General features: G+C 35.5%; 6 protein-coding genes across 10 annotated transcripts; 5 read left to right on the top strand and 1 right to left on the bottom strand.

Moving 5' to 3' along the window:
* Positions 1-3820: 3820 nt before the first annotated feature.
* Positions 3821-16102, bottom strand: LOC115981883 (uncharacterized protein YpgQ). 2 transcript variants are annotated; one of them, XM_031104304.1, is made up of 8 exons: positions 15875-16102; positions 15625-15655; positions 15476-15494; positions 14738-14835; positions 12861-12959; positions 4571-4743; positions 4280-4371; positions 3821-4154 (listed from the first exon to the last, which is right to left on the bottom strand). In XM_031104304.1, exons 1-7 carry the CDS (start codon positions 15968-15970, stop codon positions 4285-4287), a joined length of 603 nt encoding a protein of 200 aa, XP_030960164.1. In that variant the 5' UTR covers positions 15971-16102; the 3' UTR covers positions 3821-4154; positions 4280-4284. The 2 variants fall into 2 exon arrangements, with proteins under 2 accessions (XP_030960164.1, XP_030960163.1); XM_031104303.1 differs by having other exon boundaries at positions 3829-4154; positions 15806-16100.
* LOC115981884 (zinc finger BED domain-containing protein RICESLEEPER 1-like) lies at positions 4754-12636 on the top strand. The gene is made up of 2 exons (XM_031104305.1): positions 4754-7033; positions 7141-12636. The coding sequence occupies exons 1-2, from the start codon at positions 6469-6471 to the stop codon at positions 7239-7241; spliced, it is 666 nt and encodes a 221-aa protein (XP_030960165.1). The 5' UTR covers positions 4754-6468; the 3' UTR covers positions 7242-12636.
* Positions 16103-27944: 11842 nt separating the features above from the next.
* Positions 27945-29310, top strand: LOC115981882. The gene is made up of 2 exons (XM_031104302.1): positions 27945-28395; positions 28638-29310. The coding sequence occupies exons 1-2, from the start codon at positions 28003-28005 to the stop codon at positions 29214-29216; spliced, it is 972 nt and encodes a 323-aa protein (XP_030960162.1). The 5' UTR covers positions 27945-28002; the 3' UTR covers positions 29217-29310.
* Positions 29311-43532: 14222 nt separating this feature from the next.
* Positions 43533-46170, top strand: LOC115981881 (60S ribosomal protein L44-like). Its single transcript, XM_031104301.1, has 4 exons — positions 43533-43671; positions 45398-45577; positions 45746-45820; positions 45911-46170. Exons 1-4 carry the CDS (start codon positions 43669-43671, stop codon positions 45968-45970), a joined length of 318 nt encoding a protein of 105 aa, XP_030960161.1. The 5' UTR covers positions 43533-43668; the 3' UTR covers positions 45971-46170.
* A 5200-nt stretch (positions 46171-51370) lies between these two features.
* LOC115981880 (nucleolin 1) lies at positions 51371-57007 on the top strand. The gene is made up of 17 exons (XM_031104300.1): positions 51371-51548; positions 51704-51755; positions 52178-52350; positions 52601-52687; positions 52784-52927; positions 53036-53179; positions 53261-53377; positions 53490-53600; positions 53948-54058; positions 54428-54502; positions 54592-54680; positions 54751-54868; positions 55067-55155; positions 55251-55347; positions 55442-55533; positions 56296-56609; positions 56774-57007. Exons 1-17 carry the CDS (start codon positions 51516-51518, stop codon positions 56803-56805), a joined length of 1878 nt encoding a protein of 625 aa, XP_030960160.1. The 5' UTR covers positions 51371-51515; the 3' UTR covers positions 56806-57007.
* A 2693-nt stretch (positions 57008-59700) lies between these two features.
* Positions 59701-70249, top strand: LOC115982663. 4 transcript variants are annotated; one of them, XM_031105326.1, is made up of 6 exons: positions 59701-59904; positions 59987-60088; positions 66100-66328; positions 67736-67827; positions 69491-69598; positions 69952-70249. In XM_031105326.1, exons 1-6 carry the CDS (start codon positions 59704-59706, stop codon positions 70111-70113), a joined length of 894 nt encoding a protein of 297 aa, XP_030961186.1. In that variant the 5' UTR covers positions 59701-59703; the 3' UTR covers positions 70114-70249. The 4 variants fall into 4 exon arrangements, with proteins under 4 accessions (XP_030961186.1, XP_030961188.1, XP_030961187.1 ...); XM_031105328.1 differs by having other exon boundaries at positions 59723-59904; positions 69491-69636; XM_031105325.1 differs by having other exon boundaries at positions 59724-59904; positions 59987-60082.
* Positions 70250-71045: the final 796 nt, after the last annotated feature.

Raw genomic sequence — 71045 nt, 5'->3', positions numbered from 1 at the left:
ATATAGACATCTATCTTTCAAAATGTATTTTTTATATCATAACTTTTATAAGATAAATAAAAAATTTGAAATCCTAAGCAAACATTATAAACAAAACATATAACAATATCATAGCTAATTTACTAATTATCAAAAAAAATTATTAGTTTACATTGTAATATTTAAGTAAAATTTACATTATAAACTAAATAAATATATATAATATTATATATTTTTATACAAGTATATTCAATATTATACATTTTATACAAATATGGATCACGTGACTGCTATAATGTAAAGCAATAACTATTCTCTCAAGAAACATAGTGGATTTATCGAAACTACTTCTGAAGTAAACAAGTAATAACTACCGGTATCAAATTTAAATCTAACATAAAATATTACTAAAATATTTAAAAGGTGAAGTTGATGAAGTCATAAGCTGCCGTGGTACACATATATCAACAAAACTAAAAATTAAATATAACAAATATTAATAAAAACCTGATTTTTTGTGGTCTTTGATAAGAAATGTTAGGGAGACACATTTTTGCACAATTTTATGCCACAACTCACCACATAGCGAGTTGTGATTAGTTAGAGTGTATTAGTAGGTCATGTGGAGACCCTTTAACCAATCACAACTTTGTAGCCACAGATGTGCAAAAGTGTGTCCCAAGCATTTCACTTCTTTGATAGTGTGTGGTACACAAAGTGACAAGTCTCATCATCATCATCATCATCATTATTATTATTATTATTATTATTTTATTTTATTTTATAAGAAGGCATGTCTCATTTCCTAAGCTAAAAAGTGGAATCTTCATTACCTAATAGAGAATGGACTTTAACTCTTCAAGTCTCTTTAATAATAAGGGTCCGTTTGGTTGGGGGTGAAAAAGTGGAAGGATAGAAAAAAATTTAATTTCTTTTATTTTTGTTTGGTTGGTAGTGAAAAAGTAAAGGGATAGAAAAAATGAGTTTGTATAAATTTGCTCATATACCCTTGTTAAAAAATAATACCCATTTGAAACAAAAAAGTGACAAACAACCAAAAAAAAGTACAATCACCCAAATTTATTAAAAAATAAAAATCATGACCAGAAAAAAAAAATTACGTCTAGAAAAAAAAATTTCATCTAAAAAAAAATGGAAAGGGACATTGAACAAAAGATACATTTACAACTTATTAAAATTGGAATTAAAAACCAAAAAAACAAACAAAACGTGCTGAAGAAGCCCATGTGCAACTTGAACATGGGCATTTTTGTCCTTCACCTATAAGATTTTCCTCCACCAAGTTTTCTCTCCATTTTGGAGAGAAAACTTTTTGTTGGGCCCCACCATCATTTTCCTCTCTCCCCCTCTCAACCAAACACCTTTCAAAAAGTTTTCCCTCCTCATTTTCTTTCTCTCTTTTTTCCCATCTTCTCTAAAATCCACTCTACCAAACACAATCTAAATTTGAGAGTTCTTAAAATAAAAAATAAAAATAAAAATAAAAACCAGAACAATGAGAGAAAGAGAGAGATCATAGCACCTTTACTCATTGGTTTGGAGAGATTTGATCATCGATCGTCGACTAAAGGTTGCAGAAGAATTGTGGAGGCAAACTTTTGAGTTATTACAATGTGGACACTATGGCTGTGTAAGAGAAAATTTTTAGTTTTTTCTTCTTCTATTTGGAGGGATCTTGTAAAAAGATTTTATTTTTTTGAGAAATAGTTTTGAAGATCAAGTTATTCTTATATTGCTATTTCTTTTTGGTTCTTTGTATCAATTGATCCTTCTTTCGCCTTTTGGGGTTTTCTTAACAATGGCGATAATAAGGTGTTGCTACTGTAATTACCAAGGTTCTTTTTTGCTTTTTTAAGCTTTGATCTAAACCATGAGAACCTTCTAGGGTTTTTTAAATCGGGTAGTTCGACCGCGGTTCACAGTTCACTAACTTATTTACATATGCCAATTTTGGAATATGTCGATTTTGGGAGCTAAAAGAACCGGTTTGGTGAACGGCTCACAATTAACCGAGTTGGGCTGTTCGGTCCGGTCCGGATTTCAAAACCATGCCAATAACAACACCAATCTACTAAAACCTCCATTTGTTTTGAAAGTAAAATGTTTTTGAACTTAAAATTTTTACATGTAAAACATTTTTAGTAAAATATTTTAGGTATTTTATGTAACATGTAAAATTTGGAAAAATGACTAAATATCCTTTATTTTTAAAGTATGTAGCAAAACACCCTTCTTTCCAAAGTATTTAGTAAAATGCCTCTATTTTTGTAATTCAATTTTAACAAAATTGAGTTCCACCTAGAATTCGACATTGCTAATGTCGAGTTCAATGCATATTTTGTCACTTAAATTCTTTTGAAAATTTAAGTAAAACTTGACATTGCTAACGTCGAGCTCTACTCAAAAATACACATAAAATTCAATTTTGAGGATATTGAGTTTTACAAAGAACTCGATTTTATTAAAATAGAGTTCCAAATAGGAGCATTTTGCTAGATACTTTGGAAAGAGAGGTGTTTTGCTACATACTTTAAAAATAAAGGGAATTTAACCATTTTTCTCATAAAATTTTCAAGTGGACCACCAAATTAGTGGCTCAGCCACTGAAGCCACTAGTACTGGAGGTCCAGTGATCGAAATGGCAACCAAAATGGTGACTCCAATGATCAGACCACCAAAATGGTGACTCCAATGATCAGACCACTGGCACTGATTATTGGCACGGTGGCTTCGACCACCAAGCCGCCATACCAATTGCCCAACCGCCAACACTGACCACCAAAGTTACTTTTTGTCTTTGTAAAATATTTTACCCAATTTTTAAAAGTAAAACATTTTACATCTTTTCATAAAAGATTTTACAGTTAAAGGAAAATATTTTACAAGTTTGACCACATTTTACATGCAAACAAACACCTAAAAATGAAAAAATATGTATATTTTCTGAGAAATATTTTACTTCAAAAATTTTGAGAAAAGAGAAATTGGGTAAAAACATAATGAAGTTTTTAAGGTCCCTTCACAATTCATCGAGAAGGAACAAGAACTCCGGGAATTCTCCTTGGTTGAGTTTGTTTTGGACATGGTGAGAGATTCTGTCTAGGGTGTGGGGGATGATGTGGTGGATACTTTAAATCTTGACATTAATTTTAACATATTCAAGGCTAGAGATGGTGCAGCTTAAATAAAATCCTTAATGAAGGACCTTACTATATTACCCGAAAATATTTTGTTCTCGAACTTTTTAACGGTGGTCTCACCAAACCTCTTATTACACCCCTAAATTCATGAGGAACAAATACCGTATTATGAGTTCTACCACAAACTCTTCTAATGTAGCAGAACGAGCTGTGATCGTTCTATATGCATGTATATCAAATCACCTTTTATGTGGCCCTCTTGTGACAAACTCGTGTAATCTGTGCGTTAACCACCGTATATTAGAAGTTAGAACCAAACAAACTAACATCTCCCCATGTACAAAATGCTTGAGTCTAAGAAGAAAATGATTCAAGTTGCAAAATTAGCAACATATTATAACCATGTCAACCACAGCAAAAAGTAATTGTAACTATGTCAACCACAGCAAAAAGTTAGAACCAAAGAATAATTGCTTTGGCTAAAATTTTCCCAACACATTTTGAATTACTAAATAACGTTCAATGTCCACATTCAAAATTAAATGGCATTTTGCTCATGTATATTTTTAGAATTAGCAATCGCTAAAAGGTTGCATTATGGGAAGAGCAGACATCAATGGTATGCGAATGTGCATGCACCTCTTGCCTAATCCTTATTAATGCTAAATGTGCACAAAATAGATCAAACTGTCAGGCATTAAGTAAAAATTTATTTAAGGTAGAGCAGAGTAACTTCCCAACAAAGATTGCACAGACAAAGTTCCTTCAGTGATTGAACGAGCTTGGGTTGTGCCTGGTCATGGCAAGAGTTCATAGCCACAAGATACATCAAAAGGTCCTTAGTGAAGTAAGCTTTATCAAAATGACATTTACAGGAATGTCCCATGCCCTACATTGAATTATTCAGTGCAGTGGCAAACTTTAATGTTTATACTTATAACGTAATATAGACGTATTTATCCTCAAACTGAGCCATTCATCTTAGCGAATCTTTAACTGCACCATGGGAACATCCTACAGTGTAACATAATGGAAAAATCAGAAACTGGGAGTGTCTCATTTTGTTGCAAGAAACCTATTACTTTTTTATCATAAAATTTTGAAGCGGTTAAGCATAAATTGAAAGATCAAACGGGTACCTTTTTCAAGCTCTCCCATCCCACTCTTCATAGAACTCCTTTAAAAACTCCTCCATGAACTTGTGCCTTCTCTCAGCCCTCTTCTGCCCAGCCTGAATATAATGAAACATAGATTTATATAACTGTACCATACACATATCGTGTGGTCTATTACATTAAGCACAAACAAAAGATGCATGATTCAGCAAAAAAAAAAAAAACAAAAGATGCATGGCTGCACACAAACAATAAGAAAACAGTGGCAGGAAATCAAGCGATTCTAGCAAAGTGCCACCAACTCATTGCTTTTACCTTGGTTTTCATCAAATCCTTCAGCTTGAGAAGCTTCTCATGAAAATGATTTACAGTAGTTTGCTCATCTTTCTTCATGTACTGTTCCTTAGATAAATCTGATCGTGGCTGAATGGCAGGATCATGTAACACCCTGCTCCTACTTCCACCAAAAGTAAAGCAACGAGCAATTCCTGAATAGAGAAACAATTAAGATTTGTGCATGACTTGTCAATGAAGAATCAGTTTCAGTGAGTAAAGAAGTATTCAATGATGATATCAACAAGTTAAATTTTAGCTCAGCAATAGAAAGAAGGGCGTTAAACTGTAGGGGTTAGGGGAATATACACGAATTCCCAAATCGGTGAGATGCAAAATTAGAGAAAAATATGCGCCAAAGAAAACAATCATACAAGACAATATTTACGTGGTTTGGAAATTTGACTACGTCCAAGGAGTTGCAGTGATTTTACTATTTTCCCCCAAAAAATAAAAAAAAGTGCAGTAGAATAGTTTTTCTCTCTTAACAACAAAGCAAAACCCTAATCTAAAACAACAATATTTATATCTCACAAAGAGAATTCACAATGGATAGCATGGATTCATGAATGTCTACTAAAAAGGAAGTGCTTTTTGAGAGTAAAAATCCCTCAAGATAGTGCCTGGGAATGGAGAGCAATGCTCTAACTTAGAGAATGCTAGGAAATTCTTAAGTTATGAGCTAGGGAGTGGAAAGAAGATTGTCCTGTGTAGGGATGGCAATTTTTGCCCGACCCGCGAGTACCCGACCTGGCTCGACCCTAATGGGTTGGGTTTTAGCTGATCCGATTAGGAATAGGGTCGAGTATGGGTTTAAAAAAAAAAAAAAACCCGAAGCAAGTCCGGGTTTTATCAAAAAAACCCGAGACCCGACCCGTTTAAAAACCTAGTACCCTAAATTACAAAAATACCCTATATATATATATATATATATACCTATAATCTAACCCTAATCCGGTAATCCCTCATTTCTTCAGCCTCCCTCGCCTCCATCAGCTCAGTTCGACACTCCCTCACTCCGACACTCCCTCTCCCTCAGCTCAGTCCCTCATTTCAGCTCACTCCGACACTCCCTCACTCCAACACTCCCTCATTTCAGCTCAATCACACCTCCCAAGCCTTCTCACTCTCACGGCCTCACTCTTCCTCAGGACCGATTGAAGTTCTGGCAAGCAAAACCAAAGGTACCAAATTGCCATTTGTAATCACGAACTTTGAGATGTGTGTGAAAATGGGGTAGTTTTTATGTTTGAATTGGTTTCAGTTTTTCTGTTTCGGTTTTCCTCTACCAAAATTGGGTAGTTTTTATTATGTGATATGATGAGATGTGTGTGAAAATTTGGATGATGGATGATGGGGTATGATGCTCTGTTTTGTGTGTGTGTTCTAAGTGTATTTGTTGATATTTATGTTTGAATTGGGTAATTGCCATTTGTTTGTGTTGTGCCACCTTTTACTAAAATTGTTCAATGAGATTCTCTTTGGGTAATATCTTTCGATCCAGATCAGAGAAGTTTCTATACAACTTGGGTTTGATAAAGTCATATTCTTGAGCAGTTAATTTGGAGAAAAAAAAAAGTTGTGTCCAATGCATGTAAATATTAAGTAAAAAGTCTGTTTAGTTGTAGATTGTGCTTTAGGACCAAATCGCAAAGGTTTAGGTGCTTCCCATGTAGATCTTGATCAGCTCCCAAAATTGCAATCTGTCAACTTGTAAAGTTTCATGTGCATACAACTAGCCGCATCTTTTGGTTATTGTTTCGCATATACACATTTACCTGGTTGCATTTTTTGGTATTAAAAAGTCTTTTGCAAATACAAGTGCACTACTCCATTACTTCAGAATATTCTCTCTTATTTATTGGTTTGGCAAAATCTTAATGCCATGGTATTGTTCAAGATATAAGATGAAGTTATTAGAGTTTTATTATCCTAACATTTATGGTGATGATTCTAATTTGGAGATTGACAAAATTAAGAATCTTTGTTATGATTTTCTTGATGAGTATGGAGATATAGATGAGTCCCCTGTAAATAATGAAGGAAGTTCTCATATTCCTGCAAGTACTTCAAGCCCTATGGCACAAATGAAGTTTAGGTTGAGTGGGGCAATGTCATCTTTTGATTTATTTGTGAACAATAGTTCAAGTAGTTCAAAGAAACATGAGAGTGCTAGAATGGAACTTGATCATTTCATTGATGAGGGAGTGTTGAAAAGGAGTGAAGATTTTGATATTTTGGGATGGTGGAAAAGTAATGGTCTCAAGTATCCTACTTTACAAAGGATTGCAAGAGATATTTTAGCCATTCTTGTCACAACTGTTGCTTCAGAATCTGCCTTTAACACTAGTAGAAGACTTTTAAGTCCACACCGTAGTAAGCTACATCCCAAGACTATAGAGGCAATGATGTGTGCTCAGAATTGGTTATGGAGTGAAATCGACGGTTAGCAATTGTCTAATTTCTATTTATAAAATCAAAATTGTATTTTTATATTTGCTAGTTACAATTTGATGAAATTTATTCCATTTTTTAATTCATTGTTGTTATAGGTTCTTCAACTATGTCTGGAGATTGTACACTTCAATCAATTCTTGATGATGGGGAGCCTAATGAAGAGGATGGGAGTTGTGTCACAATTGTGGATGATTAGACATTTTGTATTAATTTAGTAGCCTTTTTAATTTCTTAGACTTTTTTGTTGGTTTGTAATTATTCTAAGCCTTTTTAGCCTTTTGTAATTTATTAGCCTTTTTAATTTGTTGGTTTGTGGAGGATAAGACATTTTGTAATTTCTTAGCCTTTTTAATTTCTTAGACTTGTGGGATTTGTTTTGTAAGTTTTTAATTTCTTGAACTTGTTGGACTTGTGATACTTAGTTCTTGGACTTGTTGGATTTATTTTATTTTTATGTTTAGCTGGTGATTTTAGTCATGATTTATTGATTTACAGATGTATAATTAACAGGTAATTTATTGATTTATGATTAACCTATGATTTGGATTGATTTGGCTGCCATATAACGTGGCCCAAATGCCAAAAAATCTTAATACAAAAAAATCTTAATAGGCTTGAATGGGCTGCCATATATGGCTTGAATGGGCTCGAATCTGGCAAAAAATCTTGATGGGCTTAAAAAAAAATTGGTTGGGCCAAATTTGGGCCCAAGCGGCTAAACAGGGCCCGCGGGGCCCGGCAGGGTGGGTCTGGGCCCTAATAAAAAAAATAAAAAAAACGATTAATAATCGGGCCGGGGCCGGGTCATGGGTCAGGTCCGGGTATGCAAAAACCCGGCCCGAACCCGGCCCGTTGCCATTCCTAGTCCTGTGGCATGATCATTGGCATCCAGATGGGATCTTAAACCAGAGATATGGCCCTAGGGTCATATATATATATGCAACAAGTCTTTTTGGGGCAAGAGTAGACTTTGTTCTAAGGAATAAGCACTGGGTTCAGAAGGCAGCCAGATCAGAGTAGTTAGTTGGCATCCAAAACAAGCTTAGTCTGAATAAATTAATGGAGGAAGACAGGGCTCTACGCTCCCCTTCTAAAAATACTACTGTGCTGCTACATGAGAAGAGCTTAGAGTTAAAGGGTTGGAAGTGACTTGGTGGAAACTGTTCTGGTTTAATATACCAATTCCTGGGCATGCTTTCATTGGATGGTTGGCTAAAAATTATAAAATAAATAAAAAGAAGAAGCTTCCAACTAAATAAAGAATGTTGCAGTGGAGATTTACGGGTGACAGTAATTATGTAATCTGCACAGGAAGCATAGAACACAGGGATCACCTGTTTTTTCAAAGCTCCTTCACCGAAAGAATCTGGAAGATCATCATGGGTTTGTGTCTAATTTTGGTTGCTAAATCCTGTTGGCAAGCTCTGGAAGACTGGTGCTCTATTCAGCTGAAGGGGAAAGTCTTAAAGACCACTATTTGCAAGCTGGCTTGGTAGGCTACAGTGTATCCCACCAAGACAGGGAGGATCTACTATGAAGAATAGGTTATCAGGAATATTAAGGAGGACGTTAAAACTCCAGTGGAGAGTAGATGCAGTAGCTGAGAGTCAATTTTTAATCGTGTGCTTGTGTTGTAAATGGGGATTAACCCCTCTATCATGTGTAAACTGCAAAGAGTCTAGGTAGGATTGACTTGTGCTGTAAATGTGCTAAGGAGTGCGGCTAGCCGCTAGTGCCTGGGTTGGTCATTCTGATGTTAGGCACTGCAGAGAACTGAGAGAAGTGCATGCATTAGCTCTGCTCTTTACTGTTTTTAGGGTCCTATGGACTCTTTGTTGTTCTGGTGTATTGTGATTGTTCTTTTAATAAAATCTTTACTGATTCACAAAAAATAAAAATAAATAAATAAAAACAAACAAATGTTTATGCACACATGTACTTTATATAGATTGTTAACATTGGGAGAAAAGGGGGGAGTAGTATATGGATCTGACATAGGACAGAGGGCAGTGAGACCAACTATGAAGCAGGAATTTCTGGAGAGCAACTTGTTGTAGAGTTTTGGAAGATCTAGCTTTAGCTTTGGGGTGGAAAAGTCTGGATTAAGCTTATGGAGTAACATGACGGGAATGTCATGGAACTCAAAACAAGTGATAAAAGGAAGATGATCAGATCTGATTTTCGGCTGTGAGCAGTAAACCAGAACTATAGCAAATCCGGTTTTGTGGTGAAGAGACTAATAAAAGGTGGGTTGTGCAAGGGCTATTAACCTATCATTTTAGGGTTCCAAGAGTGAGAAATCAAGGTCTGGTTGCAATGTGTTTGGTTGTCATCATACATCGGATAGGATTGCATTACAAAAACCTCGAGCAATCTTTGCTGGAAATTTTCATAGAATACAAATGAGTACCTAACCCTCATAGGACTTGGACTCAATGGGCTTTCACTATTGAGCCCAAATTAAAGAAATATTCAAAACCCAATAACATATGAGACCAATAATATAACCAAATGAGTAATACAGTAAACTCACAGATAGTTAGGCCCGCTTTTACTTTGCCTACCCATGGTTTGAAAGTTTGCACTTTGCCTATCTGAGGTCACCTCCGTTAAGCTACCTAACCCATCTATGCCAAAAATATGGTAAATATGTATTTTTACTCCCCTTTAATGTCTCTCCTCCCAAACAAAATAAAAAATAAAAAATAAAAAACCCATAAAAAATAAAAATAAAAACAAGAGAACACCAGATCAAAAGGTACTATTGGTAAAACTTGGCTCAAAGAACTTCAATTGATTATGTGAACACAAGATATATATATATATATATATTTGATAGGTATAAAAGCTCAAAGTTATAATGTAGGAACATCTAAATGCAAAAGCCCTACAGAAAACATAAGACAAGTGCCAGAATCTCAGCTCTCAGATCACTGTTGACGTACAATTACAAGAACACAAGATTTCAAACCAAAGCATATATTTCAAACTCCAAATTTCAAATCCAGACTATATTTCAAGAACTTTTCAAACCCAGGCACTTATATTTTAAGGACTATTTTCGGTTGCATGAAAATATTTCAAATCAAAATTTTTTCAAACCCAAAACACAAGAACACAACATTAGTAAATATATTTCAATTTTTCAATTATACACACCAGCAAAAGCGCAAACACATCCAAAACCCATTTTGAAACCGACCCTAAATCCCCTAACTCACGGCCAAACAACCACATACATAACCAAAAGCCGTCTTCTTTTTTCAAACTCAAACCGAAATCAACAAGTCTTAGAACCTAATCACAAAATCAAACAAAAAATAGAAACAAACCAAGAGAGGAACAGCAAATGCACACACACATCCAAAACCCATTTTGAAACCAACCCTAAATCCCGACTCATGGCCAAACAACCACATACATACCCAAAACCCTCTCGTTTTTCCAGACCCAAACCGTAATCAGCAAGTTTTAGAACCTGATCACAGAATCAAACAAAAATTAAAAACAAACCAAGAGAGGAACAACAGCCTCAAAGAACACAACAAACAATTCAAACACACGAAATTCGAACTTGGAAAAATCAAACTGATTTCCCCTGCAAATTTGAATCCAGAAAAATCAAAACCATAAAATTCAAACAGAAATAACAAAAACACGAGCAACCCAACAAAAATCCCAGAAAACCCAACAAATTTGAATTGAAAACCATGAGCACCCAACAAAAATCCTAGAAAACCCATCCTCTCTCTCTGCAAACCCATCTTCTCTTTCATCTTCATGACTCATCAGAACACAAAACAACAAACACCAACAAAATCCCAGTAAACCCATCCTCTGCCTCATCATTGTGGCTCAGCAGACATAAAACCCAAATCCAAAGACAACCCCAACCTCCCTTTCAAGTCAAAGCAAAAGGTAGAGAAGCCAAGGTGGTTCAGTCGAACGGCAAGCAAGCAACGGCAGCGAACAACAAATGAGATGTGAGCCGTGTTGGTGGGATCAGACAGCCTCTGGCTTTGCTGACAAAACTCAACCCTCTTATCTCCAAGCTCACCCTCTACAATATCGCTAAAGCCCTTGGTGTCATTGTCGCCGCCAATGTCAGCCACATCAACACCAGATCTGAGTTCTCTCTCTCTCTCTTTCTCTAATCTAAGTTTGAGGTGGTAAAGGGGAGAAAGAATCAGTTTCTCTCTCTCTTAATTCCAAACCAAACTGATTCTTATCTCCATCATGAGTGTTTTGAGTGTGCATGTTTTGAGTTTGCTGAAAGTTTCGTTAATAAAAAAAAGGGGTAACATACTAATATAGCACCTTTTGATTCTAAGTTCTAGTTTGTAAATCCTTTAATTTCTCACCCAAAATCTCTCATGAATCTTGCATAAAAAATTTTAGCAATAGCACTTTTTGATTTTGTTTTCTATAGTTTTTTTTTTTTTTTTGTTGGTTTTAGGAGGAGAGACATAACATGGGAGCAAAATACATATGTACCCTGTTTTTAACAGAGGTGGGTCACAAAGCCCCTAATGAAAGTGACCTCAAGTGGGCAATGTGCTAACTTTCAAGCCACAGATAAACAAGGTGAAAACGAGCCTTACCACAAGTGGATTTACTGTAATTACCCCTAAATCAAAACTAAAACCCATGTCTAGAAATCCAACATTACAATAGTGTGTGTTTACATTAGATAAGCTTAAATCCAGCTTGCATACAACTTTTTAAACAGCTCTTTAAAACATTACTTTTTCCAAGTACTATTGTACGTCTAGTCTCATGCAGTTTCCTAACAGGGTTCTTTTTTGGGACTTGGAATTCTTGCGAGAAATTCATGATAGGGAATCAAATTCTGTTTATTTTTGGGGATGTTATAAATGGAGTCTCATTGAGAGGTATTGGTGAGGATAAGATATTTAGGACACCTGCTAAGAGCAAGGGCTTTGAGGTAAGCAGTTATTATCAGGCTTTGATGGGTGTATGTACTCAGTCCTTCCCTTGGAGAAGTATTTGGAAGCAGAAGGTTCCTTCCAGAGTCGTGTTTTTTGTTTGGACTGCAACTTTAGGAACTATCTTGACTATTGATAATTTATCTAAGAAGAAGGTATTGATTTTAGATTGGTGTTATACGTGCAAAAGTAATGGAGAATCGGTAGACCATCTTTTACTACATTGTCCTATTGTTTATGAGTTGTGGTCTATGGTGTTCACCTTGTTTGGTATCCACTGGGAGATGCCAAAGACTGTGGTTGAGATCCTTGCATGTTGGCCAAGAAATTTTGGTCATCATCGTAATGGTGTTATTTGGATGGTTGTCACTCATTGTTTGATGTGGCGCATTTGGCGGGAGAGAAACAACTGGTGTTTTGAAGATTCTGAAAGGACTATAGCTGATTTAAAACTCTATCAGATTGGATGTCTATCATAGGAAGTCATTCTATTTTTTCGGTCTATGATTTGATGGATGCTTGTATTTTATGTATTTGATTATTTTGGTCCCCTGCTATATACTTCCTATATACTTGGGTGACTCATTATTATGTCTTTGAATAAAATTTTCTTTACTTATCAAAAAAAAAAAAACTAGAAACCAGCTTCTCTTTACCTGCATTAGGATCTCAAGAGAAGATGTCAACAAAGCCAGTACAAATAGTAGAACTAACATGAAGCCTTGAGCAATTTGAACTTGTCACACATATAATTGGCCCATAGCAAATGACAACTTCCAGACAGAATCTCACTTTTTAAGCAATCACTTTAGCTTAGTACGGATGGCTTTTCATTTTATATAAAAGCACTCATGAAAACCAGAAATTACCAATTGCACCAATTGCATCAAGACGATCAGCATCTTGCACAATTCCAAATTCTGGAAAAAGTTGATCATTTTCAAGCCCGGCAAGCTCATCTTTGAAACCTAAAGATTCAAAAGTATCTATCAAGATTACTTCAAAAGAACTAATATGAACTTTGACAAAGAGACCAAAAAGGAAAAATGATCAGAAGTTTAATACGAAAAGCTGATAGTGCATAGAAAGGTGCTTGAAACAGAGATATGAATAAAGTTTACCTTTCAATGCCCTAGTACCTATAAAAATTCATATTAAACTCAAAAACTAAAACAAATTCCGAGTATTTAAAAATAAATAAATCATGTATCTAAGATTTCAAATTTCTGATTATAATTTAATCATTGTGTGCAGTGACACCATAAATGGAGGAAACTCAGACTTATGAATCTTAAATATATATATATATATATATTTTTTAAAAGGAATCTTTACTTAGAATAAGGAAAATAACATAAGAAGTTGCCAGTTTTTTGACGATTTTTCTTCAAATGAAGATGACCCAGGGAATATTCATTATGAGCATTAGTACAATATATTTGTTTTATTCCTAACCATCTACACGATCAACTACCATTCAAAATCAAATAAATGAATTCACTTTAACATCCAAGTAGATTGCAATAATTAATATTTAACAAATACGTTTGTGTGTGTGTGTGTGTGTGTGTGTGTGTGTGTGTGTGTGTGAGAGAGAGAGAGAGAGAGAGAGAGAGAGAGGGAAGGCGCTTCTAGAGAGTAGAACCAAAAGAGAAAATGTGAAAAAGATAGTGTGATACAAAAAAGGAACCCCAGGTTTCACCACTAAATGGTGCTTAGAATCACCACCAAGCTGTAGAGGAACATCTCTAATCAGAATTTTAATCAAATTGCATTATCTCAGAATATTCCTAGAGCCGCTTTTAAATAGGCTTCAAGCATTATATCCCATAAAATCCAGGATCAGGTATCTCCAATAATTAAAATTTTGAAATAATAAATTCTAAAATAGGTTTGATTGTAATCTTTGCATCACAGTGCCGGATAGAAAGTGTGGTAAAGGAAGACAAACAAGCATGGAAATATAAGAAAAAGTAAACTATCTAAAAAAGTAAACTATCTAAAATTATGAAATTATGAAGAGAAAAAAATTCATATGAATTTATGAACGTGCACCAGTATATTAAACCCAAAGTCCAGTTTTTGCAACTTAGGCCAGGTTCATGCACACGCACAAATGGCAGGAAAATAAAAGTAATAGATAAAAAGGGACCCAAAATGTCAATTTAGAAGACTCAGAGAGAGAGAGTATCGGGAAGATTACAGCCAGTGTTATTATAATAGCTATTGGCTTCCATTTCAGTAATACAACGCAATTCTGCAATAACTACTGCATAAGAATATGGCAAACCCCAACTTTCAAATTGTTGTAGAGGGAAAATATGCCTTAAATAGCTGCAGCCTGCAAGGCTTCTTCCAAACTATATATGAAGTGATCATATAACCACATGTATTCAAGAAGTTCAAAAGCCAAGAACTTATCCAAATCACAAAAGACCACTTCTGTCATATAAGGTGGTAGGGATTCAACGGTACAAGTAGAATACGTAAACAATACCAGATGCGTTGAAAATTTGAAATAGACCAACTCTTTAACTCGTTTTGGGGCAAAAATAGACTAAAATATCTGAACAACTTTCAAACTTCACCTATATTTTTACCATAAAAACTAGAACCTGACATGATATCTACACAGTAGTTAATTGTCCTAATCTTATACTTCATGTGGTAACAAAATAAGAAAGAAAATAAAGAGAAACAAGAGCAATGTTTAAAAGTCACAAACTATAGCCTTCAAATTACTTACCCATTCCCTTGATAATCTGTAAAATCTTCACCTTCTTGTGCTCCTCTATGCCCTCTAGCTCAAGAAACTTTTCCACAACTTTCTCCTCAGATGGATCTCTACATGTCACAGAAAGGAAAAAGGAAGACTATATATGAATAAAAAACAAAAATAAAATTCAAATCAATGAACTCCAAGGACAACATGAGTGTCATAGCATAAAAACCATAAAGGTGTACAACAATTGCTTGGGATGTAGCTTTAAATGTTAATTCAATTAACGGCTAGCATGTATTATTATATACATTGTGTCCACTGTAATAGAAGCTTAAAGTCAACAGAATTAAGAGTGCATGTATGTGGAAATTCAAGAATTGATAAACTTCAGAAATCAGTAGAAATTGAACTGTCCCACACAAAGTCTAAACAATATAATGCACATCTTTGATAATTATTGATTTCAAAGATCACTTAAAATCATAAGCAAAATAATTGGTAGGTTTCAAAGGCCTAATCCACACATCATTTTTACATGTTCTGACAAAGGAAAAAAAAAAAAAAGTCTACAATAATAAATAATAAAAAAAGAGCTACACAACAAAAATTGGCAATAGTTTCACAACATTCCTAAATAAAATACATTGTCCATTAAAAGAAGTTTACTTTAAATTGCAGATTGGAGGTGGACCCATTGTCAATAAGAATCAGTTTCGTTTCCAACAATCACAACAACATAAAGAAAGAAAGAGAAATACAAACCTCAAGTATTTGTAGTCACCTGCAAGCACCCAATAATCAAAAGGATCAGTAATAAAAAAATAAAATAAAAATAAAATAAAAATAAAAAATAAAAGACAGATAGCAGAGAGAGAGAGAGAGTATAGAGTATAGAGTAGGAGATTAATAACCTATATCATGGAGAAGTGCAGCAAGCTCCACCTGCCCCAAAAGAAATGATACACCAAAAATAAGGACTTTATCTTCTTCTTCTTCTTCTTCATTTTTAATTCATTTTTAATTCAAAGAGAGATACGCAAAGCAAAAAAAAAAAAAAAAAAAGCAAAAATATATATATATATATATATTTACTATTTCCAAAGATTCAGGGTTGGAGGCGAGGCCTTCCTCACGTGCGAGGGAGAGAGCAAGGTCTCTTACCCTCCACACGTGCGCTTCGTCATGAGACGCATCGTTCCCTTCCATACTCATCTCCACTAACTTCTCTGCGTTTTTCACTGTCTCTTTCTTCGCCATCTCTCCTCTCAACCTTTTTTTTTTTTTTTTTTTCGCTGAATATCTCTCCTCTCAACTTATGCGCCCAATCCTCAATATATTCGAGATATTTGAGACACGGAGATTTTAATTTTCAAAATTGTCGGCCTGTATATATTAAACACAAAACTACACATTTTAAACAACATAACACACATTTTCATACATTACCCATCTGTATATCAAAAACACTTAAACAATATTCCTCGAACTAACTCACCAAACAGGCCATTTTTTAAAACAAAATTTTTTAATTAATAATTTGGGATGAGCTCTATAATAACTTCTTAAATAAATTTTTTTTTTTTTTTACTTTCGCACCGTGTATCCTTAAAGTTTTCAACTAGAAACTAATTACTGTTCGCGACATCGCTAACCCAAAGAATTTTTTCAAACCTGATACAAGCACCTTGAGATTGAGTGCCCAACCAACTCGGCCAACCCCTGGGTTGTTCTTAAATAAATTTATTTCCATAACCCATTACTCGTTTTTTGTGACGCAAACATCCATCAAGCTATTTGGCTTGATTTTTATTCTAACTTTCCATAATTATAAGTCAAAAAATTGAGTTAAAATTGTGAAAAATGAGACATCTTTTTATTATTTTCCAATTATGAAAACAGAGTTACCATAACAATCTTATAATTTTGCTCAATTAAATGGGTGCTACCTATGTGTACTCTCACCATCAAGTGCGGAGTACTAATTACACACCAAGTGCTCTTTCACTTTCCCTTGATATTTGTTTTGGTTTCATTTTGCTGTGTTTTCGAAAAAGTGAATTGAACATCTCTAAAAGCTCTTACATTCAAAACAATAAAGAACCACAAGGTCCACAACCTTCACAACACACACAAATCTCAACCTTGCAAAATATGTTGCTTCAATCTCTACTCTTGGGTGTCTGTGTGTTGTAAAGGTTGTGGTGGTCTCGCTTCTCAAATGCATAATATGATTGAACATACACTTTAACCTCCAATTATGAGGAATAAAAAAATTATGACACGAAATCCAAGTATAAGTATTTGTGGAGTGTGGAGGGCAAAGGTCGGGATTCAAATCTCCAGAAAGGAGTTTCACACAGATATATACTTAAATTAGGCTGGAGTAAAATTTCATCTTGTAAAAAATAAAAAATCTTTCACTCATGAAGAGCACATACAATTAGGATAGTATTTACCGATATGCCACTGCATTTATGAGAAGTTATAAAAAGATGTGCAAAGTAATTGGTTGACACAATTTCCCAAACACCAGATAAAGCGTTTTACTATACAAAAATGCACGTATAGTGCAATGCTTGATCTGTTACTTTGGACTTTTATATATATATATATATATATATGTATGAGTTCAAGTTACACTTTTTTTTCACTATTAAATTTAAGTAGATCAAACTATCAAAAATATGAACTCATTAATGTTGATTATAATATTATTTCTTATTTCTTATTTTTTGAATTTCCATATCTGTTTTTAATCCTAAAAATTTTCACATTATCTCTCTTCTCTCATCCTTTTACTCAATATAGTTATATGAAAACACGTGATTGAGTTTATAGTTTGATTTATAAAGATTTTTGTGTTGGAGCATTATAGTTTGTTTCAACAGTTGCATGAATGATACCATTATAAAGATTTGTAGTTTGCACGAATGATACCATTATACAAAAAGTCATTATGTTGGAGCATTATAAAGATTTGTTTCAACAATTGCACCAACAATTTGTTTTGTTTGTATAAATCGCAAAATAAATTTAAAGTCCAGGACTTTGAGATCACAAAAGAATCCTTTGAATTGGTTTCAAGTCTTTGTATAACTTGGTGTAGAGGTGGTTTTTTCCTCTCTAAGGATGCAGTGACGCTGAATTTTTTAATGTAGATTTGTAGTGAACTGGTACTAAAGTCTTTCTCTAAGATTCTAAATTCTTTTTTAAACCATTCCTAAGGGTCACGATAAGGAAATTCAAAAAATATATATGGAAATAGAGACATATATGAAAATAAAAGGTTTCAGGTATTTTGGTTGAGATGAATGTAAGCACATTTTGGGAATAGAGACAGATATGAAAATTCAAAAAATAAGGGATAATAAATGATATGGTAATTAACATTAATAGGTTCATATTTTTTACCGTTAAATCTACTTAAATTTAACGGTGTAGAAAGAGTGTAACTTTAAAAAGTTATACTAGGTGTAACTTGAACCCATCCATATATATATATATATATATATATACACACACACACTACTACTACTACTATTTAAGGGGCTTTCTATATTTGAACTGAACTTTTATATAGTTCAGAAATACTCCTAAACTTGACTTTAATAGGGAAAAAACTTAAGGATAATCCGCTAAAAACATATCTTCAACTCCACTTTAAATGTCTACAAAATAGGACATTTTCCAATTAATTCATATCTTCAAAACAAACTTATCCAAAATTAATAATAATAATAATAGTGAAACCTTACATTTAACAGGGAAAAAACTTGAGGACACTCTGGTAAAAATATATTTCCAACTTCACTTAAATTGCCTACAAAATAGGACACTTTACTACTAATCAATGTCTTCAAAACAAACTTATCCATTTTTTTTAAAAGGAAAATTATGATACTAGACAAAAAAAAAAAAAAAAAAAAAAAAAAGCTTCATCACATGCGCCTCCTCTATTTGGAATGGATTTTTTGGTAGTTCAAAAATACCTCTGCATCCTATTTTTAAAGCGGAGACAAAACTAAACATAATCCGGTAAAAATACAACTTACTTGGTTATTTTTCAGTTTCTTTGCATGTTCTCCACTAAATTACTATCTATCAGTTTGCGTGTGTGATGAGGCTAGTCTATACTACTATTAAATAGACTTCCTCTATTTGGAATGGATTTTTTGGTAGTTCAAAAATGCCCCTGCATCCTATTTTTAAAGCAGAGACAAAAGTAAAGGATAATCCGGTAAAAATACAACTTACTCGATTACTTTTCAGTTTCTTTGCATGTTCTCCACTAAATTACTATCTATCAGTTGCGTGGCTTTATTGCAAATTACCTTTCATCCTTTGTTTTTTTTCATGGAGAGAAGAGGAGGTTTTGCTAAAAGAAGATTTGGCCAGTGTGAATCAACTTCCACAACAAAGCTCGTTAGTTGGTGACCATAGAGAGGAAGTAGATGTTGGTCATTCTCAAAGTCGTACAAAATAGGACACTCTCCTACTAATCCATATCTTCAAAATAAACTTATCCAATTTTCTTTTAAAGGAAAATTATGACACAACCTTCATCACACATGCAAAGTATGTGTGATGAGGGTAGTATATATAATGGGTATGCTCATATTGCCATGAATATAATTATGGGGATACTTGCTAATTTTTATATGAAATTTGGTGCAAATAAAGTTTAGAGATACTATCTTTTTTTATTATTTCTGTGTCTTAAACATTGAAAATATTATAGTGAAAATCCGTTATAGTTATAACCAGTGGTGGAGCCAAGAATTTATCTTTGGGGGGACCATCTATAAAAGTTTATGTGCATGTATGAAATCTAAAATAGTAATATACAATACTTCATAACTCAATATGTGTTATAAACAAAACTAAATGCATGTTAATTTTTTTTTGAAGTGATTAATACATGTAAATATAATATTTGTAGGGGTAAGGACCCAAGATCATATATTGGGCTCTAGGCTTCACCTGAGACAATTGACAAGTTCGGGGAGAGGCAAATAGTTGTTAAGGGATCCCCAATTAAAGTCTCCTAAGTAGGGAATGAATGGAAGATGATCCGAGGAGGAATACCTCCTCGGATGCGACGAATATAGCTCAAGTGTGTACTTTAGCAATTAGAGTGACCCTCCAAAAGGCTCTAGCGATAGGAATGTGCCTCATGAACATACGAGAAAAAAGGAAACTCAAAATATCTAAGGAAAAGCTACTACCACCGTATTAAATGCGTTGCAGTTACTTTTCTAACCTCATTTATGTGAAGAAGACCTTTGAACAGTACTGTCTTGACTACTACAACTCACAGAAGGCTGAAAGGGGTGACTGATGGGACGGGCACTCAAGTAGAGACTCAGATGATCAACAAGTGTAGGATCAAGATGGCCTAAGAAGGGCTATATAATGTGAGAGAACCTCTATGAGAAGGGGATCAGAAAAGAGAGAGAAACAATATTATAGCAATCGAAATCATTCTGATATTCAAGAGTGATCATTATATACAAGTTTAACCTCCTCGGACTGAAAGTCTATTGATATCAGCATCCTTTATTTGTGTTTGATCGTTATGCAATCCAATACTAGACGTTGTCTAACTCATTAAGACCTAGTTCTTTAACTCATTCTTTACAAATTCATTGTATTTGGCTCATTGGACCAAGACTCCATACATTTTGGGCTTGGGCTGCAAATTGTGACCCTACAATTGGTGCCGTCTATGGGAAGAACTTGTGCATCAGTGAGTGCAACGGTTAAACATGGTGGGATTAGGTCTGCACCAAGCAAGTCCACACCAAACGGAGCCTGCAGGTTCTCAACGGCAGGACAATTTCCTTAACCTTGGACGGGAAAGGGATCGAGAGAGATATCGAGAGGGTAGTATGCGTACTACCCATACAAGCACAAGCCATTCTAGGGTGGGAAGTCACGTGTCCCAAAGGTAAGACAATAATAAAGCCCTGCAACAAGAGATTGATGACTTAAAAAAGAAACTACGTCGTGCGCAACGGAAGCGGTCTCCTTCCAGTTTAGATATGTCCTCTAATGATGAAGGGGACGATAATTATAGGCAAAGGTCAAGAATCCCACCAAGTGAGACATTTTCTTATGATGAAGAGCACCACCATAAACGTAGACACAAAAGTCCGTCCCATAAAGGCCTAGTAAACGAGACCATGAGCAAGGCATTGGATTGGATCTCTAAGTCACTCTTCACACGCAAGATAGAAGGGGCTAAGCTCCCTCGATGATTCCATCAACCTACTTTCACCATGTACAATGGTCGAACGGACCCCGTAGAGCATGTAAGCTAATTTAACCAGATGATGGTCGTCCATTCCAAAAACGAGGCTTTGATGTGCAAAGTATTACCATCAAGCTTGGGACCAGTGGCGATAAGATGGTTTGATGGCCTGAAGCCAAACTCCATAGTTTCCTTTAAGCAGCTCACCCAGGCCTTCGGCTCTCATTTCATCACGTGTAGCAGGATTCCTCGACCTTTGGATTCTCTATTGTCTTTGTCCATGCTAGAAAGGGAGACCCTAAAAGCATACTCGGATAGGTACTGGAAGATGTACAATGAGATAGAAGTAACTTTGATGACGTCGCCATCAGCACCTTCAAGAGCGGTCTTCTACCCAAGCATGGTTTAAGAAAGTCCCTAACAGGAAAGCCTGTCACCAGTTTGCGTCAGCTCATGGACTGGATTGACAAGTATAAAAGGGTTGAAGAAGACCAACAATTAGGTAAAGGTAAAGCAAAGATTATCCCTCAGGAGATGAGGGACTTCAAGTTGGACTGATTTAATAACAACAACCGACTGAGGAGAGACTTTGCAGGGCAATCCAGATCTGCCGACGTGCAGACAGTCAATGCTGTGTTCCGAGATCCAGTGCATCAAGTTCTAGAAAAGATCAAGAACGAGTCATTCTTCAAATGGCCAAATAAGATGGCAGGAGACCCTATGAAGCACAACCAAAACCTGTATTGCCAATACCATCAAGAACTGGGGCACACCACCGAGGACTGCAAAAACTTAAGGAACCACTTGGACTAGCTAGTTTGAGAGGGAAAATTAAGGCACCTCCTGCATCATTCCAGTGGTCAACAAGGACAGGAGAATCCGGAGTCCCGGAAAGACACCTCTTTAAGACCTCTTATAGGCACGATAAATGTCATTCTTACTGCTCCAGGAATGACCGACTCTTGTCCTTCCAGAGTGATGTCTGTGGCTTGACTATCCACCAAGGACGACGATCAGGAGTCCAAAAAGGTCAAGAAGGAAGCCTCACCGGTGTTGGGCTTCTCGGACGAAGATAAGATCGGAACCATCCAACCCCATGACGATACTCTGGTAGTCACACTCAGGATTGAAGGATATGATGTGAAGAGAGTGCTAGTAGATCAGGGCAGTGCTGTGGAAGTAATGTACCCCGACCTGTACAAGGGGCTGAACTTAAAATCCGAGGACCTAACGACATACAATTCCCCTCTGGTAAGTTTCGAGGGAAAGACCGTTACTTCAAGAGGCCAGATTAGACTGCCTATACAAACCGGTTCGGACGTGATAGAGGTGGATTTCATTGTAATTGACGCTTATTCACCCTGTACAATTATTATGGCTAAACCTTCACTTCATGCCTTAGGAGCTGTCTCTTCTACCCTGCACCAGAAGGTGAAGTACCCATCGGAGAGCCAGGTTAAAGAGATTGTGGGAAATTAAACCATGGCCAGACAGTGCATGGTGGCTGTCATCTCACGCCAACCCAATACCGAGTCCTCGGCCTCCACTGAAAGGGGTTTATAGCAATCAGCCACCCCGGCATTGCCCGGTAATGGATCAATCGATGAGGCAAAATGCGAGGATCTAGAAAAGGTAGCTGTTGGCATTGATCCTGAAAAATTCTTTCAAGTCGGCTCGAAACTACCTCTCCAAGAGAGAGAAGAGCTAATTGGGTTTCTTAGAGAAAACGTGGACGTATTTGCGTGGGACGCCTACAAGGCCCCAAGGATTGATCCGAGCTTCATCTGCCACCATCTAAACGTTAACCCATCCGTTACTCCCAAGAAGCAACCACCTCGACGCCCGTCAAAAGAGCATGCTGATGCTATTAGGGACGAGGTGATAAAGCTTAAAAAAGCAGGGGCTATCAAGGAAGTTTTTTTCCCTTAAGTGGTTGGCCAATACTGTAGTGGTAAAGAAGAAGAGCGGAAAATGGCGAGTCTATGTAGACTTCACAGATCTGAATAAAGCCTACCCAAAAGATTCGTTTCCTATGCCATAGATAGATCAATTGGTAGATGCGACTGCGGGCCATCCTTGGATGAGCTTCTTAGATGCCTTTCAAGGATATCATCAGATACCACTGGCCATAGACGACCAAGAAAAGACAGTTTTTGTCACTTCCATTGGAAACTACCATTACAAGGTGATGCCTTTTGATTTAAAAAATGCAAGGTCCACTTACCAGAGAATGATGACTAGAATGTTTGAGCCGCAGCTGGGTAAGAGCATTGAAGTCTATATAGATGATATGGTGGTAAAGAGTAAGATGGTGTCCGAGCAAGCAAGAGACCTCAGAGACATCTTTGAAATTCTGAGGAGACACAGGCTACGTCTCAACGCATCCAAATGTTCATTTGGGGTAGGATCGAGAAAATTTTTGGGCTATATGGTGACCCACAGGGAGATCGAGGTCAGTCCCAATCAAATCAGGGCTATCAACAGTTTAGAATCGCCTCGGGATTCCAAAGAGGTCCAAAGGCTTACCGGCATGATTGCTGCCTTAAACCGTTTTATTTCTCGGTCGGCAGACAGGTGCAGACCCTTCTTCCTCTTGATGAATAAATGGAAGGGATTCGAGTAAACCGAGGAATGTGCTTTAGCCTTTCAACAACATAAAGAATATCTATCCCGGTCACCAATCATGTCCAGTCCTGAGGCCGATGAAGTCTTGTTCGCCTACATCGCAATGGCCCCTCATGCAGTAAGCCTAGTGCTCATACGAGTGAATGATGGCGTACAACGACCAGTTTATTACGTAAGCAAATCATTGCATGAGGCTGAGATCCGTTACTTACCACTAGAAAAGGCCATCCTAACGGTGGTTCAAGCTACACGAAAGCTTCCTTATTACTTCCAAACACACACAGTTATCATTCTAACCCAGCTTCCGCTCAGATCCATACTTCAGAGTGCTGATTATACAGGGAGAGTTGCTAAGTGGGGCATGATTCTAGGGGCTTTTGACATTAAGTACATGCCTCATACCTCCATTAAGGGCCAAGTCCTCGCAGATTTTGTGGCTAAATTTGCTGAACTCTCGTAAGAAGAAGAAGTAGAGACGCAAGACATGGATAAAAAATTAGTTGGCGCAATCTCTCTACAAGGGCACACATGCTGGAAAGTATATGTTAATGGCGCAACGAACTAAAGAGGCTCCGGAGTGAGGCTAGTTTTAATTTCTTCTGAAAGAATTACCATCGAAAAATCACTAAGACTAGGTTTCTCGGCCACGAATAATGAGGCTGAGTATAAGGCCCTACTGGAAAGGATGTCCATGGTTCAGAAACTGGGCGGAAAAGCAATAAACATGTTCTCGGACTCAAGACTGGTCGTTGGCCAAGTGAATGGGAAATTAGAAGCAAGAGACGAAAAAATGCAAGAATACTTAGACCAAGTTAAGCGCCTACAGTCACGTTCCGATTCTTTTAGCTTACTGCATATCCCTAGAAGTGGAAACACACATGCCAACTCCTTGGCCACGCTTGCCACCTCCTCAGCTCAAAGTTTACCCCGGGTCATCCTTGTGGAAAATTTATACAAACCCTCAGTGATGAAGAGAGAAGTGATCCATGTCCACCAGGTCAGAGTGGGACCTAATTAGATGGACCCTCTAGTACTGTTTTTGAAGGAAGACATCTTACCTGAAGAGAAGACCGAGGCTGACAAAATACGGAGAAAAGCTTCTCGATTCTGGCTATCCGAGGACCAGAAGCTATATAAACGTTCATTTTCTGAACCATACTTGCTCTGCGTACACCCTAAGGCCTCAAAACTAATACTGGAGGAATTACACGAAGGGATTTATGGAAGTCACACAAGAGGCAGGTCCTTATCTCATAGGGCTATCACCCAAGGCTACTGGTGGCCAAACATGCAGAAAGAAGCACATGAATACGTGAAGAAGTGTAACTAGTGTCAGAAATTTGCGCCAAACATACATCAATTAGGAGGGATCCTCAATCCACTGTCTAGCCCTTGGTCATTTGCTCAATGGGGCTTGGATATCATCGGACCCTTTCCCAAGGCAACAAGGAACAAAAGGTATCTGCTCGTTGGCACTGACTACTTTACTAAATGGGTTGAAGCTGAACCTTTAGCGAACATCAGAGATGTGGACGCCAAAAAGTTCATCTGGAAAAATGTTGTTACCCGGTTCGGGGTCCCCCACTCCCTCATCTTGGATAATGGTCTTCAGTTCATAGGAATTTCTAAAATTACTATTTGTAGAATCATATTTGAAGAACCTCAACTTAACTGAATATCTCCTGTAGAAATTTACCTAAACTCATTCAAATTGGGGAGGGGGGGGGGGGAATTGTCATAATTAAGAAAATAATAATTATGCAGCTTTAACTCTTTTTGTTCTTTCTATGGTTTTTTAATTATTATTTAAAGTGATTGATTTCCTCTAATTTTCCAAAAAAATAAAAAAAGAAATCAAATTGCAAGTACAGTTGCCTCATATTATATAGTGCCATTATATATACACACACTTATGTGGGTTGTATAGGCATGAGAATCAGGACTAGGCATGATCACTCTCTCCCCTTTTTTCCAGGTTAGTTTCGTAAAGTCAATAAGTATCTTCATTCAAGTCAAGTGTCATAAAGAGTTGGGTAACTAATAAAGAGTTGGGTATCTCCATTCACTCTCTCATCTTCTTCTTCTTCTTTTTTATTATTATTATTTTTTTTTATAAGATAGAAATTTATAATATACGTGTGAAACTCTCTAGAGACTTGAACCCCAGTCTTTACACTCCCTCACACTTCACAAGCACTTATACAACTGACTTTTATTAACTACCTCCTCCTTTATTAATTACTTCAAATTTTGATTTCCATTTTATAATTAAATGATATGAGGCTGCTGGAATGAATTGGCCACATAGAGCACGTCTCGTGCTACAAATAAGACCATCTCACATAGAGCACGTCTTGTTTTTATCATTATTATACAGGGTTATTATGATTTCAACTTAATCATTTGGTATGTCTATCAAGTGATTTTGTTTGCCAAAAATGTTCATGTTTTGTTGGAGGATGCTTTCTCTATATCTTCGTTTGTTCATTTAATAAAAGTCTATGTTTAAGGTCCGTTTGGATACAGCTTATTTTACTAAAAATTGAAAACTGAAAATATTGTAACAAAATAAATTTTAAATGTGTGAATAGTGCCGTGTGACCCTTTTTTTTTAAATAAAATAAAATGATTGTGGGTCCTGTGAACAGTGCATGAACAGTGCTCTATGTCTCCTGAAATAGTGAAACGCGTGCATCAAAAAAAAAAAAGGAAACGTGCTGACGCAAACGTTGAATCCAAACATATACTTAGGGTCAGTTTGGTTTGCGCGTCCACGTCCAGATTATTTGCGTTTTCAGTTTTTTTTTTTTTTTTTTTTCTTACCAGAGCCTATTGCACTGTTCATAGGACATGAACAGTGCAATCAGGTATGTGAACAGTACTTTCATGCATGAACAATAATTTTTTATTTTTATTGTTTTCAGTTTTCAGCAAAATAAGCAGTATCTAAACACACACTTAGTGTGCGTTTGGGAAGCGCGTTTGCGTTTCCCAAACGCACGTTTTGCATTTTCTGTTCTTTTTTTTTTTTTTTTTGGTACGCGTTTGAGAAACCAACACGGCTACTGTTCATGAACAGTAGCAACAAAGTTTGACTTTTTTCACATTTTCAGAACAAATTTAACTGTTTACGAACCCACAAATTTCACTTTTCAGCAATTTTTTCATTAAAAATGGGTCTCACGGTACTATTCACACATTTAAAAATTATTTTATTACAGTGTTTTTCAGTTTTCAGTTTTTAATTTTCAGCTGTATCCAAACGGACCCTTAATCTATGTTTGGTGTGTCTATGTTTGTTCCTTTCGTAATAAGATTTGTAATTTTTTTTTTTTAGTACATAATTGATATTCAGACTGAATATTCAAAATCTTTCGTTTGTCAGAAATGATATTTTGTATAGTATTAAAAATGACTAGGATCTATCACTTCAGCTAGGTTTCAATCTATCATTTTGATAATTACGGAGTAGGTACCTAAAGTAGGTAACATTGGAGAAAAATTTATTTTTTAAGTGATTAGTTGAGAAGAAAAAATCCCTTTGTAACTAAAGTCAAAAGGTTTTTATTGGTTAAACAAATTAGTTGGTTCATTTTTTAAATATCAAGTCACTATTCATGACAGTGCTAATTATTCATGACAGTGTATATCCAAAAGGTCGTCAGTGCTAATTGTTTTTAGCTAATTAACGGTCAACAAAGAGAATATAAATTAATGTGACATTTGTTTCACTTTCACTTCCACCTTCATTATTCTTGACTTTGTATTGGTGAATGGTGATTGATTCTAAATGATTAATTTGCATAGATTCCGAAAACTTTCAAATAGTTAGAAAGAGTCTTTAAGAAATTATTAATGCATAATTATGAAAGTGATATATTTATAGTAAATTAATTAACTAGAAAAATGATGGGTTTCAATCAATTTGAGTATAGCTTCTTTTTTTTTTTTTTAGTATAGCTTGATTTAACATGGTAGCCAGTTTTAGTTTTTTTTTTTTTTTTTTTTTAAACATGGTAGCCAGTTGAGAGTTGCAGTGTAGAGCAAGGCATATATCATTATTATCAATGTAGAAGCCTAGAAGGTGATGAAAAGCGTGTAAAGACTAAGACTAAAACTAAAGCTACCAAGTCCAAGTCATCCCTCCTAGCTAGCTAGCTTGTTACCTAGGTCAACCCATTCTCACTACCAATCAAAAACCAACTAAAACACAACGTGGAGGTAATTAAATAAATACCTTTACTTTTATATATATATATGCAATATTTATACGTACATAGCATTAAATTGTATATATTAATTAATAAATATTCAGAGAAAGTGAGCCAATTAAACCATATATTTCAGTCTTCATAATATCACACCTCTCCATGCCGAGTACTCTTTCTCTCTTCAATCTGTTCCATCAATATCCATGGCAAAAACCCAAAAGAAAACCCTTCAAAACAAACCCAAAACCAACAATTTTCTAAGCTGCTTTGGATGTTCTAATAATAATAACATAGTATTAGAGTACAAAAAGGAAGCCAATATCAAATCCGATGGCATGAAGAAGAAGAAGAAAAAGAAGAAGGCACGTTGGTCTTTTTGGACAAGGTTCAGCATGAAGAAGTCCACCACCAGAACCGTGCCGCTTGAATTCGACAACAAACCATCAAACTCCAACTCCAACTCCAAATTTTCTTCAAACTCAATATCCAACTTTAATTCTCAACCAGATGTGCCTCATGATAAGGAGGTTCCTAATCCTTCTAATAACGAAATACAAGTACTACCTCATCATCATCAGCTTATTCATCAAGATCAGGTATCTGATTTCATTCATTAATTCTTTTTTCTTTTTCTTTTTCTTTTTTTGTGGGCAAAATTATTTAAAACGAGAACCAGGCCAGTCATAATTAATATATATATATATATGCACAAATTCAGCATAATATATATATTATTAGTTCAACACTTCAAACAAAGAATGTCGACGTTGGGTCTTGTTATTACCTTTTACTGTACTAGCACGCGTTAAGTGTTTCTTTGCTTTATTTGGGGTTTCAGATTCAGAAAAGGCACGAGCCTAATAATAATATTTCTGAACAAAACAACATCAACTCGAAATTGGAACATGTCCGTGTGGATGCGTCCAAAGATGACAAGCATAAAAAGCGATCGTCTTTTTGTCGGAAAATAGAAGCGATAAGAACTGGGTCCACTCATCAACCCGGTTCGCCACCGGACCCTAATAAGTTTAAGCTCAATTCCGAATTCAAACCCAAATCCAAACTCATCAAGCCTACGGGTGTGGGACCCACATGTAGGAACGAAAGAAGAGCCACGTCGCCATCCAAGAATACTCGGCAAAATGATGCATTATTAATAATAGCTCAGAAGAAGAAGAAGAAGAAGAAGCAGCAGTTTGACCCAGTACTGGTTGGTTTATCTATAATTATGGTGACCTTATTGATAATGTTACTTTGGGGTCGATTCTGTGCCATTCTTTGTACTTCTGCATGGTGTTATTTCGTCCCATGTTTCAAAAAAAGGAATCTCAATTCACAATATCAATATTATCGTTATGATTCCGAGGAGTACAAGAAGAAGGTGATCCTAGGAGGATTTCTTGAGAGAAACCACTAGACTCCAATCTCTTTTTTTTTTTTTGTAATCGATCAATCATATCATATGGCCGGGAGTGTTCATGTTACTTCTTAACCTATTTGTTTTGCTAAAGTCCGCCAGCAGATGACTTTTTTCTTTTTCTTTTTTTTTTTGTAAATAAGCTGCAGAAACATGTCTATATTTTTCTTTAAAAAATAAAATAAATAAAAAGCCCAGTTCTTCTTGAAGTTTGTCTACTTTCAACTCTCAAAATTTTGATTGGTAGTTGGATTTTTCTTGCGATATTTAATTGATTGGAATGGAAGCACGAGAGGGAGAGCTAAATTTGGGGTTGACGTGTTCACGTGTATGGAAGTATATACACATGAAGGGTTATGTTAACTGATTTATTTTAGAGCAATTGTTAATAAACTATAATAGAAAAGTATTAAAATCATTCTAATGGGAAATATAAAAAGTTATCACCAACAATTATTATTTTATCATTTTCCTAATAAAATGTTTCTAAAAATAGCTTATAAACCAATATTCTAAGAACATTAGTATTACTGCACACCTTTAATGCGATGGTCACTCTACGAGTATAAATGTTTGTGGGATGTGAGAGGCAAGGACCGGGATTCAAGTCTCCAAGAGGAGTTTCACACACATATATACTTAGATTAGGCATAACTGTTTTCACAATAAATTTAGTTGATAAATTATTACTCATTTTTATCTTGACTTATTACTATTTTTTTTTTTTAAGTATTTGTTACATGAACTTTATTGTAAAAATGTTGAAAGAACTCGTAACTATATTCTATGTATGGATATGTAGTAATTTAATTTAATATTTTTAAAACACTTGATACATCATACATAGCGGTCAGTTGTAATTCCTCTTAGTGGTTGTCTTTTTCCTGATCCCTTCCTATGACCTAATCACTAGACTAGAGTCTAGAGAATTACTTAAAGTCTAAAAGACTAAAGGCCAAAATCATAAGATTTTTTTTTTGTCAAATTATTTAATCTAATCACATTTAATTATTATTTTCACGTGTCTTTTTTTTTTTTTTTTTTTTGATAAACAACATAGGAGAAACTTTTTATTGATCTAAAACAACATTCATATTGATTACATCATTCAGAATTTGGTTTTCTATAACAGGGGGGATATCCTCAATCCAAACCAACCAATCATCTACCCGTTTGGCATATTGTGCCATTAAGTGGGCAGCCATGTTGCTACCCCTGTTGATGTGAGAAGTCTTCCATGCTCTGAACTACCTCAGAGTCATTTCAATGTCTTCCGAAACCTTCCTAATAGAGCTAGGAGAAGGACCCAGCCCCCTTAGGACATTTACCATACTCAGCGAGTCACTCTCAACTATAACATCTCTAAGGCCAAGATCTCAAGCCAATTGAATTCCTTCTTCCACAACCTTTGCTTTAGCCTCCAACGCACCCAACGGCAGCATCAATTTTTTGCTCATCGAACCCATTAGCTGGCCATTCTCATTTCTAATCACGACTCCCACACCGCTACATCCAATGTCTCCAAAAACAACCCCATATGTATTAATTTTATACCAACCCGAGTTTGGGGGAGACCATGAGGGCTTGCCTGGGGTGGAGGAATGGATTTGGACTTGATGAGATTGCTTGACTTCCTTTGCATATTCTGCTGCCATCTGAACCATTTCAGCAACGGTTTTGCCTCTGCCTTCATGTCTTATTGTATTCCGATTGTTCCACAAGCTCCACGCCGTAATTGCAAACATATCCCAATCTACCACCGAGCATCTCTCCCTAATTTCCCATACTGTATCCACAAACTCCAGGTGAGTTTCAGGCAGATAAGGAAGCTTTACTTTGGATGCACTCCAAACCTCTGTTGCTGTTTTACAGTCCCAAAGAATATGAGTTGTATTTTCCTCCCTTCCATACACATCACAGTTTGGTTCCACATCCACACCCTTGGACTTTAGACGACACTTTGATGGCAGAATGTTTCTACAAGCCCTCCACATAAAGTGTTTTATCTTGTTTGGGCAGTCCAAATTCCATATAAGCTTCCAAATGGCTCTAGACTTTGACCCATCTGAGCTTTCCCCCCTTTCACCATGCTGATTTAGCTTCGGCAACAGCTTTTGAACTGCTCTATAGGCACTTTTGACTGAGAATCGGCCATTTGGAGTCCAAGCCCAAACCAGGGAGTCATCAGGAAGCCTAGGACTTATTGGAATTCCCAGCACAATTTCAGCTTCATGGGGGAGGAAGGTATTCCTTACCAAATTAACATCCCAACCCCTAGTCTCCCTGTTGATAAGACTCGATACCAGTCCAAGGTTAGTCGAAAGACCCCTCGGGCTTGCCACTTGAAAGAGTCCGGACTTGGGATCCATCTATCATCCCAAATGTGGACCCTTTCACCATTTCCAATGATCCATCTAGACCCCCTCACGATTAAGTCCTTGGCTGCCATGATACTTCTCCACACGTAGGATGGTTTATAACCCAATTGCGCCTCCCTAAAAGAGCTTCCCGCAAAATACTTTGCCTTAAAAACTCTATGGACAAGGGAGTTAGGATTTTGTTGGATCCTCCAACCTTGCTTTGCTAAAAGTGCAAGGTTGAAAGTATTTAAGTCTCTAAAACCCATCCCCCCTTCCATCTTAGGCATGCAAAGTTTTTCCCACGAAATCCGCGCCATTTTCCGTTCTTTATCCTTCTGCCCCCACCAAAATTTGCAAACCATGGAATTGAACTCTTTGCATAAGGTCACCGGGAGCTTGAAACAACTCATAGTGTAGGTAGGAGTGGCTTGGGCCACGGCTTTAATAAGAATCTCCCTCCCCGCATTGGAAAGGAGCTTTCCTTTCCACCCCACAATTTTTCTACCCACCATGTCTTTAATACGGTTAAAAGCCTTCCTTTTCCCTCTTCCCACAAGTGGCGGTAGCCCAAGGTACCTCTCATGATGTCTTATAATTTGGGCTCCAAACAAAGACTTCACTTGGTCTTGGACTTCTCTACTAGTATTCTTGCTAAAGAATAGAGAAGTTTTCTCCTTATTAAGCCTTTGCCCCGAATCACCTTCATAATCCTCAAGCACCTTCATAACCCATCTTGCTTCTTCAAAGGAGGCCCTACAAAATACAATACTATCATCCGCGAATAGAAGATGGGAAATTCTTGGAGCACCCCTACACACCGCTACCCCTTTTATATAGCCATTAGACTCTTCCTTTTTCAACATTGACGTCAACCCCTCCGCACAAAGAAGGAAGAGATACGGTGATATTGGGTCACCTTGTCTAAGCCCTCTTGATGGAATGATTCTACCTTTGGGCTCACCTTAAGCAAAACCGAATAAGACACCGAGGTCACACACATCATCATAAGAGACACCCACCTATCATGAAACCCCAACCTTCTCATTATAGCTTCCAAATAGACCCATTCTACCCTATCATAGGCTTTGCTCATATCAAGCTTTATAGCCATAAGAGCCTCATTTCCTTTCTTTCTTTGGTCTATACAATGCATTGTTTCAAACGCCACTAGGACGTTATCAGTAATGAGTCTCCTCGGAACAAAAGCACTCTGGGATTCGTCAATCACAGCAGCTAGGACTTTTTTCAACTGGTTAGCTAGAACCTTCGCAATTATTTTGTAAAGAACATTGCAAAGACTAATCGGTCTAAATTCAGTGATTCTTTAGGGATTTTTGACTTTTGGGATGAGACAAATGTAAGCTTCATTAAGACCACTAGGCAGCACACCATCATTCAGAACATTTAGGACACAATTTATAACATCAAAACCAACCAAATCCCAATATTTTTGATAGAAGATAGAGGACATACCATTTGGACCTGGAGACTTTGTTGGGTGCATTTGATTGATTGCTCGCGTCACCTCATCCGCCTTGAAATCTGCTAACAACTCATCATTCATTTCAGGAGTGACACGAATATTGATTGCACTCAAACTGGCTTCAAAGGAAGTTGGGAAGTCTGATTTGAAGATAGCAGCAAAATACTCCAAAACTATGCCCTCAATCCTCCCCTGATCCTCCTGCCACACCCCATTAGAATCAATCAGCCCCACTATCTTGTTCTGTCTTCGTCTTTGACTAGCTGTGGCGTGAAAAAAATTTGTGTTTCAGTCTCCCCACTTAATCCATAGAGCTCTAGACCTTTGGTTCCACATCATCTCCTCCCTAAGTAATGACTCATTTATTTCTGCCCTTATCTTCCTAATCTCCTCCGACTTCTCATTCCTGTGTTCCGTGGCTTCAAGCTGTTGAAGTTTTGACTGTTTCTACCTCAGAACCTTGTTCACATGCCCAAAGACTCTCCAATTCCATCTCTGCAAATGATCTTGACATCACCTTAATTTATCCGTGATTGAAATCCCCACATCACAGCTAAGAGGATCCCAAACTGATTCTATAATTTCCCTACATCCTTCCTCTCTCGTCCACATAGCCTCGAACATAAACCTTTTTTTCATTGGTTTTCTTGGCTGGTTTCGTTTCAAGGCTAGAACCAACATGCAATGGTCTGAAATGGACATTGAGAAATGGTGCACATTTGCTTCCAGGTGCAACCTCAACCAATCTTCATTTGCTACCATTCTGTCAAGCCTGAGTTTGGTTCTCTGATCTCCATGCCGCCCGTTACACCAAGTGAAGCGCTGGCCCACAAAGCCCAAATCAAATAAACCACACCTGTTTAAGCAGTCCCTGAAGTTTGCCATCTGTTTACCATCTCTAGCCAAGCCCTCCGATTTTTCATGAGAGTATACAATCTCATTAAAGTCGCCGAAGACAATCCATGGCATTTCACACTGATCTCGTAAAGCTTCCAATAACTGCCACGATATATACCTCTTCTCTGATTCCTGTTGACCGTAAAAACCTGTGGCTCTCCAAGGAGGTGATGATGGACTCTCTCAAACTACCACATCGATGTGAGCATTTGAGCAACTTTTAAAGCTCACATCCTCACCCTCCTTCCACAACTGAGCAAGGCCGCCGCTCCTGCCATCACTAGGAACAACGATGCCCTGCGTGTAGTTCAACTTTGCTTGAATCCCTCTTATTCTACTTACCCTGGCCTTGGTTTCAACTAGAAAGACCAGCAGGGGTTCACGTGTTCTCACCTCGTCGGTGAGGGTACGAACTGCCAAGGTGGACCCCATACCTCGGCAGTTCCAAGCTATCACATTCATTGGGCTTGGCAAGGCTGCAACGCAGCCTCCGCCTCTCCGCCAGCCATCTCTTTTTCATTCTCTAGTTTAAGCTTCCTCTAGTTCGTCCCTTTTCTTTTTTTCTAATCAATTGCATTTGGATCCAGCTCTTGTAAAGGAGTTGGTCCATTTCTTTTTTTGCTTTTTGGGCCAGATTCTTCACTTTCACTCTTACCCTTTGATTCCCTAGCCAAACGTTTCCAATGTTTGCTATGTGGGCCTAAAACTTCCGTGGTCCAACCCACTTTGCCATCATACACCATCGCAACTGGGCCCTGTGACACATCAGCTGAGTCCGTGCTTATCGCGTGCACCTTCAAACTTTGCACCAACTTATTTTCAAATTTAAAAGTGGGATCTTCCACTTACCGTGTGATTTTCTCCCACTGCATTTCTTCAGAAGCCTCGGGTTATGCTGCTTTCACATCAGTAGCCTTTTCACTAGTTTGTGCTATCAAATCTTTTGCTTTTCCTTCCTTCAGATTGACTTTTCCTTCTTCATGTAAATTTTCTGTCAAATGCATTGAGGAAGCCACTTTTGTTTCATCCCATGTAAGGTTATCGTCACCCCTAGCTTCAAGCCTAGGCACGTGAGTGTTACCTACCTCACCAACCGCATCAGTTTCAGCAGGTTGTGTTCTCTCCTTTTTCGATCTCACTCTGGTATCACCCCCTCCTGCTACGCCTCCTTCCATGCCCGAACTGAGAAAATCCCTATTGCCTCTCCTCATTGGCTCTCCTCTCAGCCAAGCCCTGTATTGCAGCTCCCCCTTATTCTATAGAACATTAGCTGAATTGTCCAGGCAATCCTTTAGACTATGACTAAGCAAACCACAACTATAACAAAAGTTTGGAAGCCGTTCGTATTTGAAGTTGACCCACCGGCTCTCCCCACCTTCTATGGAAACCTGTTTACCCCTCAATAGTCATTTTGTCACATCTATTCGAATTCTCACCCTCAAGCATTTTCCCCAATGGACTCTTGAATTAGGGACATCCACTTTCAAGACCTCCCCAAGTTTTGAGCCTATTGCCATCCTCGTCTCCCTTGTTCTACTCTTCAAAGGCAAGTTGAACATTTGGACCCAAAAGGGTGACCATTTCAACTCTATCTCCTTTGGGGTAAGCTCAGCCTCAAAATCTTGTATGATTACTAACTATTTCTCATAACTCCACGGACTCATATCGATCACTTTCCTTTTGTCTTTCTCATCTCCAAATTCCACCAAGAAAAGATCCTCCTCTATTTCAAACAGTTTCATTTCCTTCTTTAGTTTCCACATCATCCTCAGATTCTTCTGCAAGGCGTCTAGGCTAACGCTTCTGTTTGTAAGCACCTTCAAGACGGCGCAAAATTTCCCTCGTTCTATTGCCACCTTCGTACTACCACTCCCGAGCTCGACATCATCAGCCTCTTCCTTCCTAAACGATAGCTTCTTCCATAACACTTCTAGTTCCTCCGCCATGAAACTCCAATACAGCAGCCCTTCAGAGTTAGGCAGAAAGACATGAACGTCCACCTCACACCACCCGCACTACCAGTGACCTTACCTAAGGAAGGTCAGACTAACTCTCGCAATAGGATGTGAGACACTCACCTGCATCTACAAGCCCAAAAGCCAGAGAGCACAGATTCACAATTGTTAATTTGACTATTTTTCACGTGTCTTAAAAAGACTAAAAAATAGATATTAAAAGAAATAAGAATTGGCCAATTGAGTTAATGAGAAAAATGTTGATACCACAAAATAATTTATAATTTTTGTCACAGCTTGTCCATGTGATAAGTTGTGAGTGGTGAAAATATGAACCTACATAGACCCACTATTTTATTATCACCATTCATAACTTATCATGTGGGTAAGTTATTGTTACCAAAGTTGTGAATTATATTTAGTGGTAACAACTTCGCAGTGTATAATCAAACCTTGAGCTAGTTTAGCCTTGTAGTTATAGAAGTAGATCAGATGGACTATGTGTTTGTATTAAAATCTAGCGCGCAACCTTTGACCAAAATTAGGCCTATCCACGGGTCGGTTTTGGACTTAACCTGAACTTGACCCGCCAGAGTAGAATGGAGGGCGAAGGAACCTTAAACCGACCGTCAGAATCAATCGGTCGAGTCGGTTTCGGGTGAGGGTGAGCGTTGGTCGATCCCCGGAATCTAAAAAAAGTCAAGGTCGTCGGAATCTGCATTTTATCACCAAAAAAGTCAAGGCATAATCGTTTTCACAATAAATTTAGTTGATAAATTATTACTCATTTTTATCTTGACTTATTACTAATATTATTATTATTTTAAAAGTATTTGTTACATGAATTTTGTTGTAAAAATGTTGAAAGTGCTCGTAACTATATTCTATATATGGAAATGTAGTAATTAATTTTTTTTTTTTTTTTTTTTTGTAAAACACTTGATACATCATACATAGCAGTCAGCTGTATTTCCTCTTAGTGGTTGTCTTTGTCCTGATCCCTTCCTAGGACCTAATCACTAGACTAGAGTCTAGAGAATTACTTAAAGTCTAAAAGACTAAAGGCAAAAATCATAAGATTTTTTTTTTTTGGTCAAATTATTTAATCCAATCACATTTAATTATTATTTTCATGTGTTTCAAAAAGACTGAAATTTCAATTTATATATATATATATATATATAAATGTTTCTTCTAGAATAAATAGATATTAGAAGAAACAAGAATTGGCCGATTGAGTTAATAAGAAAAATGCTGATACCACAAAATAATTTATAATTTTTGTCATAGCTTGCCCATGTGATAAGTTGTGAGTGGTGAAAATATGAACCTACATAGACCTACTATTTTATTATCATCATTCATAACTTATCATGTGGGTAAGTTATTGTTACCAAAGTTGTGAATTATATTTAGTGGTAACAACTTCATAGTGTATAATCAAACCTTGAGCCAGTTTAGCCTCGCAATTGTAGAAGTATATCAGATGGACTATGTGTTTGTATTAAAAGCCAACGCGCGGCCTTTTACCAAAATTAGGCCTATCCACAGGTCGGTTCGGTTTTGGACTTAACTTGGACTTGACCCGCCAGCGTAGGATGGAGAGTGGAGGAATCTTAAACTGACCATCAGAATCAATCGGTCGAGGTGGTTTTGGGTGAGGGTGAGCGTTGGTCGATCATCGGCATCTAAAAAAAGTCAAGGTCGCCGGAATCGGCATTTTGTCACCAAAATCTACATTTTTTTCACTAGAATTTGCATTTTTTTTTGCTAAAAATTGCTGGAATTTGGCCAGACCTGGCTAAATCCCACCAGATCTAGTTGGATCTAGTCGAGATCTTGCCGAATCTGGCTTTTTTTGTAGTATTTGGCTAGATTTGTATATATGGGTTTGAGTTGCTTGGGTTTTGGAGAAGCAAACCCACCACTCAACTTGCCGGTGTTGTGTCTTGAAAATAGAAACCCACCACCGACTGACTGGACCTTCGGTTTGGGCCTGAATCAGGTCGGCGTTGGGCGGTTTGGCCAAGTTGTCAAGCTCCAATCGAGTCTAAATAGCCCTAACCAAAACCAATGAATCGCAACAAAACACATTGAGAGCAGCATTTGCACATTTCCAAATTGCATAAACAGATAAAAATAACAATATATGTAGAGAGATGCTACGTCTACAATATTTTTACAACAAATCATAGGTGGGTAATTGTTATTGGTTCAAATTTGAAACTAACACTAAGATTACTTTTTTGCCCTAACAATAACAACCAGTAACAACTTGCCACTTAGAATTTGTTATAAAAATGTTGTAAACATATCATTTCTCATATATATATATATATATATATAAGGCAGGCTCAATAATAAATAAAACAACCATCTAGGGTTGTTGCTGTTGTTAATTGTTAAGTGTGCCCCCCATCCCCTGGCCATAAATGAAATTAAATATATCCTCTCCACACAACACAATGTGGGGACTTTTCTAATTTTCATTTTATTTTATAATATTAATGAATTTTATTAGCTTGTATGTTAAGGGTAGATGTGAGAAACATGAAACACCATGATGATGCAAATGATGTTATATATCTTTGTTTACAAATATTAAATTGGAAACCAAAATTATTATTATCGTAAGATGTTAAGAGGGTGTTTGGTCATTGATTTCAAAACATATTGTTCAGTGTTTAAACACTGAACAATATTGTTCAAAAACAAAAAAAAATATGTTTGGTAAACCATTTTGGAACAGGGCTGTTTGAAAAATATTGCTCAAAACATATGTTTAAAACAATAGTTTTTGAAATCACCTTCAGGTTGATTTTGAACAACAAAAACTATTGCTGAGTGGCAGTTTTGTAATTAAGTTGAACAATATTAAGGCCCACCAGTCAGCTTTTTGAAATAATGCTGTCACGCCCACAGACACAACAGGCAGCAATAGTAAATAATATTTTATATTTATTTTGTACTTTACTGATTTAAAAAATATTTATTTTGTACTTTGTTCAACTTTTTTTTATCATCTAACACACACATACCAAACACATATTTTATGTTTTTGAACACTAAAACATGTTATTTAAACCATGATACCAAACACATTTTTTTGTTTTATAAATACTAAAAACATGTATTTCAATAACACTTTTTAAACTACAATTTTCACATCTTTTTAAACAATAATTTTTGAACTCTATAACCAAACGGGCCCTAAACCATCTTAAAATGTCAAGTTCCTTCTAGTGCTACTATAGTAGAGAACCCAGCCGCACCTGCTAAGAAGAAGACTGAGAAGGTTTTGAACCCATTATTTGAGAAGCGTCCCAAGTACTATAGTGGAGAACCTCAATTTGGATCCCCTCCGTCACTTGTTGAAATATATATATATATATATATATATATATATCCTAAGATTATTACTGTTTTGTAACTAGCATTATTACAATATTAGCCATATTTTCCTCAATTTAAATCACATGAATAACTAAATGGTCATGTGACTTGTTTAAATTATATAATAAATCACGTGATTTACTATATGCGAATGACCTTATTAATTGTCACATGAAGAATTTAAGGAGATATCTTCAATCCAATTGTAAGAAAAATTTGTACATTATCTAACTTGTAGGCTTATCATAATTTTTTTGTTTTTTTTTTGTTTTTTTGAGATTGTTACAATATGCTACTAATTTCGCAGCTTGAATTCTCCCCCCATTAGAGCATCCACATCCGGATCTCATATCTCATCTTATTTTACCATCTCAAAAAGCTACTTTATCAATTATACCATACCATTTTACAATACACCCAACATCCCAACTTTTATTTTCCTATTCTACTCATTAAAATAATATTTTTACACAATAAAATAATATATCCCACAATTACCATCATTTACAATAAAACACATTATTTTTCTTTCTTTCTCTTTATTTTTGTTCAACAACCACAATCACCACCACCAGCGCACTACACACGCCTGACCCCGCCACCGCCACCGCCAGCAGCAACCCATAATCTACCGTCAACACCCAAAAAAAAAAAAAAAAACCCAGGCAGCAAACCCACGCCGCCACCCACTGACCCAAAACCCACTCCGACGGAGCCACAAACACCCACCCCACCGTCAGCCCACCAGCCACAACCACAAACCCCAGTAGCTGAACCAAAAAAGAAAAACACAATCCAACGGCAATACAGCACTGCCAAATCCAACCAAATCAAAATCAAAATCAAAATCAAAATCAAAATCCAAAATCAAAATCAAAATCAAAATCCTAAATCAAAATCAAAATCCAAAATCCAAAATCCAAAATCAAACCCATTTGTTCTCACCAAACCCAAACCCATCTGTTCTCACCGGCAGCGATGGCGAGAGAGAGAGAGGGTCGCCCATCGCCGTCTGGATTCATCCCAAACCCGTCATCATCATCATCATCTTCGACCCAAATGCCAAACGCCAAACTCCACCCAAACACCGGCAGCGATGGCGAGAGAGAGAGGGTCGCCCTTCACCGTCTGGATTCATCCCAAACTCGTCATCATCATCATCATCTTCGAGCCAAACGCCAAACGCCAAACACCACCCAAACGCCACCCAAATTCGACCCAAACGCCAGAAACCCACGACCTCCACGCCTCCACCACAGCTTTTCTGATCGAGCCTCCACGTCGTTGCCTCCATTCCGTTGAAGAAGAGAGAGTAGGAAGAAAGAGAGAGAAGGAAGAGAGAGAAAAGAAACAGAAAAAATGAGAGAGGAGAGATAAATTTACCGAGATAAATGAGAGAGGAGAGAGAAATGAGAGTATTAAAAAAAAAAAAAAATTTATACCATTCAGCTACAATACCATCTTACATTTGAGATGGTACTGTAGCTAAATCTCAATTTTTTTTTGGCACATTGCATATGGCCTTCCCATTGTTGAGCAGTTTTGGGGCTTAAATGCCAAATGTTTCTAACATTTAGCATATACAAGCCCCACTGCTGATGCTTTTAGACCCTTAAGTACTTTGTGCATGAAGAGGCGTCACTTCCGTTACAAGACCCTTGGCTATTATATATACTAGTGAATAATCTCGTAATATTCACTGGTACATTTAAAAACAATCACAATTACGCACATATATGACTTCAAAATATACCTGATGTTAGAGCTACAACTTACATATTTTTTAAGCCATGAGTTTATAAAATATGTAATGATTTCTCACTATATGATTTAGAATTTAATTGAATTTGGACTCTTCGATTTTTGCACTCAATAATTTACTTGCCAAAAAAATCATTAAAAAAAAATAGATTGGACATGTGACGCAAATTTGAACTCCAATAATTTAGAATTTAATTGGATTTAGACTCTTCGATTTTTGCACCTAATAATTCATTTAATAAAAAATTGACACGTGACGCAAAATTGGACTCCAATTTAGAATCTAATTGGACTTTTTCTAAACTTTGGTTTATATGTGTATATATATATATATATATATATATATATAAAGACTATTAATTTAATGCCAAGCATTTTCGTAATTCAAATTTTGATTTCAATTTATGCTAAGTATGTCATTCTATCTCTCATTTTGTACCAAGTGTCTTTACATATAGATTCATGAATCTAAACTTAAAAAAATATTGGCTCGTTTTATATATAGGTAGATAGATTCATATATATATATATATATATAGTTTTTTTTTTTTTTTAATGAAAGGCAAGATATTATTATGAAAGCAACATATACAAACAAAAGGCCCCCCTCCTCTAACAAAATACGAGTAAGACTTTGAGAGTAGTGACCTAACTCAAAAGACTCAAAAGACAAAATGCTTGAGGGATCATTTAGGGGCTGTTTGGATTGCCAATTCTCATAACTCAATCCTCAGTTTCCATAACTCATAACTCAAAAATTGTGGGACCCATAGCAAAAATGTTGTTTGGTAAACGATAACTCTGTTTCCATAACTCATAACTCAATGGCAATATTGTAATTAAACACACATAGGAGACTCACAGCCGCAACTTTTGACCACCTTTTGACTTTTTTTTTTTTTTTTTTTTTTAATTTTTATAGCTTCGTGAGTTTGGGTACTAGAGAAAAAAAAAAAAAAAAAAAAGCTGCACCGACCGACAGGTATGAGCCCACAAATAGTATGAAAAATATTGAGTGATAGAAATTGGGTGATGATGCCAAACAGATGTGAAAAATTGAGTGATGAGTGATGAGTGATGGAAATTGAGTGATGAGATTTCCTTAGCCAAACAGCCCCTTAGCCAGCTCATGAGCAGCATGTAGCATAATTTGCTTCTATATGAGTCCAACATAATAATATGTTAACTAAGGACCTAACTGCGACAATAAAAGACATAACATAACAATGTAGCCTCCAAATATGGTCTCTCAAAATGCATCTTTGATCTCTCAAATGAAGACTTGACAAATTAGACTTGACTCAATAACCCGACATGAACTTGAGATTTTTGACTCATAAAAAACGAGTTGACTTGTGATTCAACTTGTTTTTTAAACAATTTTTTTTTTATATTATAAAAATCAAGTCATATAAGCTAGGAAATCACTCAAAATGTTAAACCATGTAAAGGTAATATGATGTCAACTATCTGAAGGTAGTGCCTATGTTGTATCATATAACAACCACCAAATCATTTTCTTTCTAGTTTGGCCATGGGAAAGCAAGACTCAAAGAAATCGAGATTAAAATATAAATTATGAGAGTACTAAGTAGCTTAGATTGAAACATCTCCACATCCTTTGGTGTGATTAAGGGCTCGTTGAATTGGTTTAAACCCCAAATTTTTGCAATAAAATGTCATTGTTAGTCTCATATATTGCAAGTGACCAACATTTGAAATGGAGAGTCAAAAGAATGTGCCTCTATCACCTAAGAATAACACTAGAGTTATGGGCACTTATTGTTCTATTTGTTTTTCTATATATGTATTTTTTAAAAATTGTAGATTTTTTTAATGTATGAAATTTGTACAAAATCAAAACTACGTCGTCTTTGTATAGTTAATGGCATGTCACCTAAATTTCATTGTGATACTATCATTATAGAACTTTGAATTGTGTAAACTTAGGAATTTATGTATTATTTAACTTTTATTTTTAAATATTTTGTTGTTTTTGACATTTAAAAGTTTTTTTTTTTTTTTTTTCATGTGAAAAATTATGGGTTGACTCATAACCCAATTAACCCAGCGCACTTACAATCCGTTTAGGATGATTTATTTTTGACCCAATTAACTCGACCTGTTTGTAAGCTCTACTCAAATATAAGTTATGTTTGATTTTTTTTTCATTTGAATTTTTAAAACTTAACAATTTAGTCCTCCCATTTAGTTAAAAAATGGTTATATTTAAATTTTCAAATAAAAATTTATAAAAACACATAAAGGGGTTATATTGTTATATTTTAAAAATTCGTTGTATAAAACTAAAATAATAATAAATAAATAAAAAAGGAAAAAATCTTATATTAAAAAGATGAAGAAAAAAAAAATACAATTTACCTTTTAAACAAGAATTCAGAAAGGAATAGGCTATAATTTGAGTAGGATTAAGGATTGCACCTGAATCTGATATGCTTTTGACCCGAAGAAATGGGTCCGACCCGTAACGCAAACCCTAGCTATTGTTGCTATAAAACCAAGTAAATCGCAGCTTGGTTTCGTTCCTTGTTCACCTCCCTAGCTTATCAGAAAGCGCCTCCACACCGCAAATCGTAGCAGCCATGGTACTCTCTCTCTTAAAGCCTCTTTTTTTTATTAATCTCTAATTGTGTTTTTATTCTCCGTCTGCTTTTATCTCCTGTTTTGTTCAAATTTATTTTCTCCTTCGAATACATGAATTTTTTTGGATTGTGGAAACTACTTTGCTAACCCTTGAAATCTATTTGGTTTCCAAACTATAATTTGCTCAGACTTTCACATAAAATTGCCTTTTAATATATGTTTACATGCTTGTGGAATGTGAGCTTTGATATCTTTTGCATCAAGGTTGATGTCATGTGTTTTACTCTCCATTCTCCAATGCATTATTTTGACAGATAAATTGAAATGGAAAATGGAAATTGTGTCCTTCGAAAATATATGTTATATGCTTTATTAGTTTTTTTTTTTTTTTTTTTGATAGATAACGAAAAATTTTATTAAGAAAAAAATAGTCAACCCGAGTACATTGGAGATGATGTTTCGATATCATGTTATTCTTTATTCTTCATGGGCTGCTCCTATTGGTGGGTACCCTTGGGGCAATGCTGCTATATGTCGTGAAAGCTTTGAGTTTTTTTAATATCTATTTTTAATTTATGCCATATTTTATGTGAAGATAGTTTTCCGTATTTTCTTGTGATTTCAGAAGAAAACTATCTCTTAACTTCTCTTATTTAGTCTAGTATGAGATAGAAGTCCATAAAATATGTAGTGACTAGTGAGTATTTTTTAATGATGGTTTGAATAATAAGCCCACGATATTCCAAGTTGTTGCATTATGTAGGAAATCGGTTGGTTTCAGATTGTAGTTTTTGGGTACTTAAGAGACCCTATTGAGGAATAAAATTTGACAGTGATGAGGTTTTAAGTTCATATAAATTGGTGCAAGATAACAATTGGAAGAATTGACTTTAGAATAAGAAAATTGGAGAGGAGAGGCATCCATTGGGTCTGTGTTTTTTGGTAGTCCAAATTTAGGATTTGACATAAAGGCTTATGTTATGTGAACAATAAACATTTAATTGAAAAAGAGTTCCTACAAGTTAAATCAAACTAAAGAGAGTGCCAAACAGTGGCAGAAGGTGGAGGTCAGTAACAAAGAGTGCTATTCTAGATGATATTCCTCCGAATTAAAGGTGCTAGTCACGTTGGAAGATTCAGCTCCTAATTTGATGATGATGGTGTAATTTCAATAATTACTTATAGTTGTATGACTTCAAATATTTTAGGCCAAACTGCAATCTTGGGGTACATCTGTCATAGTTAATTAGTTATTGTTCCCTAGTTATGCATTAAATTGTCAAATTTTTCCTAAGTCCAAACTATTAATTGTAAATGAGTCTCTCAAGTCTCAACTATTAATTGTAAACTTATTCCAACTTTTAAGATTAAGTCAATTTTATTTTTAGACGTTGACTTGGATAAGCTTAAAATTGTGCTGATTTTGCAAAGGTATGAGATTAAAACAATTAATAGTTGAGGGATGGAATTGACATAATTAAATACACAAAGACGAAATTGAAAGTAATATTTATGAGTTTCAATTTATTTTTCTGACATGAAATGAGTTTTTGATGAAGATGATATGTGGTAGCTCCTAATCAAGATTGATGGTTTTCAGGGTCATTTTTTACTGTTTTGTTGTATGTTGTTCTGCTCATGATTTGAACTTTTAATCTTATATTATATAATGTTTTCAGTCTCCATTTCTGTTAACCCCTTTGAATTGAACTGTGTTGTGTATTGCAGGTGAACGTTCCTAAGACAAAGAAGACATACTGCAAGAGCAAGGAGTGCAGGAAACACACCTTGCATAAGGTTACACAGTACAAGAAGGGCAAGGATAGTCTTGCTGTTCAGGGAAAGCGCCGCTATGACCGCAAGCAATCTGGTTATGGAGGACAGACCAAACCTGTCTTCCACAAAAAGGTCTAAGTATAATGTGCACTTGTGTGAATCAATGCTTAGAACAAAAGTTATGGAATCATAAGTCTGAAATTAGTCTTATACCTTGAGGAGATGAATTAATTATAGTTTTGGTAATGTTAAGATCAAACCATTGTAAAGTCTGACTCTATTTTTCCTTGCTCTTAACAGGCAAAGACTACGAAGAAGATTGTGCTAAGGTTGCAGTGCCAGAGCTGCAAGCACATGTCGCAACATCCAATTAAGGTTAATGACTTTTTTAGGCATTTCCAGATGTTCTTTACCTATTTTGTTCTAATCTTTTTGTTAACGCGTGGTGTTGACCTGTACTTGCAGCGCTGCAAACACTTTGAAATTGGGGGTGATAAAAAAGGCAAGGGGACATCTCTTTTCTAGATGCGTTCTGTTGGTTGCATTTTATGTTGCTTTACTTATCAATCTTGTTGGAGCTTGAAAGCTAAAATTGGATAATTGTTCAGTTTTGTTTGTTAGTCTAATTTTGTAGTGGAACAGCAAGTTGTTTCTGATCACCATTTATGATTACTGTTATGGTTTGACCGTTTGAGATTAAATTTTGTTAAATGTCTTCCAAATTTCATGGGGGTGTTAGCGTCATTGCCAAAAATAACTTGCCATAAGTTGGTGGAGATACAAACCTTGAGAAATCTCCTCATTCACATATATAATTTTGTACCCTTCGGGATGTCTTTAATCACCCTTGAAGTGAGGCTGAAATTGCACTGTGTACTGCACTCTCCCCCCCCCCCCCCCTCTCTCTCTCTCTCTCTCTCTCTCTCTCTCTCTCTCGCTAAAGTTGCACTTCTACACGTTGCACAATTTTTTATTGGTTTGTTGAAGTTGCATGCTGAACGAATGTACATAAATTATTTTTTCATTAAATAATTTTTATTTTTATATTTATAAATGTTTTGATCTAACATTACTAATTATTATTTATTTATATTTTATTAATTAATATGATGCTACCGGAGTCTATTAAGATTTTTTATTAAAATATCATCAGCACAGTAAGTTATGTGTATTTATCTATGAAAAAAGACAAGGGTTATCTCTAAATTAGTTTGAAGATAAACCTTTTAAAAAAAAATTTATATCTTTTTATTGGATGTTAATTTTGAAAATTTAATTGTTAATTTGTATACTTTTTATGTTTCTAAAACACATGTTAAATTTTGTCCATATCGAATGTTATTTATTATTTGATCGACACAATTATTTTTTATGCACAATTTTAGATCATTTAAACATTTGATTGATAACATAGTTATTGATCATTTGATAATGTAGGTTTTTTTTTTTAAGAGAGTGATGACATAGTTATTGATTTTTTATCCTAAAATTTTGTAAGAATGGATGATATGATATAATAAAAATAAGACAAAGATGAGCCACAAAATTGATACTAACCTAAATATTAGTACTTATTTTGAGAATCTAACCATTGAAATTTTGTTTAAGTAGTATTTATTTTAGCATACAATTTAATATTTAGATTTTTAAAATAAGTAGTAATATTTATTTTATTAAGTAAAATTATAGTCCTAGGTTATTACCAATTTTATAACTAAATTTTGTTATTTTGAAAATATAACCGTTGAATTGCATTTTTTACGCTCTTAGTTAGTGTTGAACAAAAATTATTTTTGTGAACTTATTTTACTATTCAATTTATTTTTGTATTATTCATGGGCTCCATGTAATTTTTGGTATTATTCATGAATCTCATTGTACTATTTTAGCTAACTTTTAAATTTATCTATAATACTTTTAGTAAAAAGTTTTTAATTTCAGCAAAATAAGCAGATTTCAAACAGACCCTTAATATACTTGTCAAATTCAGTGTCAATTTGATACAATTTACTATATAATCTATAAGTTTATATATTGTTGAGGTTTAAAATATTACAAGTATTAAAATCCAAAACTAATCGGCCCTCAAAGATAAGAAAAGCTCAATCCGTGAGCTAAGGCCCATTTAAAATGGGTAAAAGGAAGCCCAAGCTCATGAATGAGTAAGCCTTGGGCCTTAGAGAAGGAAGAAAAAGCAAAGGGAACTTGGCCCAACCTTTGTAAGAAGAGCTCCCAAGAAGCCCAGAAAGAGACTGGACTAGGATACCTTGGAGTTGCCAGAACCAGGGAGGGGATTATTGGGAAGTGCAACAAAGAATTAGCTGGAAGTTGGACAGCTCAAGAAAGTATGTTCATGGACATAATGAATGAAGAAAGACGTCCCATTAGCCACCTACAACTCAAAATAAAAGCTTTGAAAACAAACAATAACTTAGGAACCGGCACCTCATGAAGGAAAGCCTAGTACCTTTTCGAGTAGGAAGGTGAACCATGAAGAAAGGTGGTCGGAGATCTTTCAGCTTAACAAGGAGGAATCTACCTATTTGAAGAAAAATGACAAAGGGTGAGACAACAAAAAAAAGGTTCTGAAAAGTCTCTTTAGAAGCCTTGAAAAGAGAAATAAAAGTCAACCCCATTAGGACCCCCCAAAAGGGAAGGTCAGTTGGGAACTTTTTGTAAGGAAACCTCAAAAGAAAAATATAATGAGGAAATGATCAGTCACCGATGTTTTTGACATTACATTGATTTTGATACCTAGGGCAGTAAATGGAGGGAATCAATGGCACACAAAGACCCTAAGAAGGTACTATAAAAGGAAGATCAAGTGTGCGTTTGGGTAGAAATTATTTCTACCCATGTCTGCATTTCCAGTGTTTTACTCTCTCTTTTTTCACGCGTTTCAATAGACAAATTTCACTGTTACGGCTACTGTTCATGAACAATAGCCATAATATTTGACTTTTCAGCCACTTTTCAGCATATCAGTGGGTCCTGTGTACTATTCACGAGATCCACAAACCTCATTTTTCAACAACTTTTTCATTAAAAATGGGTCCCACGGTACTATTCACACATTTAAATATTAATTTGTTACAATGTTTTCAGTTTTTAGTTTTCAGCTGTGTTCAAACGGACCCCAAGTTATTAGCAAAGGTCACTAAGCAACAATTGATTAGAGCAAAAGGGGCATTAGAGAAAGTCATTAAACTTTAGAAAAATAGAGAAAAGTCATAGATACTGTGAGAAATAAGGTCCAAGTCTTGGAGGATACACTTGGATTTAAAGGGATTCAAATTTCACGAATCTTGAAAGCCTACAAAGAGCTATCCAAGTCTGTGACTTTGGAACTCATTTGAACTTCGTGGTATATCTCAGTGAAAAATATGGTCCAATGTATTAAAAACTCAATATAATGACAATATCACTTTATTTTCTAAAGATCCTTGACGTCCTTATTTGCACCTTTTAAAATAATTATTTACCGTTCCTTAGCCATTTATTTTACACTATTTATGTATTTGCATGTATGAATATATATGTGTTGTAGGGCTCATATTTTGTGTACAACATAATTCGTAATCAACCCAATATAGTTGCAATGAACCAAGCCTAGTCCACCAAACAACAAATACAAAGATCCTCTGAAGGCCTAGGATCCTTGTCACCACTTGGGCCTGGGTACTGTCCAAAATGAGAATTTACAAATATAATGCATAATTTTAAACTATAAAAACTTGAAATTTAAACAATTTATTGATGATATAATTATTGATCTTTAATTTTCTAAATTTTTTGGAAGCATGGAGTAAACAAGAAGAATATGTAATTCTATGATGAATTTATCAAAATTCACATTCAATAAAAATATATTGAGAAATATTGTAGTCTAAGATTACAATCAATTTTGTAGCTAAACTTTTATTTTGAAAAGTTTGAATGATTTCTTTTCAAATTAGAAAGAAACATTTTTCCAAAAATATCTTTTGTACCATGAGTATGGGAATAAATTCATACAAACTATCTTCTCTATCCTCTATTTTTTTTTTTCAACCGAATAAATTAGTTTTTCATTTTTTTGCTTTTTAGGTATCACAACTATTTATATGATGGAAAATAAAATCTTTTTTATTCTCTTAGTTTTCTTTCCGTCCTACCAAATTGCAGTCTAGTTCTTTAGGTGCTAAATTAAACTCTTTAACTAAATTCAAACACATTTACATTCAATTTAGTTCTCTCTAAAAAAGGTAAGGAATTGTATCCAAGTTTTATCATCTTTTATGGACATTAACCTATGACCAACAAAAATTAACCTGGTTCACTATTTATTATGTAAAATATAAATTGTTTTTACAATATAAAATTGTTAAAAATTATGTATTTCTAAATTTGCTTTGATTTTATAAAATACATTATTAATATTTTGGTTGATTTATAATGAAAATGCATGGAACATATCTGTAAGTAATTATTATAATTTGATTTTAAGAAAAAATATATTATAATTTATGATGTAGGGGGCAAAACCGTAACCAAACCCTATTTGTTGAGAATGGGCTAGGATAGAAGCTCAATATAATTAATTTGTATAGGTGGATGGTTAAATTTCACACTTTGATCTCTTGTAGCCACGGGTTGATAATTAAAGAAGGGAGATTAGCAAAGATGACAATACATACAACGAATTATAGCAGGAAAATAGAGATTCTTATTTAAGCCTTTCCTCAAGTTGGCTGAGGAGCAATTGTTCTTAAGAAATACACTTCTCGGTGTTACACTGGTCTCTTTCTCTCTATAATTCTCAAATTCTCTCTCTCTCTTCCTACTTTTTTCAATCCCCTCTTAGGGAGGACCTTACTTACTATTTATAGTAGTTTGGATTACATCCCAACCTTCTACTGAAAGGGCTGTTGATATCTCTTTGGATACTTGTCCTATCACTGCCTTATTAGTGTAGTAGAGTAGGTTGCAAACTGTGGGGCACTGTTCAAGAGTCATTTTGACATACACTGGTCTCTTTCTCTCTATAATTCTCTCTCTCTCTTCCTACTTTTTTCAATCCCCTATTAAGGAGGACCTTACTTACTATTTATAGTAGTTTGGATTGCATCACAACCTTCTACTTAAAGGGTTGTTGATCTCTCTTTGGATACTTGTCCTATCACTGCCTTATTAATGGTGGTAGAGTAGGTTGCAAGCTGTGGGACACTGTTCAGGAGTCATTTCGACATTAATGTAGCAAACTAAGTTGGTATAGTGTATTAAATGTGGAGTTGATGGATACCTTATATGGAAGTTTCCTCCTGCTATTACTCATACGTCATTACAATTCTCCTCGGCTTTTAGCCTTATGACTTTTGTGGCTTATCTCCTATCTCTCGAGAAGTATCTATTCCTTGAGCTCCTTGGGCAAGTTGGCTTTCTTAGTCTTCCTGACCCTATTGTCCTAATTGGGCTGAACTTGATTTGATGAATAGTTGGACCCAGTTATACCTTGGGTGGATCCCTTTGATAATTCCTTCTCTTTAAGCTTCCTCCTCGAGAGGTATTTTATTTATTTATTTTTAATAATAAAATCAATAATTGTAGAATTATTTGACCCTTTTAGGACAAATTTGTTTAAAAAGAATGTTTAAAAAAAGATTTTCATATTTTTAATTAAAGAATTGAATAAAACTAAAATTTAGAGGAGTATGAAATGAGAGCACTAAAATGAAATAATTGGCAAAAAAAAAGAAAGAAAGAAAAAAAAAAAGTAGAATTTGTAATTTAGCCAAAAAAAAGAAAAAAGAATAAAGAAATGGCGTGAAAATATAATGAGATGAGCCGCGAAGCCGAACAGGCGAACACATGTAAAGAACGAAAGCGAGAAAAAAAAAAAACCCTAACAACGCAACACGCCTCCCTCACCGAACATATAAATATAACATCTTTCTATTCCTCACCTCTCACTCCTCTCCTCTGCCCTCAGAAAACCCTAGACCTTTAGGGTTTTAGTTTTAGTTTTTCCTCTCTCTGTTTTCAGACCTTAGCTACCTCCTCCTTCTTCTTATTCTTCTTCTTCTTCTATACAATGGGCAAGTCAAGTAAGAAGTCGGCTACTAAAGTAAGCAGCTTCTTCGTTTTTCGATTTATACAATACAATACCAAAAAAAAAAAAAAAATCACATCTTTTTGCAAAGCCTCTCTGTTTTTTGGTTTTGTATTTCGATTATTATTGTTGTTGTTGTTATTGGGTTTTGATATTTCTTCATTTTGTAGGTTGATTCAGCTCCTCCTGCTGTTCTTCCACCGTCCAAGTCTGCCAAGAAAGGTACCCATTTTATTTATTCATTTTTCTATATTATTTTGTGGATTATATTTGGTTGTTTTTAATTCAAGGGGGTATATGGTTTTTGAAGGGTTTTTTTTTTTTTTTTTTTGTTGTTGTTGTTGTTGTTGTCTGTGTGTTTTTAACTGTTAAATTTGAATGCCTTTTATGTTCCTTGCGTAGTCATTGAATTAGTGGATTTGGTGTCCAACTCTGAGGTTATTGATTTTTTTGTTTTGTTTGTTTTGTCTTGGGTGATGATTTTGTTTTGTTTTGTTTTTTTTTTTTTTTTTTTTTTTTTTTAATTTTTTTTTATAAATTTTTTATTTTTACATTTTTTTGAAAAAATAAAATATTTTGCACTTGGTTTTTTGTGGTGTCTTGTACTGAGGTTTTGAAATTCTGGGTTTTTGATCTTCTTGAAGGCAAGAGAGAAGCTGAACAACAGCTAGAGAAGCAAGTTGCAAAAAAGCAGAAGGGGGTTGAGGGTGTAGAGCAGGCTGTTGTGAAGCAGAAGGTTGAAGTGAAGACACAAAAGAAGAAGAAGGTGGAAACCAGTAGCTCAGAAGATGGTTCTTCATCTGAGTCTGAGGAAGAGGTCAACTATGTGAATTTTATGTTTCAGTTATTGTTAATTGTTTATTTCCATGAACGGTCCGAAGTGATTACAGTATGATATGACATTATTAACAAATTTTGTGCTCATTTTATGCAATGTTTGGATTTATGTTCTGTCTGTCTTATGTTGATTTGTGTCTACTTTTGTGAACATGTATTAATTATTGAACATCATTTATTTATTTATTTTTGGGCTGGGTTTTACTGAATTTGCAATTTGTGCTAATCAGGTCAAAATAAGCAACAAGAAGAAGCCTCCTGTGGAGGAGTCCAGTGATGATTCTTCAGATGTTGAGTCCAGTGATGATTCTGATGATGTGAGCAGTTCCTTTGACAATATCTATTTTTATTTTGTCTTATCATGCCACATCTACAGCAACACTTGATTAAGATGTCAACTTCTCTTGTCTCAGGAGCCTGCTTCAAAGAAACCTGCAGGTGCTGCTAAAAATGGAACCCTTGGTGCCCCAGCTAAGAAGGGAGTGCCTGCGCCAAAGCTTCCCGAGTCTGATGATGATTCCTCTGATGATGACTCTAGTGATGAGTCTTCAGATGATGTGAGCAGTTGGTTGAGTTTTTTATTTTTATTTTTTTTTATAAATTTGTTTTAATCATGCTGTATTTACATCAGTATTTGATTACAATGTCAACTTCTTTCATCACAGGAGCCTTCTACAAAAAAAGAGGTAGTTGCTGCTAAAAATGGTGCCCTTGCTAAGAAGGGAGTGGTTGCAGCAAAGCCTGTTCTGAAAGAGTCTTCAGATGATGAATCTTCAGATGATGACTCTAGTGATGAATCTTCGGATGAGGTGAGCAGTTTGTTATACATGTTCTTTTATATTTTTTGTGACACATAGACAGCAACATGTAATTATCTTATTTTGTCTCAGGAGCCTAATAAAAAAAAACAGGCAGTTGCTGCTAAAAATGGTAAGGTTGCTGCCCCCGCTAAGAAAGTCGAAGTTGAATCATCTGACAGTTCAGATTCAGATGATACAGAGTCAGATGTGAGTGTAGAATAGTTACTATATCGTGTTGATGCTTTTGTTTTCTGATTTTGGGATCTGTATTTTTGTGTCAAGTTAATTTATTTGAAATTTCTCCTTTATTCATGTGCAGAAACCAACTGCCACAAAGAAAGTATCTGATGCTGCCCCTCCAAAGAAAGTGGACGACAGTGATAGCTCCTCTGATAGTGAATCTGAAGATAGTGAATCTGAAGAGGAAAAGGTGTGTTTGTCATGGACCTTTTTGGAACAATTCTTGTAGAATTTTATTCTGATACGTGTGGTCTTAAATGCCTATATTTCCATATTTTAATAAGAAAGTGTAAATTAATTGAAATATAATAAGCCTTCACTTTGCTCTTTTAATTGGCCATAATATCATGACTGCTAGAAGTTCAGAAAATTGTAAGGCATTTTTATTTATTTATAGCTTTTAACCTTATTATTGGCTTCTGTCCAAAATTATTGTGTGTTATAAGCTTTGAGTATCATCTTCTGTAATTCCCATTAGCTTTGCACTAGGTCTCAGTATTGTTTAGTTAGTCACATAGCTTATTTTTGACCCTGCAGCGTGCTCCTGATTCAAAGAAAAGTAGCAATTCAGAGGAGGAATCTGAGGAAGATACAGATGAATCTGATGAAGATAGTGAGGAAAAACCCTCCAAGACTCCAAAGAAAAATGTAAATTTAACTCCGCAGTTCTGTGTTTCTAATCATGTTTTGGTTGAATGATATTGCTTAAGATGAAATCTGTAGTGGTAAAACAACAACTTGATGATTTTTTGAAGCAATGGGGTCCATGAATCTATACATGCATGTAACTTACCTATAAAAAAAGAACATGGTAAGGGATGTTTTGATTAATTGTAATTAATCATTCGTTAGGATTGTCATAGGAAATGAATTGAATCAAATATTTAGGGGCATGCAATTTAAAAAGTGCATATAATGCTTATTATCGATACTATTAATTTCCATTCTAAACATTTAGAATCTCTAAAAATAGCTTTGGTCCTTATTAATGCTCAAGCTCTATAACTTCTGGAACAGAACACTGATGTGGAAATGGCAGATGCCGTGTCACCAAAGACCAAGCAGACTGATTCAAAATCTGAGAAGAAAGCTGTAATTAATCATTAAGCCTTTCTCCTTTGAGGAATTGTATTATCACTTTTTTCATAGATTTTTTGGTGATTTCTAACATATTTGTGCAGCCTCAAACCCCTGTTACTCCTCAAGGTCAAACTACATCAAAGACTCTGTTTGTTGGCAATCTTTCATTCAATATTGAGCAAACTGATGTGTATGTATAGCTTCTGGAAATCTTAATAGAGTGTTCAGATAATTGTCATCTCATTAATGTATTTATGCAGGGAAAATTTCTTTAAAGATGCTGGTGAAATTGTTGATGTTCGGTTTGCTTCAGATGCGGATGGGAGATTTAAGGGCTTTGGACATGTTGAATTTGCAACAGTAGAAGCCGCACAAAAGGTATGCTTTTGGTCCCATTATCTAGTAAAAATGTAAAAATTTAATGACTTTATATTTCTGACTATCATTTGTTGCTCTTACCTGTGACTTATACTTGGCTACTTTGTTGGGCAATATTTTTTCTGTTGAAATAATTAATATGCTGTTTTTTTCCACTTTCATTGAATATGATCAATGAACACTATTTTCTTTTCACAGGCTGTTAGTTTGAATGGTCAAGATTTGCTAGGCCGTGCTGTTAAACTTGATTTTGCTCGTGAAAGGGGGCAATATACCCCACATGACGGGTATTTCTCCTTGTTTCTACCAGTCTTCCAAACTCTTTAATTCAGAGTATCTAATGAACTCATTGTGCTCTATTCTGTGCTGTAAAATAATGTAGTAAAGAGAGTGGCAACTCATTCCAAAAGGGAGGAGGAAGAGGTCAGGCCTATACAGCATATGTGCGAGGTTTTGATAAATCTCTTGGGGAGGATGAGGTACTGTTGGCATACCAACTATATTTTCCTAATGCACACTTTTATTAAAAGTGTTTTCTTAACTATGTTAATGGAAATGCAACACTCTTTACAGATTAGGAGTGCCCTGGAAGAACATTTTGGTTCTTGTGGAGATATTACAAGGATGTCCATCCCAAAAGATTATGACTCTGGTGCTATTAAGGGGTTTGTGCCATTTCCCTTATTTATATTTTTAGCAATTTCCCTGCTCAATTTACATGAAATATACGCTAATTGAGCACAAGGTTGGTAGGTTTCCAAATTTAGAATTAGTTGTCCTCTCTCTCTTTCTATCATGTTTTATGTCATTTTTTTTCCTAGTGTTTGCTTGTTAATCACTTCTATTTTTAGTGTACTGGTGAAGAGCACCTGCTTTGTGGAGTCTTTAAATTTTGTATTTTTAAATATTGGCATTTCAATACCCTAATAGTTCTACTTTGCCATATAAAAGTTTTTGAAAATATCATATAATTTGTGAAGTTAAAATATTATGGTTCATTCTTGGGGCTGTGCAAGCATAACCAACCCTGTTATTGAGTCTGTTTTTTTAGATTAGGAGGCAGCATACTAAGTTTAAAAGTATGTCACTGTAGAATTTTTTCAAAATATGTTCGAGGGCAATAATTGCAATGATGTAAAAGATTTCATAACACAATCAGGTTTCAATAATTACTCCTACAATGTTTGGTGTCAATTAGGCTTAATTTTTTTTCTTCAAGGTTTTTGTGTGTATGGAGTTTTCAATTTTATCTTTCTTGTCAACCTCTTCCCCTTTTCTTTTTGTCTTAGCCTTGTTGCTGATTTCAATTCATGTTTTAGCTGCATTATGAATTGGATCACCTTGATAGACACTACCTGACTTCGTTGCCTTGAAGCTGTCAACATTGATCTTGTTGTTTATGGTCTAAACAATGAAAACAATTGCAGGTTTGCTTATGTGGACTTCGACAGTACTGATGGTTTGAACGGTGCTCTAGGACTTGATGGATCTGAACTTAATGGTTATGGACTGAATGTAGAAGAAGCAAGGCCACGAGGTGATGGTGCAGGTAGTGGTAGAGGTGGTGGAGGAAGAAGTGGTGGTGGGAGAAGTGGTGGCAGAGATAGTGGTGGTCGGTTTGGTGGAAGACGTGGAGGTGGCCGAGGAGGTGGCGGTGGTCGTTTTGGTGGGGGTGGTGGTCGTTTTGGTGGTGGAGGGAGGGGACGTGGAACACCTTATAAGCAAAGCTTTGGATCAACTGGTATTATTTTTGTTTGTATATCTTGGTTATACCTGTGTTTTGTTATCTTATCATATGGCTTCACTCGCATATTCTAGCTGCTGAGGTTGTTTGATATTAGATTTCTTGAGCCATCTGAAAATATTATAGCCTGTAATGTACTAATGTTTAATTAATTAATGCAGGGAAGAAGACGAAGTTTGACGATGATGAGTAAGAAATAATGAATTCATATGAGCGGAACTCAATTTTTGGTTAGAAGTTATTTGTAATAGTTTTGGTAGATGGTAATTTTATATAAGATTAGGTGAATGGATTGGACTTGTGGGAGACGATTACAACTCTTCTCTTGTAATGCAATTGATGATGCAGTGGTTGGAAACACCTGGATTTAATTTATATAATTATTATGAATGTTATTTAATGTTTTTTTTACCAACTTTTTTTTTTTTTGTGAGAAATAAACTAATTGCTAAACACACGCACTCAGGCGGCCTAAGGCCTATGCAACTTATGCCTAGGCCTTAGGCCCCAAAACAAAATAAAAAATTCCCTATTTAAAAAAGGCCTCATCTCCCTTAGGAAAAAGTCCAAAATTTTATAAAAATATAATATTTTTTAAATAATTGATATATATTTTTAAAAGTAATGCTAAAGATATCACAAATTTTACTATAGCTTTAATTGACATATTATCAATCACATAAAAAATAATCCAAATATAAGTAAATTAAGTAGTTGGAATTTATCAATTACAGTCATTATTATATTATATTGTGAACATTTTGTAGTATCTTTAGTATTTTTTTTTTCTTTTCTAACCAGGTTTCCAAAATAGGAGACCAATAAAAATTTAAACCAATTGAAATCCTAAAATGTTTCAAAAAAGATGTTGCAAATGTGATAGATCATCAACGAGACAATGATGACTAATCTCCTCTAATAATTTGAGACCTTAATTTTTGTGAACTAATCTCTTACAAAGCTACCCGCTATATAATCTCTATCTATCTCTTTCTCTTAAAAAGAATATATAAAATTAAAATTTAGATTACAACTGTATTTAATTATGCATAGTCATATATCCAAGTTAAAGTAAGTTTTTAAATTTTTTTTTTTTTTTTTTAAGTTCTTTTTGTTTAAATTTATGGTTTAACTATAATATCCAATCCTTTATATGAAATTAACCTTAGTTTAGTTTGTATTATTCATCAATTTTTGCATTTACATCAAATTAGTCTTAATTTAATTAGTATGATATAATTTTATTTAATTAATCTGTACATATAAAAAGGTCCCATATAAAATTTTTGCCTTGCGCCCCAAAATTTTCTTGGACAAACCCTGCACACACTTTAATTACACACTCAAACTAATTGCTATAATTTCTTTCATCTTGGTGATATACGCGCCATTGACTGGTGCGTTGAGCTTGAGATGCATCTGACCGTAGCTGGTGTAACTTGTGAATTTGGACCGTAACTCAAGAGGAATCTTTTTCACTGGATAATCTAGCTTACCTTTTCCGCTTCCTAGAAATTATGATTCAACACACGGTCATCTTCAATTTCACTCAATTCGCCTCATCATAAACACAATTTTTCACTTCCTAGAATCTTTAATCTTTACTAGGATATGACAAAATTTGTAATTGTCATGTAACACAAGTGCCCTAAAACACTAGTCCTTGTCTCTGGGGGCAAGTATGGCATTTCCTTGTCTCTTTGTAGTTTACAACAACTTGATTGTAGATTACAGAGTATCTATACCAGTGAAAACATATACTGAAATTGGCTGATGCTGAATGTTAAAGATGTTTTAATGCTAAAAATGTAAGGATGTTTCAAAGTTGCTGGTTAATGCTGAAATTGGCTAGGCTGTTGCATTTTGGGGGAAATGGGTTAATACCCTTAATTTTAAAACTATATTGTAGAATACTTCTCTTTCCGAACTATTTAACAAAATCAAGTTATAGGTAAAATTTGACGTTAGCATTGTCAAGTTTTATGTATTTTTTACTAATTATTATTATTTTTTTTTGAAAATCTAAGTGGAACTTGACATTGTTAATATCAAGTTCTACTTGAAAATATACATATAACTTGATTTTAAGAATATTGAGTTTTACACAGAATTCGATTTTGTTAAAATTGAATTCCAAAATATGGGCATTTTGCTAAATAGTTTAGTAAGAAGATATTTTACATAGTTTTAAGATTAAAGGTATTTACTCATTTGGCCACTACAATTTTTATTGTTCCTATCCTTTAAACCATTAAATCTCAATCCCATTCTATGTACTCATTTGGATCCTATGTCCAGCGTCCACGTTTAGTGTTTTGCCTTTATTTTTTACTAGTGTCTCTTGCACTGTTCATGGGACATGAACAGTGCATTAAGGCAAAATAATGTTTGGAGGAGTGAATAGTAACCCAAATTATTTATTTATTTATTGTTTTCAGCAATAAGTTTTCAGTTTTCAGTAAAATAAGCGGTATCCAAACACACCCTATGTATTTGTGTGGTAGATTAAGTGTTTTTTTTGTATGCATTGCCTCTTCCAAATAGAAAAATCAATCAATTTTAGATTAGGATCTCGATCTCAAATATGTTGGTTGGAAGGAGTATTTTGATCCTTAACTTTGATCTCAATTTTGCATTTTTGTTTTCCTTGTTTTTAAATTCAATATGGTGTGAGAACATTCAATTAGATTTCAAATTTGTTTTTAATTAGAGTCTAATTTTGCATCAAATGTCTCATTAAATTTATTTTATTTTATTTGTGTCAAGTGAGTGTTTCAACTTTCATGGGTGGGTGGGAAGGACGGTTTTGGATTGGATCATTGTATGCTTGGTAGAGATAGGCCGGTGGAACTTTAGCAAGCAACCTTTTTTTTTTTTTTTTTGGTTACATGAGAATTTGAAAACTTTGAAGATTACCTCTAGATCAAATAAGGGTGATTTGTTTGTGGAAATTTCAGAGTACCACAATGGGGCACGACGTGGTTGTCTACAATTTCCAATAGAAGTCAAGACTGGTGATTGGGCAGCAGCCCAGCCCATTAGTGTTGACCCGACCCGACCCATCTGCCCATTTAATTAATACCGAATCTGAATGGGCATCTTCAATTATTTACAGTATTTATTTATTTTGGCTTTGAGCGGGCAGAGAGAGAGAGAGAGAGAGGTTCCGAGCCCCAGCGCCGAAGAAGAAATGGAGGATGAGGATGCCTCACCGAGTAGGCTGCAGCGGCGGCTTTCTCTGAAGAAGAAGACCCATTCTCACTTCAATAATTATCACTTCTGGAAACACAAGGTTCCTTCTTCTTCTTCTAACACAAATATTATTTATTATTTTACAATTACAATTCATGATGTTTGTTTGTTTGTTGTTGTAGCTGAGAGAGAAGTGTTACAAAAGGGTTCGAGAGGACAGAACCCGCTTGCTTTGGAAATTGAGGTTGCCATCTTCTCCCAATCATAATAATAATAAGGTTAAGGTTGGTCTTCTTCTTCTTCTTCTTAGATGATGCTTATGTTTTGATTTAATGCATTGTGTTTTATATTATGATGATAGATAGATATATAGAGTCAAGGAATATTTATTTATCTTATTCATTAATAGGGTTAGCAGAAGGCCCATCCCCACATACCTGTTTCAATGTATACCATCTCATATCATTGTTGGCATGGTTTTGCGTGTATTATTCATGGGAAGCATTTATCACTTGTACCTCATAAATTGTATCAGTGAAGGGTTGTGATTTTGTCTAGTGTAGTGTAGTCCAATTTATTCACTTTACTGCTCTTCACCTCATCTAGAAACCTTTGAAATCTCTTAATTTTCTTTCTACATTCACTAGTGCACTTCAAATTTAATTCCTCCAATAGGAAATAAATATGTCTACTTACAGTTTTGTCATCATTGGCTAGTCTAAAACTCTATCAAAGTTTTTCTCACACAAAATTTTAGTGTAGATTACTTGCTAAGTTTCTCACTTACAATTCAACAAAACTCCATCAGTGTGTATAACAACTTGATAGAGTTTGGGAAGCACAAGCTGCTGTTGTTAAAACCCGTTAGGCAGGTAATTCAAGCCGAAAAGGTATGAGGGAATTAAGAAATATGGTTTCTAATGTTAATTATGATGGGCATGACGGGCATTTTGGGAGAAATACCAGAGGTAGTTTGAAATCCTCTAGGATGGGCTTTGTCCATGACTTTGAAGCTTTTTTCTTGGAATGTGAGGGGATTGAATAATCCTCATTAGAGTGGTTTTGTGAAGAATTTACTAAAGGAGTGGAAGTGTGATGTTGTTTGTATTCAACAAACCAAATTGGACATTACCATCTCTACCATTGTAAAAAGTCTGTGGGGCAATCCTTTTGTAGACCAGGTAGTTTTGGATGCCATTCACACTAAGGGTGATTCTTTTGATGTGGGATAGAAGGGTGGTTGAGAATGTTCACTGTGTAGTAGGTAGTTTTTCAGTTCCGTTCTGTTGAAGTGTGTGTTTGATGGCTTTGAATGGGTCTGTTTGGGGGTGTATGGAATGACTGTTGATAGTCTTTGGGAAGCCATGTGGGTGGAGCTTGATAGTGTGAGATCGCGGTAGAATTTAGCCTGGTTTTTGTTTGGTGATTTCAACATTATCAAATATCTGGTAGGGAGACTTGGGTGTAATTCGTCCTGCCCAGCCATGTTCAAATTCTCAAATTTTATCAAGAAACATCTTTGGGTCGATTTGCCTTTGGTGGGGGGGTGATTTTACGTGGTTTCGAGACTAGAAATTCTTCTATGTCTAGAATTGATAGAGTTATGGTGTTGGCAAATTGGGAGGAACATTTCTTAGATGTGATCCAAAGGCTTCTTCCTTGGTGGTGTTGGATGATTGCCCTCTTCTTGTGGAGGTGGGAGGCATGTCGTGGGGGAAGAGTCCTTTTAAATTTGACAATATGTGGCTAAAAGTAGAGGGTTTTGTGGATAGAGTTTGTTAGTGGTGGAATGGTTATCACTTTGTGGGGCCCCTAGTTATGTTCTAGCTTGTAAGTTGAAGGCATTGAAAGGGGATTTTAAGCAATGGAACAAGCATGTTGTGGGGGATGTGTCATTTAGGAAAAATTGTCTATTGTTTGAACTTTTAGACCTTGATATGAGAGAAGGGTTGTAGGTGTTGACCCAAGAGGAAAGAGTTAGAAGAGTTGTGGTTAGAGCTGATATTGATTATTTGGTTTCTTTAGAAGAGATTTCTTGGAGGCAAAAATCTAAGGCTTTGTTTATAAAAGAAAGGGATAACAATACTCAATTTTTTCATAGAATTGCTAACTCTCACAAACGAACCAATCATATTAGGGGAGTGGAGGTAGAAGGTGTTCTTTACGAGGATGAGTTGGATATTCTAGATGAGGTGGTAGATTTTTATACTTATCAAAGAAAAAAAAGAGGTGGTAGATTTTTATAGGAAGTTATGTTAGGAGCCAGAAATCTTGGAGGCCTACGATTGATGGGTTAGATTTTTCCTATTTTGATGAATCAGAGAGGATATCTCTAGAGAGGGAATTTGAGGAGGAGATTCTTGAGGCACTTAAGGAGGTTGAAGGAGATAAGACCCCTAGGCCTGACGGGTTTACTATGGCTTTCTTTTGAAAGTGTTGGAGTGTGCTCGAAGGGGACGTTATGGCTTTTTATTTTGTGTGGATTTTCATAGATAGTGTGTTTGAAAAGTCTCTCAATGCCACTTTTCTATGTTTGATCTCCAAGAAGATGCAATAAATATTGAAGACTTTCTCCCTTTGAGTCTTGTGGGTAGCTTATATAAACTTTTTGGCTAAGGTGTTGGCACATAGACTTTGTAGTGTTTTGGTACACTCATCTCTGATTCTCAGAACTCTTTTGTTGGAGGGAGGCAGATCCTTGATTTGGTTTTGATTGCAAATGAATTCTTGGATAGTAGAATTAAGAGTGGTATTCTTGGTGTGATAGTTAAGCTGGATATTGAGAAGGCTTATGATCATATGAACTGGGATGCCTTATTTTATCTTATGAAGAGGATGAGTTTTGGCGAGGTGGGGGAGATGTATGAAGGCTTGTATTTCTACAGTTCGGTTCTCAGTTCTTGTCAATGTTCTCCAACGGGCTTTTTTGGCAGTTCACGTGGTCTCTGTTGAGGGGATCCCTTGTCTCCACTCTTATTCCTCTTGGTTATGGAGGTGTTGAGCTGGTTGTTGAAGAGAATGAAGGAGGGTGACTTTCGGTGTGGTTTTCAAGCGGGATCTCATGTGCAAGGAGGTTTGAATATTTATCACCTTCTCTTCATTGATGACACTATTTTATTTTGTGATGCTTCCAAGGAACAATTATTATATATATATATATATATATATGGATGGTGTTGATGTTCTTTGAAGCTATTACGAGCTTGAAGGCCAATGTTGGTAAGAATGAGATTATTCCAGTTGCCTATGACTTATTTGGTTATGCCTCTTGGGGCACATTAAAAGGATTCATCGATACGGAATCCTGTTATAGAAAAGATGGAGAGGAGGCTTTCTGGTTGGAAACGTCTATATTTGTCAAAAGGTGGCAGACTTACTTTGTTAAAAAGTACTCTTTTGAGCCTCCCTACCTATTTCTTATCCTTGTTCACTATCCCTCAAGCTGTGGCGGCTAAACTAGAAATGATTCAAAGGAATTTCCTTCAGGGGACTTCTAAGGAAGTATTTAAATTTCCTTTAATTGCGTGGGATAAGGTGTTTGCCGGTGAAAGGAGGCTGGTGCACTAGAAGTGAAAGAGGGACTCATGGGTGTGGGATGTGGAAGAGTATTAGGGCAGGGGTAGAGAACTTCTTTGGACAGGTAGTGTATGATGTGGGGGAGGGTCAACGTATTTGGTTTTGGCACGATCCTTGGTGTGGGCATACTCCTCTAAAGGATCTGTTTCTAGATTTGATTGATTGTTCTCAATCTAAAGAAGCTCAGATTTTTGACTTGATTGTTTCTGAATCAGAAGGAAGTAGGAGCTGGAATATACAATTTCGCCAAGTTTTTCATGATTGGGAATTGGAGGATGTGTACTTTTTTTGAGCTTCTTTATTCCCATATGCTCACTTGGAGGTGGGGGCGATGATAACTTGACTTGGAAGTTGACTCAAACTGGTGTGTTTGATGTGCGCTCTTATTATATTTTGTTGGCTGGTCCTCTTGCTGAGGTTTTCCAAGAGGTTTTTCCTTGCCAGAGCATTTGGTGTGTAAAGGTGCCTAAAACGGTGTTTTTCTTTTTATGGACTACAACTAGAGATAAGATACTCACCATTGATAATCTTGTTAAAAGAGGGTAGTCCCTAGTTAATTGGTGTTGCTTATGTCATTGTGATGGAGAATCTGTGGACCATCTTTTACTCCATTGTAAGTTTACTCATGTTTTATGGAGTGAAGTTTTTCTGGTGTTTGGGATCCAATGGGTAATGGGTAATGCTGATGACAATTACTTCTCTTCTTTTTTGCATGGAGGAATTGGTTTCGGAAGCACCTATTAACTACTTGCAATATGGTTCCAACATGTCTAATGTGGTTAGTTTGGCAGGAACGTGATACTCGTACCTTTGAAGATAAGGAGAGACCGTTAGATCTCTTAAAATCTATTTTATTTGGCACTTAGTTTCAGTGGGCTCGTATTTGAGGTTTTACGCAATGTATTTTTCCATTCCTGAGTTTTTGCATTTTGTTGGCTTTAGCTCGAGTTTTATGTATTTGTTTCATGTTCAGAGTGTTCATCATCGTGAGCATGATGTCCATTTCATTCAATAAAAGTCTAATTACCTATCAAAAAAAAAAAAAAAAGAGTTCTGAGACATATTAAAGGCTTTAAGAAAGGGGGAAAAAGTGTCTATTTGAGGGAATTGAGAGTGTTAGGAGTTTGTTTGAGGCCATATAAACTATAGATAGAGGGTGAAAGAGAGGAGTTGTGTAGGTAGGAAAGATAGGGTTTAGTGGTGAGAAGGATTGGATTGTTTTTTGCACTATGAAAAACAGGCTATGAATGAGCAATTTGAATTTCTTTGGGAATGGGAACAGTCCAATGACTTACAAGTTGAAAATCTTGACCTGGAACATTGGGGGGATTAATGACTAATGAAAGGTTGAATTTGTAGAATCTTATACGCAGTAGGAAGGCTTGTGTGATTTTCCTTAAAGTAATCAATGAGGATTATCACTGAAAAGATTGTTATAAGTTTGTAAGGTGGTACTTTCTTGGGATAAAATGGTGTTAATTAGGCTGGATTCAGTATAGGGCATTTATTCACACTACTGTTCATTTTTTTTGTGTGAAGAGGGACAGGGGATAGGTTTGAGTATGCGTTTGTCAAGAGTTTATGGTCCAAAATGACAGTGTGTAATTGTTTGTTGTTGCAGTAGGAGGGTGTGAAGGGTTGGTGGATTTATTTGATTTCAAACTAAAATGGCTCATGCGATTTATCACTTTTGTATGATAACCTTTATATTTCATATAGGAATAGAAAATTGAGTTGATTGATTCTCCTATTCCTTGGTTGAACAAGCATGGCACATCATGTTCCTTATTTTCTAATTTCATTGTTGTCTGCTTCCACAATTGCATCCGATTAGTCTCTAGTTATGTCAACTCAAGGGGTCTAAGGAGGGGAAAAGTCTATTTTGACCTTTTGTATTTAAAGTGGTTTCTGTATCTATTTCAATATCAACCTGACAATTTTTTATTTAAAGTGCTTCCATCGTGCATGGTCAGGGTTAAGAACATATGAGACATTTTGTTCAATATCCAGTGTGGCCTTGAGCATTGAGAGGAGCTTTCCCTACTACATTTGCAAATGGGCATCATCCAATTAACCTTCTACCTTCTTGCCCATTTGCCTTTGACCCACATGACTCTTTGGAAATATCTAAGAAGTGTGCTGGTGTCTTGGACACATTGTTGAGGTGTTTTACTGAGAGGATTTGTCAGTTGGACATTTTTCATGACTTTGGATGCATTGCTAATAGCATTTTAGAGGGGAGGAGGGAGTGGTGAGATTTGGGACTGGTGGCATTGGATTTGGTTCTTGTTACGCAATTTGCTGAACAAAGGAAATAGAATATTAGAATACTCTGTGTCTATTTTTTTTTTTTTTGATAAGTGAATATTGGAATACTCTTTTATGATGCCAATGAGCAAGATCCATTGGGTGCATAATTTACCCTACCCCCCCCTCCCAACCCAAAATGAAAAGAATACTCTTATATGCCTTTACTCACTGCAGCATTTTTTACATAACTAACCAAAATTGGTTTATGGAATTTCCCAAATACATATAAAATGATTCTGCATGTCACATGTTCAGATTCTGTTTCAATCTGGACATAATATGAACAGAACGAATGTGTATGAAAAGTAATTATTTTCTTCCTTTCTCTTCCTTCTGAATTACTTGTCTCTCTAGAATAAATTTTTATATCCCATCACCTACTTATTTTCCCATTTCCTCTCTTCTGCAGGACTTAATCCAATCTGCTTTTGAGGACATAATATCTGATGAACTCAAAAAGATTGAGGACTCATCATTGAATGATTGTTCGAAGTCTCCAGCATCTGCCCTTGAGGCCAATGATGTGTTATGGGAATATGATGGTCTTCATAATGTTTATCAAGGCGAATGTGAAGAGATTTTGTTAGAAATGCAAAGGATCTTTTATGAGGATTATAGGGCAGAACCAACTAGAAAAGGTGAAACATGGTCTCACTGTTTCTCTCTAACTTACACTCGTTCTTAGTGGGTTTTGAACCTCATGATCTTTTCTTCCATCCTATTTGCATTGGGGAGGAATCTCTATTTGAACTAGAGTGTATTGGCAAAACATGGTATCTATTTTACAAAAATAATTTATATGAGATCTTTAATTTCTTGTTTCTGGAGGAATATCTCCAAAATATTCACTTAAACAAAGATGTTGTCATGCAAAGAAAAATAGGTGAAAACTTTTGTATGGATGCAATTGTTTTCAGCATGTTAATTAGAATTTCATTTCTTTCAGTCAACTGCATATCCAATTCATTCTTTGCTCTACCCTTTAGATCTTTGTCTTCACTTCCCCTTTGGATCAATATCTTTCCCGTCAATTAGTTTACCTTATTTTTCCCAGCTTGAGGTTTTGCTTTTATCTTTTTCTCATCTCCTTATAATTCCAAACTACACCCATTATAAATTTTAATGTCAGAAAGTGATTCAATTTGTGTCTTTATGTATGCAGATGTATGTATTTTCCGCATGTGGACAAAACCCTATTTTGGTTCCTAAAACTTCTATAAAGTATCAATTACATTCTCAAATTTAGAAAGAAGCGATCAATTACACCAAGCTTTACTGCATTCATTATTTCCAAGCTTCATCATGTCCATAAGCCAACCAAAATGCAAAAACCCACCAACTTTGGCATCCACGCTGGATTTGGATAAATCCATGGATTTAGTGGCACAAATGGTGGATATGGCTGTGGTTTTTTTGGGGTTGTGGACAAACTCGAAGGCATGAGTAAGCAACTAGCATATTTGACACATTTGTATGAATGTTCCTTGTTTAAACTAAACAAAATAAATTTAAAAATCCTCCTAAAATGTTGTTAGGTTGGCCAAGAAGCATTCTTGTCATCGTTATTTACTCAGAAAAGGAAGAAAACAGGTGGGTTCATATTTTAAAAAATGTGGGTCCAAATTTTAAAAGTGATATTGAAAGTTTAACGGATGAACATTTTTGGAAACTTCCATGTACTTTGAGATAGTCCAAAAAGGAAAGCAGCCCAACTAGATTGAATTGGAGGGAATATTAAAGCTTTATCTATGGTTAACAACATTGTCAGTGATAATTGCTTTGTTGGTGGTTTCTGTTGCATTTGATAGGCAAAACAACGTAGTTGCAACATTTTAGATATTTGATGGTTCTGCTACTTTTTAAATTTTAGGACCAAATTGGAGCTTCACACAAAATTGAGGGACCAAATAAGTGTTTGACCATTATATATTTGGATCTATATACATCTCTTCTTTGGAGCTTATAATTGGTCAAAGTGTTACTTATCAAAAATTGGTCAAACATCAATGTATCTTTTGAACATAAATGCTTGATTTTGCTCGCAGAACCTCAGGCCCATATTGAAACATGGGAAGATGAAGAAGATGCATACTTGGCCCGTGCAGTTTATGAGCATATGCAGCTGAATGATGAGCAGGTATGACACCCGCAGTTTGTATTTGTTTACACAACAGTTAATGGTATATGGTATATATATGTATCTTTTTATAAAATTTACATTTAATTCCATGTACCATGCTTATTTAATTTCTCTGGCCATATATACATGTTCAAAAGTCTGTGTTGTCATTGTGCATATTATTCTGATTGAATTGTTATTTGCATAAAACATAGAATCATATTAGTTCCACTATCAGTTTACTTGAAAATTGTTGTATGTCAAGTAGTTATGAAATTTTCTCGTCCACCTCTGAGGGTGAGAACTCATTGGAGGGGCCGGAGAAGGAAAGCCACTAGGGTTAACAATCCAGATGATAGAGGTGGATGTGATCCTTGACTTTTAATCAGCAGTAAAGGATCTCAACCAGAAAAAAATAAATGAAAAAAGAAAAGAAAAGAAAAGAAGAGGTTGTAAAATGAGAGAGAAATGGATAGGAAAATTAGGTTCCATTGCAAGCCTGAACCAGGTAGTTAACACACACACACACAAAACCCTTCAAATCACTGGCTTGAGAATTGTAAGCATCTTTGTCCTGAGTGTGCCTGAACAGATTTTCTATTATTGGGGCCATTTTCTTTTTCAACCTTGGGCTGGCTTTTGTAGTAGTTTCCAGCATCTTACACTTGTTTTTATTGGGAGCCAGGTTTTTATATTACACATATTTCAGGTAGTTTTTCTTTGATCAAATGGAGTCCTACAGATTTCTGAACTGATTGGTTTTGCCTTTGGAGGGTTTTCAGTTTTCAATAAAATTATTTTTAGTATCACAAAAGGCTTCATGTACAATACTAAAATTAGGGTTGATTATGTGTATAATTGAGCTTGTTTCCTTTATTTTGAATGCATCATTGCCTATCCATATATTTCTTAATCATTATACTTAATTGTAATTTGTATTTTTTTCTGCTATTGCTTGCAAATTAAGAAATCCCCATGCAAGGTGTTGTGGAGCTCTTAGTCAGTTGGCTAGGCAAGTTCAGCAAGTGTAGTAATGCTGAGATTTGGAGTATAATCTCTCTCATGTGGGGTTATTTGGTTGGACAGAAATTCTTGGACTTTTAAGGGCTGTGAAAGATCGGTTCATGACCAAGTGCTTTTATTCCTCAAGACTTTGCTTGAGTGTATAAATGCTTTGGGGTTGTTTTCTTTTGCTGCTTTGCCTGACTTGCTTGATCAATGTACTTTTAGTGTTTAATTTCGGTGTACCTGTATACATCCTGTGTATATTGGTGGCACCCTCTGAATTTCATTAATGAAATCTTACTTAAAAAAAGAAGAAGGTAATACCCATGCAGCTTAATTATTATAGAATCCCTTGAAACCATGAATCTTTCAATTCATAAGCACCCCTTAAGACATTCCTGCTACCTTTACTTTTCAGGACAGCTTGTCTTGTGTCACTAGTAGCCTGAGGGCTATTCTGAGTTACCTTGGTTTGTCTCCCTTGCTTGCTTTATTTCAATCTGCTACTTGGTGTGTCCATATTCTATCAAAACTTGTCCCATGTGTTCTGTGTGAATCCAACATTGCAAAAATGCTTATAAACAGTTTCTTTTAAAAGCGCTTTTTTCCTATTCCCCCCCTTTTTTATCAAAGAAAGATAAGATAAACTAATTAGAATTTTGGATGCTGATGGTAGGAGTGCGAGAAGATTTGGTGCCCCGTATGTAAGCAAGGAGAGTTGCTAGAGAATTACCATCTTATATACTGCACTCTGTGTGAACTTCAACTCAACAAAGACAATGAGGTCTTGCTATCTCCATCAATTTTCCTACTTATTCCTATGTGAGATTAATATAACTATTTTAGGCTGGATGGCGTAAGTGTAATATTTTTTCTTGAGAAGAAAACTATGTCGTCAGCATACATTACATAACGGATGACTTTATAATTGTTTTATAGAGTATGCCCCACTAGTAACCAAAGTTGATTCATAGTGAAGAGGTGATCATATCGTAAAGATATATTTCCTTTTCTTATGGAAAAAGATATTTACAAAATATGAGTGTAAAAGATAGAAAACAGACTGATAGTTGGATTACTTTAGATGATTCGTCTGTCTGGACTAATTATTAATATTCTTATTTCTGGGTATTTTAGGTAAATTTGGATTTGTTGCGGGTTCGTCTAGCAGAAGCCCATGCAGAACATCTTGATCGGGGTTGCAGGTTGAAGCCAAAGTTTTGCATGGAGGCAAGATTTGATTTAACTGCATTGTACATTTGTTGTACGGGTTGCAATATGTTTGAGGTTGTAATGTAGAAAATGGTAAAAGATATAAAGGCTAATGAAGATGAAATTTGTTTTCATGATTATTATCTCATTAAAATATCTCATTATAATAGTGAAATCTGTAATTTCACTATTTTAATTTCAGATGCAACGGTTATAATTTAAATGCTTATAATTTCAGATCCAACGCTAATAGATTTAAGGGCAACATGCAAAGAGACTCCCAAGGGTCTGGGTTGGTTGAAAATTGATCTTTGTGGTTAAGGGGCAACCATGGGTCGGGTTTGATTAGAATCTAATATTCATCACTGACCGGTGGAATATGACTTGCCGACCTGGTAACCATCTGATTTGGGATGAACAGATTGCTAGAATGAATTCATTGTCCTCCTTTCGTTGGTGGCCTGTTGCAGAGATGTTGTGATCTCCATCGGATCTGGACCCCTTGTGGAGATTTTACCATATATGGTGATCTCACCAGATTGGAGAAGATTTAGCCAAATGTGGCAGAGATTTCGTTGATTGACCTAGTAATATCTTTGGGTACAAATTAATATGATATACGTTACCATTAAATATAAAACAATAATAATAATTTAAAAAAAAAGAAAAAAAAAAAAGAAAAGAAACAAATTTAATCTAGGGGTTTAGCTTACCTTCAGTATTTTTTTAACTGGATATGTTATTTTATTTTAAATATACAATGCTAGGTGGTAGTGTGTTTTAATTTTTACGTTTTATTTAGTTAATAGGTAACGTGATAGTCTCTCATTAAAACAAAATGAAATTTCAGTTAAAAAAATACTGGAGGTAAGCCAAATCCTTAATTGTTAGGATTAGTGCCCTAAAATCCCATTGTACGATGCTATGTATGATATTATGTATGACATTATGTTATAAATAATGAAGTTGTTTTATTATCTAAAATGATGGTAGCATGACTATTTGAACATTATCATATA

The sequence above is a fragment of the Quercus lobata genome, chromosome 3 (assembly GCF_001633185.2).
Source record: "Quercus lobata isolate SW786 chromosome 3, ValleyOak3.0 Primary Assembly, whole genome shotgun sequence".
NCBI lineage: Eukaryota > Viridiplantae > Streptophyta > Magnoliopsida > Fagales > Fagaceae > Quercus > Quercus lobata.
This window is presented reverse-complemented; position numbering and strand designations above follow the sequence as displayed.

Bases quoted from the DNA above. Each gene is read 5' to 3' on its own strand.
- LOC115981884 (XM_031104305.1), top strand. From the start codon at position 6,469: ATGCCATGGTATTGTTCAAGATATAAGATGAAGTTATTAGAGTTTTAT. The intron at 7,034-7,140 runs GTTAGCAATTGT...TTGTTGTTATAG, and splicing joins GTTATGGAGTGAAATCGACG to GTTCTTCAACTATGTCTGGA.
- LOC115981883 (XM_031104303.1), bottom strand. From the start codon at position 15,970: ATGGCGAAGAAAGAGACAGTGAAAAACGCAGAGAAGTTAGTGGAGATG. The intron at 15,656-15,805 runs GTAAATATATAT...CTTTTGGGGCAG, and splicing joins ACCCTGAATCTTTGGAAATA to GTGGAGCTTGCTGCACTTCT. The intron at 4,744-12,860 runs GTAATTTCTGGT...TTCTCTATTCAG, and splicing joins TGATGCAATTGGTGCAATTG to GAATTGCTCGTTGCTTTACT.
- LOC115981882 (XM_031104302.1), top strand. From the start codon at position 28,003: ATGGCAAAAACCCAAAAGAAAACCCTTCAAAACAAACCCAAAACCAAC. The intron at 28,396-28,637 runs GTATCTGATTTC...TTGGGGTTTCAG, and splicing joins AGCTTATTCATCAAGATCAG to ATTCAGAAAAGGCACGAGCC.
- LOC115981881 (XM_031104301.1), top strand. The intron at 45,578-45,745 runs GTCTAAGTATAA...TGCTCTTAACAG, and splicing joins AACCTGTCTTCCACAAAAAG to GCAAAGACTACGAAGAAGAT. The intron at 45,821-45,910 runs GTTAATGACTTT...CTGTACTTGCAG, and splicing joins TGTCGCAACATCCAATTAAG to CGCTGCAAACACTTTGAAAT.
- LOC115981880 (XM_031104300.1), top strand. From the start codon at position 51,516: ATGGGCAAGTCAAGTAAGAAGTCGGCTACTAAA. The intron at 52,351-52,600 runs GTCAACTATGTG...TGTGCTAATCAG, and splicing joins CATCTGAGTCTGAGGAAGAG to GTCAAAATAAGCAACAAGAA. The intron at 53,180-53,260 runs GTGAGCAGTTTG...ATTTTGTCTCAG, and splicing joins GTGATGAATCTTCGGATGAG to GAGCCTAATAAAAAAAAACA.
- LOC115982663 (XM_031105326.1), top strand. From the start codon at position 59,704: ATGGGCATCTTCAATTATTTACAGTATTTATTTATTTTGGCTTTGAGC. The intron at 59,905-59,986 runs GTTCCTTCTTCT...TTGTTGTTGTAG, and splicing joins ATCACTTCTGGAAACACAAG to CTGAGAGAGAAGTGTTACAA. The intron at 67,828-69,490 runs GTATGACACCCG...TGCTGATGGTAG, and splicing joins TGCAGCTGAATGATGAGCAG to GAGTGCGAGAAGATTTGGTG.